Below are 52,632 nucleotides of genomic sequence, written 5' to 3'. Positions count from 1 at the left end.
AGTATGAGTTTCTGAGGGATAGTGCCTCAAAAGACATTCAGGAGTGGCCACAGTCCTCCAGTTTACTCCAATGTTGGCATATTTCTGGGAAGAGCAGCATAGTTCCTTCCAAGGAGTTTTGACAATTCATCAGTCTCAAGATTCATGTCTTATAAAATATTCTTCCACATTAAAAAAGACTGTCCCACAGGAACAAGCATTTCATCGCTTCTCCAGCTTCTTGTACTTGGCTTCTGCTTGGGAGAAAGAAAAAGGAAGTTATATTTTTTAAAACTGAACCTTACATAGACACTTTTTGGTTAGCATTTCCAGGCAAATTCAAAAACACCTACATTAGCTTTCATTTCATCATCTGTCCCAAAAAACAGATCGGTAACGAGCACAACTTAAATATTCAAACAAACACACATACACACACACAATTGAGAACCCAACATAAGGTTACTAAGTTTTAACCCTGTAAATAGCACCTCTGAATATACTGGCACTTGAGCCACCAGAAGAAGCCTTCCAAAAGCACAGGAAATTACTATCCACGTTACTGTCCCAGGTATCTCTGGGAGCCAGAATGGAACTCTCAGGAAATATAAATGTATGTTCCCACCTTTTGTTTATTAATTCCTACCTCTCACTCTAGGAAAGCAATTCTGAAAGAGAGATTTATTACACCATCAAATAAGCCTCTCAGTGTGATAGATTTCTTTTTTCTTTGAAACGTCAAAAGTACCTGGTACAATGCCTTCTACATATTAAGTAAACTCAATTGTGGACAATGAGACTGTTAATCACTGCCCATGTCACCACCCTGGTCAAATCTCAGCTACAAACCACTCTCATGAAGTAGCAAAACCATTGTTGATGAAAATAAAATAATGTGCAAATTATACCTAGAACTAAAACAAATTCATTATCTTTAATCATGGACAAAAATAATTAAATGAAATTTAATTTAAAATAAAATAAAAGAGCCATAGTCAGTAAGTCATGAGCACTACCAGCATCCTTAAAGGAAAAGTATTCCATCATGAAAACCTTAATTGACCACTGTTTTTTTAAGGCATGTATCTACATTATTCAAGATGATTTAGCCTGCTGCATCACATGTATACTAGGTCTTCTATATACTAGCTTTGTATTCTTACCCAAGCTACTTAACCACTTCAACCAGTAAAATGGAGGTGAAAATCATGTACTTATCTTGTAATTACAGGGAAGATAAAAAACATAATACATGTAGGGCCTCCCCAGTGGCGCAGCGGTTGAGCGCTGGGTTGCAAAGCTGCCTGCAGCCTCTGCAGCGCCAGTTCGATCCCCGGCTGCAACCCAGCCACCGAAGGAGAGACCCACATGGCGCGCAGACCTCTCCTGCCGCCCGCTGCTCCTCTCAGCAGTGTACTTCGGTCCTTCTGCCTGCTCTGCTCCCCGCTCTGGCTCTGATGAATTCTCTCACCCTCCCGCGCTTCTGACTGTACCCAGTGCTTGCATAAATAAATAAATAAATAAAACTTAAAAAAAAAACAAAAACATAATACATGTAAAACCCTAAGAACAGCATCTGATATAGCATTAAATACTCAGGAAATGTTATTTTTCTCTACTAAAAAAGTTATTCTGACTAAGCTTTTGTGAAAATTAAAATAGATCTTTGTAGGCGCACCATAAATGTTAGGTATCATATTAGTTAAGGTCATACTGGCATCAAATCAAAACAGAAATAAAAATGGTTACCCAGTTTTTTTGAATACGCATCCAACTTGTAGGCTGCCTGCTCAAGAGCTGCTACCTGCTCCTCAATTACATTGATTTGATCCAGATAAGGCTGCAATCCAGCATCTTTAAAAACAAAGACAGGTCACATGTTTACACAGCATCATCCAGGAGTGTGGAAGAAAGGGAAAGTGAGAATGTGAATATCTCTCCAGCTCTACGTGAGGCAGACTAGCTGGGGTAACATGATTTTGATGACTAGCAGGGCAGATTTTTTAGAAAACAGTAGCTAGTTGATCAGGCATGAACTAAACAAATAAGTCCTTTTCATCTACTAGTTTTCCTCTCTTTTACATGCATTGCTCACCATCCATGTCACCACCCTGGTCAAATCTTAGTTAGCTACAAACCATTTTCTCTTTTACATGCATTGCTCTCCAAGCAAACTTTCCATGACTGATTCAATTTCTCGGGTACTCCCAGAACAAGAAAGAATAAACTAGAGACAGGGAACACAAATGACAATGGAAAAGTCTCTTTTGCCACTCTAATTAGCATTTTTCATTTACAGATGTTCTAGTTTTCTGTTTATATTTATAGAGTAGTCCTTTATATATTTCATTGTTAAATCCATTTATTAGAATCTAGTCACTTTTCCTCTGCCCTGACCCCCGTTTTCCAGAAGAAACCAATGAAATTAAGATTCAGAAGCAGAAATAATCACACCACTAAGCATGCTAATCCTCAGAATGGAAGAAATTAACCTTTACTTTGTAATTCACTTTTAGGAGATGAGCTCTCTGAGGACAAGGGCCATGTTCCCACCCCTTCTCCACAGCCCCAAGCACAAAAGAAAAAAAAAACATTAAAAACAAACACGTTTAGTTATAAATTTTATTACTTACACTTCTGGTTTAAGTCCTTTAAGTTTCGACTAATGTTTATAGCAATATCTTTCATTTCAAGATACTTCAGGCTGGTTAGTTTATTCATATTTTCCAGGAGTTTATAGTCTTCACTAGTGGCTTTAAAACAAACAGAAGAGAGGATGCCTTTAAGATTAAATCTTAGATCACTGGAGCGTGGAATTATCGGTCAAGTGGTTGTTCAAGGCTGGACCTGGGGACTGTCAAAGGATCAGGTGATTTTTGATCTATGACATTCATACACAGCCTGTGTACTAGGAACATCTAGAGACTCAGACAATATTAGCAACCAGGTAAGAACCAGAAGCTTAATCATCTTGGCTAGAAAGGTAAAAGATAAACTTAAGTGCTCAAAAAAGGGAGGTAAAATATAGTCCTGGTATCTCTACAACTTGAAAACATGTAATCTGGAAGATAGCATCATACATACATACGTAAAATCAACTAAGATCACACCACTATTAAGTAAATCATTTATTACAGTGATTCCATCTTGTATTTTATGCACTTAATTTTCCAAACCATTTGCCTTCTTTTCATATCCTCAATTCCCTTCCCCACCCTACTCAAAACAATTGGCCTTTATTCCAATTTTCCTAAAAGCCAAGTCCATTTACATAAGTTCCCTCAACCTTTCTGCCTCTCCTCTAAACTCTTCTGTAGCATATTTTCCCAAGAGGCAGAAGTGTTTCTGCCAGAACAACAACTCTTGTGCCATTGATCCCAACTTTTCTACCTCCTCAGGAACTCTCTTCAGTCATCTCCCTTCTCTTGCATTTTCAAGATCTCTCTCCATGCTGAAACCTTCCTCTCTATCTAGAAATATCTCCATTGGGGTTTCTCTAACCCAAAACCACTGCCTCCATTCAGCTAGACCTATACTATTTGCTTAGTAAGGCAAAGGTGCTTCACTGTTAACGTCTAAGAGCAGCTTTCACTCACTGCTTCCTTTTCTTCACCATTCACTCATATAAACTTGGAAGGTGGGCCTCTCCCCCCACCATCCAGAGAAACTGCATGCTCCAAAATATCACTGCTCTCCTAAACACCAAACCCATGACATCCTCAGTTATTATCCTCCTGAACCTCTCCATAGTATCTGACACCACTGAGCTAGCTCTCTTCTGAAAATGTTCATTTCCTTCGGCTGCTCTGGCATTGTACTGCTCCTGGTTTCCTAAACTCTTTCTAACTGCTCTTTCACTTTCTATGTCAAATCCTTTCTTATCCAAGCCTTTTAACTACTAGTTCTCAGCTTTTTCTTAATTATAACATGTGACTCATGTTTACATGGGTGGCACATCCCCATGGGCATTCCTAAGGTTATGCTAGCTTCCTCTCAAACTTAAGAAAGCATTTGTGCAAGCAAGAATGAATGGCAATTACAGGAAAATTATAATCTGCTTAACTTTATTTTTATAATAAATAAATCAACTGAACACCTACGTACCTTAAATACTGAAATTAAAGGCAAATTAATTGCCCTTTTCCCTAAGATTTTAGTCTAGAGCCTTTTATTTGCACTCTAAGCAAATCTTTGGCAATCTCATCCTTTGCGCAACTCACACCACTATGCAGGTGACTCCCAATCCATTTCTCCTGCTCTGAGTACTCCTCATACTCTGGACTCACATGTTCAAGTTGCCTGAGCATCTTGAAAATGGTCACCTGAGTGTCCTGATAATATCTAAAATCAGTTAAGCCAAAACTGAAAGTATTATTTTTGCACTAGGATATGGTTCCTCTTTCCAACTTCTCTGTCTCGATGATACCACAAAAGCTTAAAATCTCATACCATGTCAGGCTGCTCCCATTCCTCAATACCTTAACACGTCAACAAGTCCTATAAATTCCATTTTGTTGTGTTCTTGCACCTGTGCTCTCTCCTGTTCCTTTTTATCACTCTGTTCATTTTTCATCACTCTCTCACAGACCATGATTATTTTCCACCTGAAACATTGCTCATCTATCTCTGGTATCTCTCCTCCATAGTCATAGTCAGTGCTATCGTATTAGTTTCTCTAAAACAAGGGTCACACACTCAAATACCCAGAAGCCAGAAAAATAATATAAATGTGTGAAGCAAACAAGATGTTCATATATTAAACACATTAGAAAAATTACTCATTTCCACAAAGAAATATGCTCTCTCTCACTTCTTGGAATATGTGGTTCTCTGTAAGTCTATTGTTTATTTTACCAATGTTAATAGAGAAACTAGTACAGAAAACCATTTCCGTACCACTAAGTTGAAAAGCAACAGTATAATAATAGTGGTAAATAGTAGGTGACACCAGTTCTCAGCAAGAGGAAGAAAACAGGGAATGGACTCCCTGCACATCACTAACCTATGTAAAAGAGACAACTGCTCAGTTCTAGTCAATTATAGCCTCAATTAGTATCGCCAAATCTTTAGAAATTTAAAAAAAGACAAGAATCTAGATTTTGTTACTTGGTTTCTCTTGGTAATAAGTAGTCAGATTGATAAACCCTCCTATTCTGCCTTAAGCCTTTTCTCATAGAGTCTGATTTCCAAATTTAGCTCACAGCAATTTCCTGGGAAAGAAAAACAGTATAATAAATGCTTACAAGAAGCCACACTGAACCCGACTCTTTTTTTAGACGCTCCTCTACACATGAGTTATATGTTCACCTGGAAACACACACACACACACACACACACACACACACGTCCCAAAGGCTGGGTCACCAAATCCTCAAACCAACCTAAGAGTCCCTAAAGTTGCAGGTCACAACCCATTCACCAATTTAATTTCTCTTTGGCCGAGTAAATACACCCACTGTAGCCAAAACAACAACCACATCCGTGGTTTATACCACCACTCCACTCACTAGTCGTTAACTCCTTTCTCAACTTTGCTCAACATACACTTTCCACAAGGACTCACTTCCTTTTTTTTTTCTGTTTTAGTCTACACCACGGAGTTCCACAGAGTTGTATTAATTCTTATATTTCGGAAACGGAAAATATTTCGTGAATTTCCCCCGGGGCTGGGGGATGGGGGTAGAGGAATGAGCGGAGCAGTCAGGACCCGTCCCTCGTTCAGCATTCATGACCTCCCCAAACTTCCCACAGGCATATTTCAGGGAATCTGGAGTGATCATCGACTGATGCTGCTGAAGCACCTCACCCCTCTCCCACCGTTCCAGAGAGTGGTGCATCAGGCTACCGGAATCATCCCACACTCCAGCTCACCCGTCAGTTCCCCGGTCAGGTAAGTTGCCATTTTGGAGAACATGTCCCGGCAGAGTTCATTGATGTCAGCCTCTGCGGGCTCCTTCGCTTCCTCAGCTGTCTCCACCGCGGCATCGTCTGGGTCAAGAGAGAATGGGTGTCCTGCCTTACACTGGGTCCCAACGCACAGCAGCCTCTTCCCACATCCCTCCACCTGTCATTCGATCACATCGGCTCCATTCTGAGCCAGAATTTCAAGTCCCCCTGGCGTCCTTGCCCCACTTAACACGCCAACTTCTCCACCCGCCGACCCCTCAGTTCTCCACCAACCGGCGGCCAAACCCTGTCTCCTTGACAGCACAAACACTCCCAGACACACAGGTGCACCCCTCCCACCTGCCCGCCCTGCTCGGTGAGCCCGGCCACCCAGGGCCCCTACTTGGAAGCCCAGGCCTCCCCCGGGACTTTTCATGTTCGTCCACTCCAAGTACCTCGAACGGGCTCCTCTCGCAGAGGGGCCGGGACGCCCTCCGCAGCCGCCGCCATGCCGGACCCGCGCCGCTTCCGGTTCTGGGAGCCTGCGCATGCGCGTCGGCGTCCGGCCCGCGGCCCGCAGCCCCGCGCGCCCTCCGCCCCTGGGCTCAGGGGAGCCGATGACAGTGACCGCCGGGTGTGCGCACGAGCCCGGCTGTGTGGAGCCCTTCCACATTTAAGACTGGCGACTTCTGGAACTGAGGGTGTGCGCCTCCCCGCAGCCATGCCCTAAAGGTGTCACTCGTTTAGCAAAACCTACCAACTGCCTGGGGTGGGTGGACCCGGGGTGTCCCGCTGACCAAAATATGCTGAGCTAGTTTACTCCCTCCCCAGAGACTCCACACCCCAGCCGGGACTGGTCGCCTAAAGACTGCTCAGGAATCCTGGCAGTTGAAGGTAGTTGCATCCAGGCGCTGGAAGCCTCCAGGCATAGACCCCTGAGCCTAAATATTTTTTCTTCCAGTGTCCTGTATTTACAGCAACTCATTGGTTCCTTTTGCTTAAGCTGTAGGCCAGTGCCTACTTCTCTTGGATTGATACCACCTTTCTGGAAGAAAGCTTAGATCATACATTATTTTCCGGTCATACTTTGTTTCAGATCTAGAATCCACTCTGGCTATCTTAATTGCATTTAGCTGCTTCACAGCTCACCTTGGTATAGCGTGTACTTGGTGGAATGCGAGACCGGGTGGGTGAAGGGAATGGAATGGACGAAAAGAAACTACTGGGGAGCAACAGAAAGTTCAAAATGAGGAAGGAATAAAGGTCACAGGGGATGGGAGAGGGGGCATATATGTAGCATATTTCCCCATGCAGGCCTGAGCACCCAAAATCTTGGTGCAGGAATTTTTGTCTTACTGTCCTCCCTTGCCGTCCTCCATCCACACCCTCTCACTTCCCATACCAGACAACGCTCACAACAGGGACCTCCGATCCCAAAGTAAGGGCTACTTTACTCTCCCTGAAGGCACAAGGTCTCCCTAGGTCACTGTCTGCACTCTCTTTAATGGTACAATCACAGCTCCTACCATTTCAAGCCACTCCTCAGAACCACAAGTTCTTGTTTCAGAACTTAAAGCAACCCAGCTCCTTTCCATCATCACAGCCCCACTCCACAGCTCCTCGGGGTGAGCTTTCCCCAGCCCAAGAACAGAACAGATCAGTTCCTGCCTCTCTTTTTCCCTTGCCATCACAAAGCAAAGGCACAGTCCTGTTTTCTTAAGGATTTTTATTAAAAGTCAGCAGGGAAGCCAGCATTGTCCTATGGAAAATAGAGTCAGAGCCCAGCACACTTAGTGACAAATTCTTGGCTTCCTGAGGTCATTTCATTGTCCGGTTCTCCTCAGGCCCCAAGTTAGGCTCCTGGATTACGGCCTCTTCAGTTATTAGTGTTCAATGGTATGCCGGAAAGCAGGTCCTCCACTGAGTCTTGGTGGACTTGGCCCTGGGGACATCACTCCAACTCCATGCCACATGTCATCTCCCCCCAAGTGAGGAAATCTCTCCTCTAAAGGCTTCCCCTTCTCTTTCAGGGAAACTCCATGGGGAAGACAAGAACCCCAGAGGTACTAGCAGAAGATCTCCAGGTGCACAAAGGATAAGATTCACTGCTGTTGGGAAGAGGTCTAGATATTATCACTCACTTGCCTCCTGCTTTTTTCACAAGTCATGGCTACCTGGGTGCATAGGGAAGGTCATTGCCCTCCTTTCCTTTGTTCTGTTTGTGATTGCCTTTTTTTTTTAGTTGTCACAGCATAACTGAGAGGGAGTGAGAAACCTGGTGGAAAATGTTACTTCACAGAGCTACAGGGTTGCGTGGCTATACAGACAAAGGCTGAGTCACAGGCCCAAGCATGACACCTGCCTACACACAGACACAATGACTCAAAAGACCAGACACTGGGTTGGACTCAGTGGCAGCAGCAGAGGTGGCAGCAGCTGCCCTACAAGTGGAGGGCGTGTGCAGAGGACACTTATGGGGAGGCAGAGGGAGAGAAGCCTGCTCTCTGGTGCTTTAGGACCCCTCCCCCATCATTCTCATGCCCATTCTGGACTCCCCAGGAGGCTGGAGTCACAGCTGGAGCTGGCTGGAGGTGCTCCCAAAAACCTTGTTCTCCCTGTTGGGAAAAAAAAAGGTACGGGTCACTGGAAGAAGGAGTTGGTGTCCCACTTTCCTTTTATCTGGATCTGATTCTCCAGCCCCACACCAAGGCCAAGGCATTTCTTAGACCCGAATGACCAAATTCAGGTCTTCCCTCTACCCCCTCCCCTTTGCTGATATACTGACTACTCTGAAGAAAATGTTGCCCAGGAAACTGAAAACATAGGTCTTTCAAAAATGTTTTGTCTTTCCCCCCTCCATCTCTTATGGAAATGACTGTAGAATTTGGCTGTGGGGAGTTAAGAGACCCCAGGTGAAGGGCCACTCACCATTCCTGGGGAGGGAGCCAGCTGCCCCTTCCTTTCCAGCATCTTCAGCTTTGAACCCACAGCATCAACCTGGGACACAACTCCTTCCAGAACAGACTCCAGATGCAGGACTCTCCTTGTGAGTCTGTGCAGGGTTTGAGAGATCCCAAGGGAGGAGAAATATGAGTCTGGGGAGGCCGAGTATCTATAGAGGCCAGGGTGTGTATATGTGGGGAACAGAATGGTGCATCTCTTAATGGGAGCAAGGAAGGTACGGCCTACTTCATAGGGAGAATTAAAGGACAGAGTTTCTCCTTAGACTAGGTCAGGGGATTGGAAGATTGTGGAAAGAAAATCAAAGTAGGATTTTACAATCAGAGTCAGCCCTGGGGCTCTTGTTTCGCGTACTTGTAGAATTCTTCTCCTGAAACCCCGCCACCTGCTCCGGCAGCCTTTGGAACCGAATCTCCTGGTGGGCTATTCACAACGCACCGGCCCAGGATCTGAATCTCAGTGTTGAGAGCCACCTTGACAAGGAAGTCAGAGGTCAGAGAAGGGAAATGACTGGAAGACCATTGTTCCTGTTCCAATACCTGATTTAATGGACTCCCAGGACCTGGGGTCCAGTCCTTGCTCTTCCCCTCCCTTCTAGAAGCCTCGATTAACCAAGTGCTCCCTGGAAACCCATTCAGTTCGGGAGAGGAGGCACAGACCAGAATACCTGCAGCGTATCCTCTTGCCTTTGGCCTTTTGGTCTCCCCTGGGTGGGGATGAAGGAGGCACAGCGGGGGCAGCTGAGGATCAGACTTTGAAAATCCTAGAGATGTCAAGTCCTCAGAAAGAGTTACCAGGATTCAGAGGCAACTGATCCTTTCCCCCAAGACTATTTTGGAACAAAGGTTCTCAGCCTTGACTGCGCATTGGGGGACTTCTAAAAAGTACCAATGCTGAGCCCCCTAGAGAATCTAGTCTAGGGTGTGTGGCCTGAGTATAAAGATTTTGAATAGCTCCCAGGGTATTCTAGTGTGCAACAGTTTGCAAACCACTGTTTCAGAGAGTTGTTTCCTGTCCATCTATCTGAAGATTTTCATTTTGGGTTCATGTTCTGGGTGTGTTGACAGGGAAAGGAGGGTGAGCAGCTTCTTTACACTGCCTCTCCCCAACCAGCTGGGCTCACCCTCTCTTCTTCCAGACCCTGTCGCATTTGGTCCTGCTCCTTCTCATCCAGGATGTGATTCCCATCTTGGTCAAATCTGGTGAAGGCGGCTGTTAGCTCAGTGATCTCCTGCTCTGCATGCCCAAGTCTGCGGAGAACAGGATGATAGAATGACTTCTGCCCTGCCATGGCTGTCATCTCTCTGTTATCAATTTCTCCAGACTCCACTCTTTCGCCAGACTGTGGCAAGAATTTTGCTCTCTGGGGAAAAGGGGGGCTACATGGGAAGGTCAGGACGTCCAAGGGTGAGCAATTTTACCTCCAAGAAATCACTTGAATCTATTTCTTCCTCCCTTGACTCCTGCCAGCTAAGTTCAGGCCCTGTGATTTCCTATAGGGATTATTAGAAAATCTCTCTGCTCTGGAAAACCCATCTACCCCCTACCTCCAGGCTTCCCCTTCATTCCCTACCCCTGAAATCCAGAGTAATTAATATTTTTTAAGAGCAGGACTAAATATACCTCTTCCTTGCTTAAAATCCCTCCTGGGCACCCTGTTCTTTGGATACACTGGTGATCATCTCTTGCCCTCACCCACAGGCTGCCAGGCTGCCTTTCCCAAAGTGGCTGGCGCCCCTTTCTCTGACCACTTCTCCTGGTATGCCCCACATTTTACTTGGCCCTTTAGCAAGACTCAGCTACTCATTACTGCTGTGTGCTGCAGATCTCTGTGTCCTTGTAGAAGCTTTCCTCTTGTGGAATTGCTTCCTCTGCTTGTCCATATGTAAGCTCTTTATTCTCTAAGACCATTCTTAAGCATTACCTCTTCCAAGAAGTCTTCTCTTAAACTTAAAGATCAAATTGATGACTCTCTCACAGGTCACTTTTTTGCTGAACTTATTCTGTGCTTCAAATTATTTGCTTACATGTCTATGAACTCCTAGAAGATAAAGACTGTGTCTCATTTAATTTGGGCCCTGCTTATTGCCCAGCTCACAGCACTGCTTACAATTTATTTGTTCAGTGTTTGCTTATATGTTTAGCTGGGAAGCAGGGAGAAATGGCTAAGGGAATGGCATATGTGGAAGAATATAGATCTAAGAGCAGAGTTATGTGGGGTTGAGGGATGTATGTAGTAACTAGGGGATTACTTTATCACATTACTCCTAGGAGTTGTTCAACAAGGTCCAAAGTGTTACTGAATATGTTCAGAGACCTGTAAATCAAGGGCACAATTCTGAAGGTCAGGATCAGAGACCTACAGGCCAAAAGCAGAGGCTTGTAGGCAAAGGGTATATGACCAATGCCAGGAAGCCTGGATCTCTGGTTTCTCACTCTTTCAAGGTATTGCTGAAATCTTCAAACTGGATCTTCTGGTCTGCACCCTGCAGGACCTTCTGCACATCTGAAACCTGTTCTTTCCTCAGACGCAGCCTCAGTAGGGTCTTGTTATAGCCCTGAGAGGAGAAAGGAAACAAGTCCTGTTCCCACAACCTCCTCCTTATCTCTTGCCGCCACCACAGGCTGCCAGGATTAAATCAAAGGCACACAAGACCATGGTCTCTACACTGGTCAGGGACAGACCAGGACAGAGTCTGAGCCCTGATGCAGATGTGTGGTTCAAGATGATGGAGGAGTCAGTCACCTGTTTCAGGAGGTCAGAAAGCTGCAGCTCATCCTTCTGTCTAGCCAGCTCCTCCTTGACCTCTGAGTATGTGTCATTGATGATGGCCAGGAACATGTTCTGGAGAATAAAGTAGGACACTTTATTACCCTCAGACCCACTAAAAGCATTGAGCCCACTGACCCTACTAAGAACTCAGACACATGTTCTAAAAGGGCCTCTGCTTTCAACCCCAGCTCTGCAGTCTACATGGGGACTCATATCTCAGGGTCCCCAGAGTCCAACCTTTCAGAGCATCCTGTTAAGGGTGGACCATGCTCCCTCATCAACCTGGTGTCCTTACTCAGTTGCTGCATAACCCGGCTACAGTGATACCCCAACATATTCTATCTATCCCTTCCACATAAGGGTCTACTAGGCACTGGAACCAGAAACTTTTCAAGGTGAGGGAGTAGTTGTACTCTGTTTATCATCTGCCCCAATCCATGTCTGTATCGCATCTATTGGTCAAATAAAGAAAATTGTATCGGGGCCTCTCTGGTGGCGCAAGGGGTTAAGACGCAACCTGTGAAGCTATCCGGTCACTGCAGCTCGAGTTCAATCCCTGGCTAGCCAGGGAGCAACCCATATGGCGCAGTAGACCTTTCCTGTCTCGCCCACTGCTCCCCTCAGCAGTTTATTTCAGTCAGTCTCCCTGTTCTGTTCCCAACTCTGTCTGTGGCAAATCCTCTCACCCCCCCCACCCCCCACACACACTTCTGGCCTGTACCCAGGTTCTTGTATGCATAAATAAATAATCTTTTAAAAAGGACTTTAAAAAAAAAGAAAATTGTATTAGTGACTTTGTTAATGAAACTCAAACCCAGACCTTTCGTGGTTGGCAGGGAAAGAGAATAAATACAAAGCAGTGGTAGCAGAAAGAGTCTGAGATTCCCGGAAGGGAAGTCTTGGAGAATGGAGCTAGAAGTTTTCAGGCGCAGCTCCTTCTCATGAAACACTTATATCCCTTTTCTCCTTGAAGGACAAGGGTTTGATTTAAGTGAGGGGCCTGCATATTCCTCTGCATACGTTGGTGCTGACCACACTGGCCACATTAGCCAGGTCTCAGAAGATCCCTACCCCCACTCTCCATCCTTGATTTGAGGAACCCATCCTACTCTTGACTCGTCAGGTTTTGGTTCTACACTCTCCCACAAAACCCCCCTCTGCAGGCCTTCTCCATCTCTATCCCTCAAAGCCCCACCCTCAGAAGGGCCCTCACCAGGAGCACAAAGAAGACAAAGAACACATAGGTGACGAAGTAGGCAGGTCCCAGGATGCGGTTCGCATTGTCAATAGCATTGTAGTCGAAGTCCCCAAGGATGATCCGGAACTGAGTAAAACTGAAAGACAAAGGTTTGGGCCTCACCCAGAGCCCCACCATATCTCTGACTCCAATCTATAACCCATCCCACTCGTCTAACTACTGCTCTTTGCTCTTCAGTGAACTCTGAATATAGACCCCCCCCTATTGCACCTCCAATCCAACCTGACAGGTGCACAGAACCCCGAGCACACACCAGGCTTCTGAGGACTCTCACACAGATGTTTCAAGCACAGACATGCCCACACATATTTACCTAGCACCCTCAAGGACACACACACATACACACACACACACATACACTATGGAGTGGGAGGGGCTGGGATGAGTGAAGGGGACAGGATACACACATGCACTTGATGAAAGTGCTAAAGTTTTCCACTTGGGTCCCAAAAATCAGGTAGCCGAGTTGAGCATAGGCAAAAAAAACGATGAAGAACATGACAGCAAAGCCCAGGATGTCCTTGGCACAGCGGGCCAGTGTGGAGGAGAGCTGGGTCATGGTTTTGTTGAAGCTGATGTACTTAAATACCTTGAAGGACCGTGTTGAGCCAAGCATTGAAAAAAGAAAAGAGAAAATCTTTGAACAGTCTACTTCCATAGCCTCTAGAGGCCACAGGAGCTACCAAACAAGACGAGGGAAATGAAACAAGTACTGAGGAAGGGAGAATGAGTGCCCAGATATGGAGCTGGGGGTGAGGAGTCCCAGGGTACCTTGATCCAGGCAAAGAAGAGGTTGACAGCATTCATGTTGTTGTACTGTGTCTGCCAGAAGGCGAGGAACTCAAAGTCTGCATATGTGTTTGGCTGCTGCAGGAGCTTCCCCATCAGCCGATTCACCTCGAGGGTTCGGAATATGTGGAAGCCCACAGCCACAATGGAGAGCTGCCATCACAGGGGGCAAAGGGGGGCTTGATAGTCAAGGAGAATCTTAAAGGGAATTCAGAAATGTCCCAGGGGAGAGCTGGAGTAGGCAAGACAGGTGGGGGAAAAGTCCCTCCCTGCTGAGTTGTCTACTACTTCAGGTACAAATAGAAGTGAACAGGATGATTGGGAGCATCTTAAAGTCGAGGAAAAGGCTGTGGGGCCAGTGGTAAGTTACACAGTGTTCTTATCAAGGACACCAGAGAACTGGAACCAAGTAATTTTATTTCTCCCAACACTTCCCAGCTTTGGGCAGGAAATAAATATGTCTTGTTAATAGGAAGGAGAAAAGGGGAGATGCAGACTATTTTGATAGAAGACAAGAGAAAAGGAAGGAGTTTCAAAGGGGCAAGTCAAAAAGGCAAGGGACAGAGAGGAACATGTTGTCAAATGCATAAAGAAGAGAGCAGGACTTGGATTACAGGCAGAGGGAGAGGGGGTGTGAGAAACAGGGTTTTCCCCAGAATGAGCAAGGGGAACACCCGCCTCTGGCTTAGGGATTTGTCACATGGTGACCTGATCAGTAATTATGAGGCGTCTTGGGGCTCCAAAGGGAACAATTTGGAGTCCCTATCAGGGTGTATCTCCCCCTTATCCTGACACATCTCATGTCCAACAGCAACTGTCCCTCACCAAGATGATGACCAGGTCCAGGATGTTCCAGATGCTGCGGAGGTAGCGAAGCCGGTGGATGTGGAGCTCCAGAATCTCTTCTACCACATAATAGAGGATGAAGACACAGAAGATGATCTCGCAGCCAACAATAAAGAAGTCCCAGTTGCTGACATAGCGGATCAGCTTGACTGTACGGATTTGCCAGGATGGGATGGCCCCTCCTGTAGCTGGAAACTCCACCACCAGTCTGTGGGAGGAGGTGGAAGAGGAGCAGTTCTTCCCATCATCTCTCCCCCCACCCTTACTATAGAGTTGAAGTTTAGGGAAGGACCCACCTCAGCACACAGAAAAGATTGATGTTGGCATTGTAGACTGAGAAGTCGATGAATACTACCCGGGTGCCCCTGTCTAGCCACAGCCCCTCCTGAAGCTCCTGGAGAGCCTCTGCACTGGCCTGTCGGGACCCTGGAAGGTCCAGGTAGTAGCCACCTCCACTGTAGCTGGTGAGTAGGCCCCAGTGGGAGGAGCCTCCCAGCTCATCCTGCGAGTGGTATGTCCACCTGACACAGAAGAAGAGTAAAGGTCAGAGTCAACTAAAACTTGGTGTCCCGAGGCAATGTCAACACCTTACGATTCCCTAAGATCATAGAGAATTTCGTTTCACTTATCATAATATATATTTCACATAAAATATCTTGTTTGATCCTGATAACTGGTTGACCAGAGAGGGCATATATCATCCATATATTGCAGATGAGGAAACTAAGGCTCAGAGGTGTGTAAGATAATCCAGTTAGTTAGCAGCAGATGTCAATCTCCAATTTTCTTATGTCACCCAAGACAATGGATGATAGACCCTAGCCCCACCTTTTACCTCAGCCTGAGTGGTCAACATGAGCTAAGCTCCTGTTTCATACCATCCAGAAAAGACCCGTTCTATTCTTGTGCTTGTACACCTGGTTGCTTGCCCCACTGATTCTTTGTTCTGTCTACAAGCTTTCCTCCTTAGACCATTGTTGCCATCTTCTTTCTGACCTATACACCCTTTCCCCTTTCTGCTTTAGTTCCCCATCCATCCTTCACACTGTGCTCCCCTATCAGTTCCAAGGGTCAGATTCTTCCAACCCCAACTCATGTGGCAGCATCAATGTTTCATCCATTCTCCATGCCCCCAAGGGACTTCTGGGCAAGAAAGGATGTCTTCTCTGGCAGGACCTGTGTGCAGAACAAGTCCAGAAGATATGGCTCTGCCTGCTAATACATCTTCTCTATTCCTGAGTGACTGAGACCACTGTCTCTAAACAGTGATACTTGGGATTCAGAGAGATGTCCCCCTGCTCTCTCCAAGTACTCCCAAGTTTCTTTAAGACTCAGTGGAAGTGGTTCCCAAACCTGGGGATGGTGTCAGGCCCAGAGGGACAAGCCCTGCAACATTGGTGGGGAGACTCACGCTGTTCCATTGAAGGGCCCAAAGGGGAGTTTCTCTTCTTTTTCAGGAGAGTAGACATCATAGCAGCTCAAAATGTCTTCACGGAAGTCCTCATGCACCACGCAGGAGTCATTGCGGACCCTGAGCTGCCGCAGTCTTGGAACCCCCAGCAGCAGATTCTCATAGTAGATGAAGGAGTGGGAACCATGACCCAGGCTCTGGTTGTTGTACCATTTGGTCCAGTATAAACTGTCCAGTAGTGGACCCTGGGCAAACTAAACCACAAAGCTGGATTGGGCCTGATCCAGCCTCTCCTGACCCCTACCCTTAGAATGACCTTTGCCCTCCCTCCCAGACCCTCCATCTTGTCTCCAGTCAGCTTCTATTGGACTTCTCAGCTGACCCATAAACCTTGACCAGCTCTTGACTTGATATGGCTTTATTCTTTACTGAAACAGCATTTTGAAGTCCAGCTTTACCTCTGACTCCCAATTCTAGTCACGTTGGCTTGACCCTCTGATCAACATCTACTTGAACTCAGATCCAACCCATTAATTCTTGCTTGACCCTTTGAATTACCCCAATCCCAGACTGACCTAGTCTTTTGATGTGGCCAGATCCACCATCTGACATCCCTGAACTTTGGCTTGTGGCCTCACACTTCACACCATTGAGAAGGAGAGGGGAGGGGTAGAAACCTCATACTTACATCCCAGAAGTCTGTCATGCTGCTGATTGCCTGAAAGGAGACTCCGGTGTCTGATGGGGTATGTAAGAAGAGCTCAGACATCACTTTGGTGTAGTAATAGGCACTGGAGCTTGTCATTCCATAGGTCACTAGAAAATAACCCAAGAGGCTGTGTCCTGCTTTCTGTTCCCATCTGCATTCTCCAGAGGAAACAGGAAAGTCCATTGTCCTGGGCCCAGAGATGCTACCTTGATGGAAACCCATCGGACCTACCACCTAGAGTTCACTGAGGAGGCTGGTAGCGCTATCAGGGAAACCAGAGGGTGCATTAGGGAAGAATTGTGTCCACAAAGACTCTTCCTAGCCTTCCAATTCACTTCAGAAAGATTGAACTCCATTAATGAATTGTCTCTTAACACTGTCATCTGAAAATTCACTTTTCTCTTCCTGAACCATTTTAATTTCTTAGTTCTTACTCCCCAGAATGAAGAAATTTCTACTTTCTGCATCAGGTAGTACTTCCTCTTATTTGTCCGACATTTTATATTCTTGGAAAAATACCTCCAAATTCTAGAGTACTCCAAGGCTCACAATAGACATTTTACAATGGATATAAGGTCTCTTGGAATCATGGAAGTGGGAGGTGGGGACAGCACCTCTGATCCTGGTGCATCCTGATGGGCATAGTTGTTTCCTGAGGGAGGGACCTGGAGTATCACCAGATTAAAAAAGACTTGGCTTTAGTCCTGAAGAACTGGATCTCTCTCAACTACTCTACCACACATATTTACTCTAAACTAGGGCTATCGAGGATGTTATCAGCTTTCTGGTTACAAGAATTTGAAGAGTATAAGTCATATATTTTGTATATTGTCTCTCAATTTAGACTTGCCTGATGTTTCTTTACTTTAAATTCAGGTTATACAGCATGACAAGGAATATAAAAGAAACAATATTGTGTTCTTCTTAGTCATCGTATCAGAAGGCACACACTGATTAATTTTATCATTATTGGTCATATTAACTTTGATCCCTTGTTAAGTTAGGTGGTGTCTTCCTGCTGTCTTCAATGTAAAACTACTGGTTTTCTCTTTTAATTAATACTCATTTTGTGGGGAAATACTTTGAAACTATCTAGTTTTAGCATACACAGATGACTTTTATCTCATTATTACTATTATAGCTGTCAAATGGTGATTTTTCTCTTTCTGTCTTTCCTTCTGCATTATTTGTTGGTCGACATTCTCTTCAGGAAGAGTTTGTCCTTCTTCCTCATATATTAATTTTTGTATATCAGTATGAACTCAGGATTCTTGTGCTGTTTCTATAGGTAATGATTTGTCAATATTATGATACATATTCTAAATAAAATTTTAAACTAGTTTGTGAAAGACAAAGAAAGACTCAAGAATTGTTTCAGATTAAAAGAGACTAAAGAAACATGAAATCCAAATGCAATATTTACAGTTAGCTAGTGCTGGATCCTGGATGATATTTTTTCCTCTTTCTATAAAGGCCTTTAGTTGGATAGTTGATAAAACTGTAATAAGGTCTGTTTGTTAAAAGGTAGTACTGGATCAGTGATAATCTCCTGATGATGAGAAGAGAATCTCCTTGTTTTTAGAAGACATCCATTATATTATTCAGAGTAATGGTAAATTTGCTTTCAATTTACTTTCAAATAAGTGTGTGTGTGCGGGGGGGGGGGTTGTATGTGTGTGAAAGGGAGGTAGAGTGAAAGAGAGACATGATAAAAGCAAATAAGTAAGGTAAAGTGTTCATATTTGGACAATATGGATGAAATATATATGTGTATACATGTATACACAGGCTGAGGAGGTCGACCTGCAGGCCAGCCCCAGCCCAGCCTGGAAAGTGAGGAGATCAACAAGTGAGCCGGCCCTAGCCCAACCTGGAGGCTGAGGAGGTCGACATGCGGGCCGGCACCAGCCCAGCCTAGGCTGAGGAGATCGACCAGCAAGCCGGACCCAGCCCAGACTGGAAACTGAGAAGGCCGACCTGCAGGCGGGCCCCAGCCCAGCCTGCAGCTGAGGAGGTCCACCTGAAGGCCGGACACAGCCCAGCCTGAATGCTGAGGAGGTCGACCTATAGGCTACTCCCAGGCCAGCCTGGGGGCTGAGGAGGACCACTACCAGGCAGGGACCAGCACAAGACTGGAGGCTGAGGAGGTCGACCTGCAGGCCTGGACCAGCCCAAGCCTGGAGGCATAGGAGGTCCACCTGCAGGCAGGCCCTAGCCCGGCCTGGAGGCTGTAGAGTTCGACCTGCAGGCTGTACCCATCCTAGCCTGATGGCTGAGGAGTTCGACCTACAGGCTGGACCCAGCCCAGCCTGGTGGCTGAGGAGGTTGACCTACAGGCCGGGACCAGCCTAAACCTGGAGGCAGAGGAGGTCCACCTGCAGGCAGGCCCCAGCCCAGCCTGGAGGCTGAAGAGATCGACATTCGGGGCTGCCCTGGTACAGCCTGGAGGCTGAGGAGATTGACCTGCAGGCCGGCCTCAGCCCAGGCTGGAGAGTGAGGAGGTCAACCTTCTGGCAGGCCCCTGCCTAGCCAGGAGGCTGAGGATGTCTACCTGCAGGCCGGACCTAACCCAGCCTGGAGGCTGAGGAGTTCGACCTACAGGCTGGCCCCAGCTCAGCCTGCAGACATATATATATATAACATATTCTTATATATAACAATATACATATATAAGATATGCACATTCTTATATATATATATGTTCTTACACACACACACACACACACATATATAAGAATTCTTTGTATTATTCTTTCAGGTTTTTTCTAAGTCTATAATTATGTCAAAAAATTTTAAAGTAGGATTTATTTATTTGCGTTATTCCCTTTAAAATTTTTCCTTTCAAGAAAGTCTCCTGCACTGATGGTGGGAGTGCAAACTTGTCCAACTACTATGGAGAGCTTTGTGGAGATTTCTTTCTTTTTTTTTTAAGATTTGTTTGTTTGTTTGTTTGTTTATTTATTTATACAAGCACTGGGTACAGTCAGAAGCGTGGGAGGGTGAGAGAATTCACCAGAGTCAGAGCAGGGAGCAGAACAGGCAGAAGGACCGAAGTACACTGCTGAGAGGAGCAGCGGGCGGCAGGAGAGGTCTGCGCGCCATGTGGGACCCTCTTCTGGTGGCCGGGGAGCAGCCGGGGATCACACTGGTGCTGCAGAGGCTGTAGCAGCTTCGCAACCCAGCGCTCAACTGCTGCGCCACCAGGGAGGCCCTGTGGAGATTTCTTGACCTACTAAACATAGAGCTTCCATAGGATCCAGCAATTCCACTCCTAGGTATTTACCCAAATGACACAGAAACATTAATTCAAAAGGGCACCTGAACCGTATGTTTATAGCAGCTCTATTTTCAATAGCTAAGCTCCGGAAACAACCCAAATGACCAAAAATAGATGACTGGATCAAGAAGATGTGGTACATATACACCATGGAATATTACTCAGCGATCAAAAAAGATAAACACATGCAGTTTGCAGCAACATGAATGAAGCTAGAAGGGATCATGCTCAGCAAAATAAGCCAGAAAGAAAAAGAAAAATACCAGATGGTCTCACTCATAGCAGGAATTTAGAAAACTTAAATAAGAGACCAGGAAAAAGACTAATCAATACAAAGTAAAAATCAAAATCAACAAGCAACTATAAACCAGAGACACACTGGGGTGGGGGGTAGAGAGAGGGGCGGGAAGAGGAAAGACTAGAGTCAAAATAAGGGGAGAGGTGCAATTTTATGGGGAATATAACCATAATGAAAATGCATACATTGTGCAAAGATGAAAAATGATGTAAGAATTATATAAAATAAAATATTAAAAAAAAATAAAATAAAACTTTTCCTTTTCAGGGCCTCCCCTGGTGGCACAGGTGGTTGAATGCCACGCTGTGAAGTTGTGAGTGGCCTCTGCAGTGCCAGCTTGAACCCCAGCCGGTGAGGGTCCCACATGGCGCAGCAGACCTCTCCTGTCTCACCCGCTGCTCCCCTCAGCAGTGTATTTCAGTCAGTCTGCCTGTTCTGGTCCCCACTCTGTCTCTGGTGAATTTACTCACCCTCATGCACATCTGGCCTGTACCCCAGTTCTTTTATAAATAAATCTTTATAAAAAATACCTAGTTGTAATTAAATGTTTATAAAAAAATTTTCCTTTTCAGATCTTGTGTCATATTTTCTCCCACCACCCTATCTGGAAAGGAAATGTATGGGGTGGACTGGAGTCTGTCCTCCGTCTCGAAAGAAAGAGGGCCCTGGAATGGTACCACATCAAGCACAAGCAATATCATACTTGTCTAGGGGGAGGAAATTAGCGAAGGAAGTATTAACACTTCCCATTCTACCTGTTAGGTCCAAGAGATGACTGTACTTTTCTCTAATGCAAACCTATGACTACCTGGAAAAGTCAGACTCAGCCTTTCAGAATCTGGAAAACAGGCTACAAATGAAACGTCTATGTGCCGAAAGCCCATCACACTATTATAACTGTTGGTCAGTGAGTTAACTTTTCCGAATGCAAAGGCTGATGAAATTGCTGCTCCGTGTGAACAGCCACTAGGTGGTACTTGTTGCTGTAGCTTTTCCTCTTGTCCAGTTATCCAATTCCAAGTTACTGCCAGGAATTAACACTGTTCTGAACAGCTTGTTGACCCTTTGTGGAGGAATACACGCCCGTTAACCAAGACAGTAATGACTATATATTCTGTGAAAAATGGCTTTGCCTCTTCAAATGCCCTCCTACTCTCAGAAGCTCAGTATTTACTCTTTGTCACTTTTTCATTGAAGTACATATGTAGAGAAAAGACTAAGAAACTACTTTAAAATTCTTGCAAATTAGGATCTAAACCTTGTTTAGGACATTTTCAGTACCTTCTTTCCAACCAAATATCCTTTCTTCTTTGTTAATTCTTAAGTCTGAAAATCTTATACTTTGCTCCATGAAACAAGACATGCTTTCCTCCATTATTCTCTGAAAACCAATAGAATATTTCTCATATTCCAAATTGATAGTAGATCATATTATCCATCAAACTGATTATTCTGAAGACATGTTTTTATTAAACAGACCACTCAAAATTGACTATGTGTCAAATACCTTGCTAGTTGTCATTTATGTCTACCCACAAAAACTTCTATTGAAGAAGAGCTGTCCCAGGATGAACTTGGTACAGAATAAATATGAGCCTTAGATTAGAACCATACTGACCTAGGTTCAAGTCCCAGCTCTGCCATTTACAGTATAGACTTGGGCTCTGAGTCTTAGATTGCTTATCTGATGAATGGGGAATTAGTACCTTTCTTTAATTGAAGATTAAAGTTGATGTCTTTTCACAACCTATGAAGCTATCTGCAGCCACTGCAGCATGAGTTCAATCCCCAGCCAGACAAAGAGCAACACACATGGCGCAGCAGACCTCTCCTGACTCGCCCGCTGCTCCCCTTAGCAGTGGTCAATATGCCTGTTCTGTTCTCCACTCTATCTCTGGTGAATCCTCTCACCCCCTGTGCCTCTGGCCTGTACCCAAGCTCTTGTATGAATAAATCTTTAAAAAAAAACAAAAAAATTGATATCTTTCGAACGTGCTGAATATAGTAGTTCTAGTCACCTCATTGTATGTTCTTCCTGGGACAAGGATTGTTGTCTTCATTTAGCATAATGCCTGGTATATAATGGGTTCTTAAAAAGTGTTTGTTGGGGCCTCCCCGGTGGTGCAGCGGTTGAGCGCTGGGTTGGGAAGCTGCCCGTGGCCTCTGCAGCGCCGGGTCGATCCCCGCTGCTCCCCGGCCACCGGAGGAGGGTCCCACATGGCGCGCAGATATCTCCTGCCGCCCGCTGCTCCCCTCGGCAGTGTACTTCGGTCCTTCTGCCTGCTCTGCTCCCCGCTCTGGCTCTGGTGAATTCTCTCACCCTCCCGCGCTTCTGACTGTACCCACTGCTTGTATAAATAAATAAATAAATAAATAAATAAATAAATAAATAAATAAATCTTTAAAAAAAAAAAGTGTTTGTTGGGTTGAACCAAAAGTGAAAAATTTTTTTTTCAAAAGTGAAAAATTTGGGCCTCCCCTGGTGACTCAGTGGTTGAGCGCTGGGCTGCGAGGCTGCCCGCAGCCTCTGCAGTGCCGGTTCGATCCCCGGCCACCAGTGAGGGTCCCACATGGTGCCCAGACATCTCCTGCCGCCCGCTGCTCCCCTCAGCAGTGTATTTTGTCAGTCTGCCTGTTCTGTTCCCCGCTCTGGCTCTGGTGAATTCTGTCACCCTCCCACGCTTCTGACTGTACCCAGTGCTTGTATAAATAAATAAATAAATCTTTAAAAAAAAAGTGAAAAATTTTAAAAACTGTACTACAGAGTAGAGTGGAATAAGCGAATCATTTATAAACTGAGTAAAATGTTATGGCTCCTTATTTAACTCATACCATCAATATCATCAAATAGTCAGGACAACTTCTATTCAGTAGATGTTGGAAAGAAGCTGGAACATCCCTTAGTCCAAAGGGAGAACAATAAAAATCATATAAATGATTTTTATCAATCATATAAATCTGGAGTAAGAGAAATGAAGCCAGGTCTTAACTGGCCTGAGAAGCAAGCAAAGTTGGCCAGTTAACCCCTACACAGTGCGGGGGTGGAAACGGTGTTGGCAGAACTCAATCTCCCTAACAAGTCATTTATCCAGATTGCCATTGGGTGTGAGGTTGCAGCAATCTGAGCCCAAAAGTCAGGCAAAAGAAACCTGGTATTAGGTGATAGGGTGATGATTCCAGTCCCCACCCCCTTTTATAAATCCACTGAGATGCAAACTACAGCATACATCAGAATCACCTGGAAGACATGTTAAACTACAGCTTGCTGTAAATCTAGATGGGTCTCAAAATTTGTATTTCCAATAAGTTCCCATGCAATGCTGATGCCCCTGGTGCCAGGAGCACAATTGAACCCACTGCCTTGACCTGTTGCAATATCATCCCACTTGTCTTTGACAGAGTCGTCAAGAAGGTAGACTTCTCTAATAAATAGTGCTCATTTCAGTGATTCTCAAGATTGGGAGTGGGGAAGAAGGAATAACATTTCTCCCAAAGAACTCTCCAAACTTCCCTGGGATTGGGAGAGTTTTTTTTTTTTTTTTTTTCTTATAAACTCCTAGCCCTCTTAGAGCACTCCTTTTCACCCCAGGAGAAAATTAGAGAATCCTTTGGCCCCATGACCCACCGGTGGCCATCGGAGGGAATCACATCCCTCAGGTATTATGCGGTGGAAGAAGACTGAAAGCAACTTGTATCTTTCTTGGTGTCCTCCTCCAGGCACTCCATCCCATTAACTTCCATTCAAGTTATAAGGATCATTGCTGGACTTCACCACAAGGAACCAGTTTGTCTACCTGGAACATCTGGTTCAGAGATTTCTGATCTGACAGGGACTAAGCATGTCCAGTCCACCTACAACCCTCTCCATATCAGCAAAAAGAAATGACCAGAATAACTGCTTACTCAGAACACCTATTACATGTCCTGTGCTAGGTGCTTGACATACCAATTTCATTTAATCCTCCAACAATTCTATGTATTAGGTACTGTTACTATCCCAATTTTCCAGTCTCAGAAAGATACAATAATTTGCCCAAGGTAAATGAGTAACAGAACCAGTATTAAAATGCAATCTGTTGTCAAAACTAATTCTGTTCATATCCAGGGACAGAACTATATCCAAGAGGTAGATGATTAGGAGGGAAAACATAAAAGCGTAAAAGATCTTCCTAAATAAACACTAGTGCTTTCAGTTGTGCAATGATCCACTTCATCAACCTCCATTTCACCTCAGCGTAGACTGCCTGCTGAGGATTAGGGTGGGAGTGGGTGGATCATGCACTGGGGCTGAGCTTGGTCTTCCAGGTTCCTTCATGCAAGGTCCAGTGAAGGAGTGGAATTGCTCTGTGTGTTTTATTTTATTATTATTTTTTTAATAGAGGCATGGTTTATTTATTTTGTTTGTTTGTTTTGTTTGTTTATACATGCACTGGGTACAGTCAGAAGCGCGGGAGGGTGAGAGAATTCACCAAAGCCAGAGCGGGGAGCAGAGCAGGCAGAAGGACTGAAGTACACTGCTGAGGGGAGCAGCGGGTGGCAGGAGAGGTCTGCGCGCCATGTGGGACCCTCCTCTGGTGACCGGGGAGCAGCCAGGAATCGAACCGGCACTGCAGAGGCCGCAGGCAGCCTCGCAACCCAGCGCTCAACCGCTGTGCCACTGGGGAGGCCCTGCTCTGTGTGTTTTAAAAGGTGACATTAGACTAGAGAGTGGGTAGGAGCTGAAAGGAGTCATAATATGAGTTAGTATACCAAAGGTCAGAGTATCAGTACATCATGACCTTTTTGATGTGGTGATGGTATCATCCCAGAAAATTGTCAGACACTGAACAACGACTGCATGACAGTGTTAATAAGGGATTCAGAGACCAGTGATGGTTTCACTGACCAATAGAGTATCTGGTTTATTTAATCTCTTGGACAGAAATTAATGTCTCCTATACATACTGTATTGTGCCTTTTAACTTTGACCTCAGATTAAATTCATCATTGCTGAATAATAACAATAACCACCTTTATTGACACAATATTCACTGGGTTTTGCATCCATTGTCTCCTATAATCCTAAAGATATTTTAAAAAAACTTCATAAAGTAGGAACAACCACCTGCATTTTGTGTAGATAAGTCAGAGCCAGAATGTTGTTAAATAACTTGTCCAAAAATCAAACAGTAAGCAGGTAGAACTTGGATTCAAACTCAGATCAGTCTTACTCCAAATATCATGAATTTAACAGCCACTCTATGCTACACCAATATAACATACTACCATTCTAAAGCCTTCCGATTAGGGTTTCTGACTTACTGTCTAAAATCCAACCCAAATGGATAGGATTGTGCAAGTTTATAAGGTGCCCTCATAAGAAAATCTATTTGAAGTATTTAGTATCTGAGCCAAGAGATGAATTGTGAAAGTACTTGGTAGACTCCAAAGATTACCACCTTTTTTTTTTTTTTTTTGAGCCAACTTTGGTTTACATCATAGCTTGTACTTGGGGATTATAGGACCTACCCCCACCCCTGTCATAGGTGAAGATGATCATCTTAAGAAAAGCTTCAAATGTCTTCATTCTAGCAGTTGTAAATAGATAATTGTATATAAATCTATGTTAATAAATAATTCTCTGGCATAGATGAGTCCCAAAGGATAGCAGGCACAAGTATGTTACTTAGTTTATTTATATAATCAAAAATTGCCAATAACCTATGTCCTGCAGAATGGCAATGGTTAGGTAAATTCATGGTATCACTGACCCACTTAACAGAGTCTTATATACCCAATGAAATGGTGATAAAACCAGAATATGAAATTCTTGCCATACTGTCATTATAATTAAATATTTTTAAAAATACTAAGTACATTAAAACTTGAAGGAAAAAATGGGTTTTTAAATGAATGAATAGTATGATAGGTGGATTCCATTTTTCTATATTCCCAAGGAGTTCAGTTAATGATATAATAGAGAATAATGAAATCATTTTTAAAATTTTCCACCTATTTATTTCCAAGTTACAGACTGATATTTCCAGGCTATAGCCAGACTGACTGTTTCCCTGAGATTCTTTTTGGTTAACACCATGGTTTTATCTGAGGTGTCACATCTCTGTGTATCATCTCATATATGTTGCCAGAAGATGAATCCACCCCTGGCTATAGGACTTGGACAGGAAGCTTAGACCTAAATGAATCCATGACTACCCCTCTCTTAGTCTTGTTACTAATTCAAGGGTGAGCACATTACCCATTTCCATTTCAGTCCAACTAGTCACAAAGAGAGATTTCTGGAACCTTTTCAATTCTCTCTCATATCAGATATGAATGAGAAAGCCCAAGAGGATTCAGCCTAAAACTTATTCTGTAGCTGCCAGGACTAAATGACAGAATCAGACAGGTCTTTGATAATGTCATTTAGCCACTAGCTTGATCAGCCCTGAACCCTGCCCTCCTTTGGACTTTCATTATCTACATAATAAATCCCATAATTGTTTAAGTCAATTTTCATTAGATTTTACTTCATCCTAGCACAGTCCTTACTTACATAGAAGCAATGATATTTTTTATTTTTTAAAGAATTATTTTTATTTATACAAGAACTGGGGCACAGGCCAGAGGGACAGGAGGGTGAGAGAATTCACCAGAGACAGAGCGGGGAACAGAACAGACAGACCAACTGAAGACACTGCTGAGGGGAGCAGCGGGTGAGACTGGAGAAGTCTGCCACACCACGTGGGTCTCTCCCTGGTCAGCCGGAATCAAACCCACACCACAGAGGTTGCAGACAGCTTCACTGCGCTGCACTCAACTCCCCATGCCTTTGGGGAGGCCCAGCAGTGACATTTTTTTTAAAAGATTGTATTATTTCTTTTTTTTTTTTTTTTTTTTTGCTTTCAAGGAACATTTAATCATATTGTTAATACTTAACATTTGGGAATGGCCATTGGCAGAACTCAGAGTCAGGTGGAATGTCTACCTTCTTTTCTTTTCTTTTCTTTTTTTTTTTTTAAATAATAAATTTTATTTTTATATTCCCCCATACAACTGCACATGCCCCATTCTGACCCCAATCCCTCCCCTCCCGGCCCCCATCCCCCAAAAAGTGTCTCTGGTTCATAGTTTTTTGTTGATTTTGATTTTCACTTTCTTATAGTTATTCATTTTCCTGGTCCCTTATTTAAGTTTTCTAGATTCCTGCTATGAGTGAGACCATCCAGTATTTTTCTTTTTCTTTTTGGCTTATTTCACTGAGCATGATCCCTTCCAGCGCCATCCATGTTGCTGCAAATTGCATGTGTTTATCTTTTTTGAATGCTGAGTAATATTCCATGGTATATATGTACCACATCTTCTTGATCCAGTCATCTATTTTTGGGCATTTGGGCTGTTTCCAAAGCTTAGCTATTGTAAATAGTGCTGCTATAAACATAGGGATGCAGGTGCTCTTTGGAATTGATGTTTCTGTGTCCTTTGGGTAAATACCTAGGAGTGGAATTGCTGGATCATATGGAAGCTCTATGTTTAGTAGGTCCAGAAATCTCCACACAGCTCTCCATAGTGGTTGGACCAGTTTGCATTCCCACCAACAGTGCAGGAGAGTTCCTTTTTCTCCACAACCTCGCCAACATTAGTTGTTGCTAGTTTTTTTAATATGTGCCATTCTCACTGGTGTAAGATGGTATCTCATGGTAGTTTTGCATTTCCCTGATTACAAGTGGTGTTGAACATCTTTTCATATGTCTGTTGGCCATTTGCATTTCCTCTTCAGAGAAGTTTCTCTTTAGCTCTTCTGCCCATTTTTTGACTGGATTATTTTCTTTGTTGTTGTTGAGTCTCATCAGCTCTTTGCATATTTTTGTGATCAGTCCTTTATCATTAGTGTTGGGTGCAAAAATGTTCTCCCAGTTGGTGGGGTTTCTCTTTGTTTTTGTTATTGTCTCTTTTGCTGTGCAGAAGCTCTTTAATTTGATGTAGTCCCAGCTGTTTATCTTTGCCTTCACCATCACTGCTTTGGGTGATGTGTCTGTAAAGATGTCTTTGATATGCAAATCACGTAGTGTTTCACCTATATTTCCTTCTATGTATTTTATGGTTTCAGGTCTTATGTCTAGTTCTTTAATCCATTTTGAGTTGATTTTTGTGTATGGTGTGAGGTAGTGGTCAAGCTTCATTCTTTTGCATGTAGCAACCCAGTTTTCCCAGCACCATTTATTGAACAAACTTTCTTTGCTCCAATGCATAGTCTTTGCTCCTTTGTCAAAGATTAGTTGACCATAAATCTGTGGGTTTATTTCTGGATTTTCTATTCGATTCCATTGGTCTGTATGTCTGTTCTTGTTCCAATACCATGCAGTTTTGATGATTATGGCTTTGTAGTATAGTTTGAAGTCTGGGAGTGTGATGCCTCCATTTCCTTCTTTTTTTTTCAGTAGAGCTTTGGCTATTCGGGGTTTTTGGTGATTCCGTATGAATTTCATCAATAATTGTTCTATTTCTTTGAAGAATGACATTGAAATTTTGATTGGAATAGCATTGAATTGGTATGTTGCTTTTGGTAGGATGGCCATTTTAATAATGTTTATTCTTCCAATCCATGAGCAGGGGATGTCTTTCCACTTCTTTGTGTCTTCTTCTATTTCTTTTAACAGTGTTTTATAATTTTCTTTGTATAGGTCCTTTACCTCTTTTGTTAGATTTATTCCCAAATATTTGATTTTTTTTGTTTCGATAATAAAAGGGATGGTTTTTTTTTATTTCTTCTTCAGATTTATTGTTTGTGTATAGGAAGACTACTGACTTTTGCGTGTTGATTTTGTATCCTGCCACTTTACTGAATTGATTGATAAGTTGAATTAGTTTTTCTGTGGAGTTTTTGGGGTTCTCTATGTATATTATATCATCTGCAAATAGTGATAGTTTGACTTCTTCTTTTCCTATTTGGATTCCTTGTATGTCTTTCTCTTGTCTTATTGCTCTGGCTAGGACTTCCAGTATTATATTGAAAAGCAGTGGTGAGAGTGGACATCCTTGTCTTGTTCCAGATCTTAATGGAATTGCTTTCAGCTTTTCACCATTGAGGATGATACTGGCTGTTGGCTTGTCATAGATGGCCTTTATGATGTTGAGGTATGTTCCTTGTATCCCAAGAATTTCAAGGGCTTTTATCATGAATGGGTGTTGCACTTTGTCGAAAGCTTTCTCAGCATCTATTGATATTATCATATGGTTTTTATATTTCTTTTTGTTGATGTGTTGGATAACGTTGATTGATTTTCGGATGTTAAACCATCCTTGTGTCCCTGGAATGAATCTTACTTGGTCGTGGTGAATTATCTTATGGATACATTGTTGGATTCTGATAGCTAAAATTTTATTGAGGATTTTTGCATCAGTGTTCATTAGGGAGATTGGCCTGTAGTTTTCCTTTTTTGTGTTGTCCTTATTCGGTTTTGGTATTAGTGTAATGTTGGCTTCATAGAACGTGTTTGGTATTATCCCTTCCTTTTCAATTTTTTGGAAGAGTTTGTGAAGGATAGGCACTAATTCGTCTCTGAATCTTTGGTAGAATTCATTTGTAAATCCATCAGGTCCTGGGCTTTTGTTTTTGGGAAGGTTTTTGATTACCATTTCAATTTCGCTGCTTGTAATTGGTCTGTTTAGGTGTTCTATTTCTTCTTTATCTAGCTTTGGGTGATTGTAGAGTTGTAGGAATTTGTCCATCTCCTCTAGATTGTTGAACTTGTTTCCATATAACTGTTCATAGTAGTTACTGATTATTCTTTTGATTTCTGCTGTGTCCGTTGTGATTTCTCCTCTTTCATTTATGATCCTGTTTATTTGTGCTTTCTCCCTTTTTTCCTTTGTGAGCCTGGCTAGGGGTTTGTCTATTTTATTGATTTTTTTCAAAGAACCAGCTCTTGGTTTCATTGATCTTTTGGATTTTTTTTTTAGTTTCAATTTCATTTATTTCTACTTTGGTTTTTATTATTTCTTTTCTTCTACTGGTTTTGGGGTTTTTTTGTTGTTCTTTTTCTAGATCTCTGAGCTTCGAGATTAGGTTGTTTCTTTGAGTTCTTTCTTGTTTTTTGATGTGAGCTTCTATTGCTATATATTTTCCTCTTATTACTGCTTTTGCTGCATCCCATACATTTAGGATATTAGTGTCCTCCTTGTCATTCAATTCAAAGAATTTTTTAATTTCTTCTTTGATCTCCTCGTTAGTCCAGTGGTCTTCCAGTAGTGTGGTTTTTAATCTCCATGAGGTAGGATAGTTCCTTGCCTTCTTTTTATGGTTTATTTCTAGTTTGATGCCTTCATGGTCAGAAAAAATGGTTGGTATGATTTCAATCTTCGTGTATCTGTTGATGTTTGTCTTGTGCCCCAGTATGTGATCGATCCTGGAGAATGATCCATGTGCGCTTGAGAAAAATGTGTACTCCGTTTTTTTTGGGTTTAGTGTTCTATAGATGTCTGTTAAGCCCAAATGTTCTAGGTCCTTATTTAGAGCTTTAGTTTCTTTACTTATTTTTTGTCTTGTTGATCTATCCATTGTTGATAGTGGTGTGTTGAAGTCTCCCACTACGTATGTGTTTTCTCTGATGTCTGTTTTCAGAGAGGACAACAGTGGTCTGATATATTTTGGTGCTCCTTCGTTTGGTGAGTATATGTTAATGAGTGTTATTTCTTCTTGAAGTATTGTCCCCTTGATTATAATGTAGTGACCATTGGGGTCTCTTTTTATTTTTTTGAGTTTGAAGTTTGTTTTATCTGATATAAGTATAGCTGTTCCTGCTTTCTTTTTTGGTCCATTTGCTTGTAGGATTGTTTTCCATCCTTTAACTTTGAGCCTATTTTTATCTTTTGTAGCTAAATGTGTTTCCTGGAGACAGCAAAAGGTTGGGTTTTTTTTCTTAATCCAGGCTGCAACTCTGTGTCTTTTATTGAAGAGTTTAGTCCATTTACATTTAGAGTTAATATTGATATGTTAGCATCTGTATTTGCCATTGTGTTTGTCTTTCCTTTGATTTTATTTATTTATTCTTTTAATAACTTTTTTTTTTTTTTGGTCTTCTTTCGTTGTTATTCGTCCCTCTGAGGTTCTGGCTTTAGGATTCCTTGTAGTATTTTTTGGAGTGGGGGTTTATTTGTAATGAAATTCCGGAGTTTCTCTTTGTCTGGGAAGGTCCATATTCTTTCTTCATAGAGGAAGAGAGCTTTGCGGGATAGAGTATTCTTGGTTGGCATCTGTTTTCTTGGAGTCTGTTGACTATGTCCCTCCACTCTCTCCTTGCCCGTAGTGTTTCTTCAGAGAAGTCTGATGTCAGCCTGATTGGTTTTCCTTTGAATGTTATCTGTTTCTTCCCTCTTGTCAGCTTCATTATTTTTTCCTTGTCCTGGATTCTTGGGAGCTTTACTATTATGTGTCTTGCTGTGTTTTTCCTTTCGTCGTGGAAGTTTGGTGTTCTTCTTGCTTCTTGTATATCAATTTTCAGCTCCTTCTTCGCATTTGGGAAGTTCTCTTCAATTATCTCCTGGAATATTTTCTCTGTTCCTACATCTCTCTCCTCTCCTTCTGGAATTCCTATAACTCTTATATTTCCTTTCCTCATGGAGTCAGATAGTTCCCGAAGTCTTTCTTCGTTCTTTTTCCTTTGTACTTCTCTTTCCTTTTCTGTTTTGGTTCTTTTTATTTCTGTGTCTTCAAGAGTACTTATTCATTCTTCCATTTCATCTATTCTGCTTTCATTGCTTTTCCCAGAGTTCTTTAGTTCCTCCATTAATTCTTTGATCTCTTGCATTTCTTTTACTTCCCTCTTTAGGGACTCAATTTCATTCTTCTGACCATTGTTTTCACTCTTTAGGGACTCAATTTCATTCTTCTGACCATTGTTTTCCCTCTTTAGGGACTCAATTTCCTTCTTCTGATCATTGTTTTCCTTTATGACTTCTGTCACTTTTTTAATCAGGGCAATTTTAAATTCTCTTTCTGGAAGGCTCAGAAGTTCTTCCAAGTTACTGTCGTTGCAATCTGGAGGGTGGTTTTCTTTTTGTGGTGTGCTTCTTTCCTGAGGCGTTGTTAGGTTGCGTGTGGTTCTTCTACTCCCTACTGTCTGTTTTCTAATTTGTCGTATGCATTGGGACACTGTGTTGCTTGGACTGGCCATCATCTTGGGTGAACTTCTCCGCTCCCCTCTGGCTCCTCCAGGAACCATCTCTGGCTTCTGGGGGAGCTTTCTGCTGGTTTTAGGCAGTCTTTACTGAAGAAATGTCCCTGTTCTAAACTGGCGAAGCGGGACGCAGTCCCTGCGCATCCGGTCTCAGGCACACTCTTCTGCGTGCCCGGTCTGCCCCGGACGTGGGTGCCTGCTCCCTCTGTGGGCTCAGACTGCTGGTTGGAAGGGGCCTGGCGTGGGCTAACTTCCCAGCTGGCCACTGGGTCCTCCAGAAGCCTTCTGCCCTTTTCAAGAAGTCTTAAGAAATTTCCCTGTTCTATGGGGTGTTAGTGACTTTTTTTCTGGTCGCTAGGTGGCACCAGAGATCTCTCCTATTGTCCTTGGGGGGCTGTTTTTCAACCCCCCCACCCCCATGGGACAGGGAACAGAGAGCGAGAATGGTAGGGTAAACCTCAACAGCTTTGGGGTGCTGTGTCTGCCTTGTGCCCCACCGTCGTGGAGAACCCACGCCCTGAATTTCATGCCCCGGGTCTCAGTTCAAAGCCCTCAGGTCCAGGACACGGGCTGTAGCCCAGTTCAGTGGCGCGGGAATGGCGCCTTTTGCACCCAGCTCCCGTGCCTGGGCGCCTGGTTCCTGCTTACTCAGTGAGGGACTTTCACCCCCGTGAGGGCCTCCGCGCGTCTCCCCGCAAGCCTAGGTCGCAGGCGCGGGGACCTGGGCAGCCGCAATCCCGGTTCGCGTTTGCTTTTCAAGCACGCCAAGCGCAACGCTTTTCCGCGCAAGCTTACTGGCCGGCCCGGGGCTGTGTGCAGGTCTCCTCCAGAGTCTCTTTGTTCTTCTCTAATGGCGCCCGGAGCCATTCTCTCACCGCCACGGCGAATCCTGCAGGGTTCTCCACAGCTCCTGTTCACGGGGTGTGGTGGCTGCAATAGTTCCTTTCCACTCACAGTCCCGCTTGCTGCGTCGTTTGTTCTTGTTGGTCGTTTTAGTTTGTTGTTTTCCTCCTCTCTGCCGGTCGGAGAGTGCCGACTCTGTGGGTGGGGGAGGGGAGCAGGGTTCTGCGCTTTCCTCCCTTCTAGTCCTCTTTTATGGCCACTTTCTTCTTCGGGCAGTTTGCTGGCCTCACCCGTTTATCTTCCGTGTCCCAGTTCTCACTGGGACCTGCCGCTTTTCCTCCCTATTAACTTTTTTTAATGGGAGATCTTACTCGCAGCGTCTCCTCGCCGCCATGTTGCTCCGCCCCCCTTTCTACCTTCCAAGATTGTATTATTTCTGATAAAAATGTAGGTAGAAAAGCTTCTGAACATCTCTAAAGGGCAGTGGATGACTTTAGTATATCTGGCAAAGTCTCCATTAATTAAAATACATTATTACCCTATATTGAAGGAGGCTTGTTCACCAAGCCCACTAATGTTGATATTTTAGACACATACCTACCATAATTCCTCAAGGCTTTCCAATCTTTATTTCTGGGTAAAGTCAGGTCTCTAGAATATCATGAAAATTTATCTATAAAGGCTATATATAAATTGTTATAGACATTTTAAAAATTGCATAGACATTTATGTATGCATATCTAAATTTACCCTATAATGCCTTCAATTATTTATAAGCATATAATTATTGTTAAAAATGACTTTAAACAATGAAGTTTTAATATAGATGTTAAGGGAGGCAGACATAAATAAAGAAAAATAGCTCAAATTTTTAACATTGCTTTTATCCGTTATGATATTCCATGTCCTAAATGCAAAATCCACAAGCTAATTCTTTCCAGAGTTAACATCTCTTTATTAATTGGTGTGCTTTTTCTCTTTCAACAAAAAGAACTGTGCATTCTATTTGTGTTTTCTTCTTTGGTTTGGCTGCCAGCAAGTGTAGGCTTGGTTCTCATTTGCAGTACTCTTGTTTATCTTAAGTTTTCTGGTACAAGTTATCTTCCTCCTTTATCATTGCCCACTTCTTTGGCTAAGTCTTTTTATTATAGTTCTAATGGACTACGTTTCATTTTATCTGTGCTTTTTAATATAAACTCAGATCCCTTTTAGATGTCGGTGGGACATAAACATGTTGTTATTTAAGAAGTTTGACTGTAATAATTATTATTAATCATCATCATCATGAGCTTGGATGATAACTTGATTTTATCTATTCCTCTTTTCAGTAGAGCCTAAATATTCTTGTCCTCTCTTTTGAACTGCTAGAACTTTCCAGCTCAGAGTAATAACAAAATGACAGCAATTGCTTTGAGCTTCTCTTTTCCCAGGTGAATGTCATAGAGGCCATAAGGCAAGTGAGTGCCTCTTTTGTTCCTAGTTACTATTCAATGGAAATTAGTTGTCTTTTTCTAATGGCTCTCTCCTTGGGCAGGAATGAGATCCCTCCCTCCACTACTTCACGAAGAACCTTGAAGAACTAAGGTGCTTCTGCCAGCAAGTATATAATTGGAAATCCTGCACCTTCAAGTTTCTGACATTTGAAAAAAGACAACCAACAGAAGCATTTCATATTACTATATCCATGTCAGAGGAATTTTTCTAAGAAAAAAAGGATAGGCATAGAAGGAAGAAGAGATACAGTTGAAGGAAACAAACTGACAGCACAAAATGTCCATTCAAAGAAAAGTCAAGTCCAAGTGCTGATCTCTTGGTTAAAATTATTTATTGAATAGGCAGAACTTTGCTCTTTTTCTTATTAAGTTCTCTATTAAGAAATACTTTATTTTTTTCTTATTTATTTATTAACACTATTTGCTTCCCCCCAGCCCCTCAGATTGAGTCCCCATAATTTCCTTCCCCAAGACATCCATGCACCATCACCACAGTCCTCTGTGCTCCTCCCTCCCTCCCTCTGATCCCTCTCCCTCCTCCTCCCCAGCAGTATGTCTCTGATTTATAATTGTCTGTTTTTGCTTTGTTGTGTAAGAAATACTTTAAATGTTGTTGTCATCATTATTCTTCTTGGGCAATTCCTTCTTCCAATCCCTTTTTTTGCTTGCTATCCCACCCACTCGTTATGATTAATGCTCTTGGGTCATTCTAAGGTGGATTCCAAAAGCCTCATGCATTTTTTTTTAAGATTGATTGATTGATTGATTGATTGATACAAGCACTGGGTATAGTCAGAAGCGCAGGAGGGTGAGAGAATTCACCAGAGCCAGAGCGGGGAGCAGAGCAGGCAGAAGGACCGAAGTACACTGCTGAGGGGAGCAGCGGGCGGCAGGAGAGGTCTGCACGCCATGTGGGACCCACCTCTGGTGGCCGGGGAGCAGCTGGGGATTGAACCGGCGCTGCAGAGGCTGTGGGCAGCTTCGCAACCCACCTCTCAACCGCTGCGCCACCAGGGAGGCCCATGTATCTTTTTTTTTTTTTTAAGATTTATTTATTTTTATTTGAGAACCAGGGTACAGGCCAGATGCGTGGGAGGGTAAGAGGATTCACCAGAGACAGAGCGGGGAGCAGAACAGGCAGACTGACAAAACACACTGCGGCCTCATGTTTCTTAACATGGACTGGATACAGAAGAAAGTTTGGTCCTGGAAATGATGAAAGGGTTAAACCTTAGAGTGTTCGCTAGAGGATTGTAGAAAACTGGTGCATTTCACATAACTGTGTCTACAGAAGCCACAGAGAACTAGATCTTTCACATATGCCTTGGTTACTAAATTTATGAGCATAACTAAGTCTATGAGCACATTAGGGCTAAGGTTCAAAAGATTTTCAAATTCTAGAGAACCTGTGACTATACATGGCCAGTTACTTCTTAGGAAATTAGATTCAGGGTCAAGAGTTTTGAATTCCTATTGAAGGGAATTCAATCAGGTTGAAGGTGATCAGTCTCAGAAATGTAAACACAAGAACTGATTAATGACTCCCTAAAGTTTCTGGTAGCTCTGAGGTCTTAGGATAGAAGGAAGAAAAATCCTATAAATACTTGTTCTTACCAAGTGGATGTAACAGATTATCCCAGTTGGGATGTACATGTGATACTGACATTAGACATCTAGAGGTTGGAGATGGGCCTAGGGAATAGGTTGTAAAGGTACACTTGTGATTAGTGGCTGGTACTTCTGTTTTATTCAATTCTTAGTGCATATTCAAGGGAGAACAAAAAAAAATGGATTCTCATACATTTAGTATAATCTTAATTGATGATTTGTAAACTCTTACATGTATTGAAATAAATTTCTAAACCCCACAGACCTAGATGCAATTGCCTGGAGTGTCAAACTTTTGTGTTTATGTCAATGTTCTATGATATATGCCAACCAGTAAATCCTTAAATGTCAAGCCAATGCCAGACTATTTATTTCCTCATTCCTAGATCTTTCTAAATTAGGTCAGATATGCAACTCCTGCCAATCATGCTCTGTTTTGGTGTTTCAACTTATAATGCTCAATAAAGCATGCTCTTGCCCCAAATCCCTTGGAAAGAGTGGTCCACAGCTGGTGAGGCATGGATTTCCCCAATTCACAGATTGTTTTCCCTTGAATACAGGACCTCAAACTTGTCACAAAATTGCTTGTTTTGTCATTTCACACATGGTTTCAAGACTGTTTAAAGAGTTTATTAAGGTGCCAGGAAATGAAAGGTCAGCAGGAAAAGGGGTGGTCTTCTTCTTCAAAGCCATCTGAAGAAATTGTGCTCTCCCAATAGCCTAGTTCTTGGGCTGCCCAGAAATATTAAGACACAGCATGAACTGCAGACAGTGTCATGAAAGAGACATAAGACTGTATAGCTTTGGTCTCTAACAGGAAGAATAGAGTCCTGCTTCAAGACAGTTGATACCAACCAAGACCAGCTTTGGAATGTTTTTTTTTTCTCTCTTAATATGGGGATTGATGAGTCAGAGATGGTTCTATACACATTCTCACAGATGGATTCCAAGGAAGACTATGCTTGTTCTTAACTGTGTTCCTTGAATTATTTTACCTGAGAGCTCCCAAAGACAGAGCTCTTGGAAAAATTAAGACCACAGAGAATAGTACAGAGCTGATATTTAAAGACTTTTTGTTGCCTATATCTACCACTACCAAAGAGATATTTTGGTATACTAGGAACTGAGGGAGTATTAGAAGAGGAGACAGAGATCAACAGGTGCCATACGAGAGCCCTTGAAAATATGGACCTGGGAGATATGGGGAGCCAGACAAGACAAACCTATAACCACACTGGTTACTCCATTTATGCTGCACTCATTGCATGTACTACCTTAACAAATAATATAAGAAAGGTGACTAATGCCTGCAAATGTGTTATACACTAATTTGTTAACACCTGTCAGCATCTTAGCAAGGATAAACTCCTGCCCATACCTAATAGAAGCAGGATCTTGAGAGAAGACTGCCAACTGATTACTTTTCTTTTTCTTTATTGGTGTATTTAAAAGATGATATGAAACATTAGAGAATGTTTTGAAATAAAATTGACCACCACAATACCAAAGATATTTTCACTTTTCCAATCCTTCTCTATATAATTACATAGTTGACCTAGTTGTATCATATTGTACACTCTGACTTATCATAAACATTTCCTCTTGTTTTTACATTTTCATTTTAATGATTATAGTCACACTGTTATTGCTCTTGTTATTTCAATCTTTGTCCAGTATAAGTAAATATAGCTAAACTTGCTTCCTTTTTTTCACTACTGTTGGATGATTTCCTTGGGAATTTCCTAGAAGAGAGATCACAAAACAGAAAGACCAAAAGGGAGGAATAGCTTTTTAGAACTTGCTATGTTGTCATTTTGCCTCTGTAAAGATCAGAGAAATTTATTACACTGCTAGTCCTATAAGATCACACCAATTCTATCCACATCTCATTTTTAGTTTTTCTTATTAAATAGGCATAACACAGTATGATTTGTCTTCATTTGTCTTCGATCACTAGTGACAAATGATCATTTTGCTTATATTTTGACTTACGGTATGTATTTATCTTCATGTAAATTGCATAAGAAAGATATATTTTAAGAAGGACAGGGAGAAAATGCAATGAGGGGGTGAAGTTGCAGCATTAGACCCTAAATTGGTGCCTGGTGGCATCAACCACCAGGGGGCTCATCTCTAAGATAGGAGTTCCCTGGTGCTGGAAAAAATAATAGCCAACAAGTAGGCACAGTGTTTGACCTGGGATAGGCCCTAGTAGACTATAGTGTCCCCTCCCCCATATTGACTTCATTTCTTCTCCCTTATGCTTGATTCTAAGAAGTGGGGCCAAGAGGGGCTTAGACACCAGAGCTATTTGGAGTCTCATCTGGCTAAAACAGAGCTATCTTTTTAATGCAGGCAATGTGGGTGAACCATCAATCTTCTCCTAGTAACGGTATCACTTGTGCAGACCTTTAAATCTCACCAAGAGGCTTCACATCTATTATCTCATTTGCTCCTGACAGCAATCCTGTAATGGATAGATATTATTATTTCTGTTCTACAGATTAGAAAGCAGTTTTTATTGTCATTGTGAATAAATAGTTCAGGAATGATCAGTAATTCAGAAGGTGCCTGCTGGGTGGAGTCGGTCCTATTTCTTGGCAGAGAAAATGCTGGAGAATGATCTTCCTGCCTCCAGCCTACCCCTCTGACTATCATCATATTTATGAAAGGGCTCCCAGCCCTTTGTCTTCTCAGCAGGATGGCTTAGCCTTTTGTTGATAGAGGAAACATTGAAGGTCTTTGTATGGAAATAATAGCTATTTGTTTTAGGAGACAGTATTGTTATCTCAAAGGTGCACCTGGGACTAGCCCTGGAGAAGGGTGGCTCTGAGCCAGACAAGGCTGGGTCTGGTCCCCATGGAGTAGGGGAGGAGGACAGAGACCCTCAGCCTTTGGTGACTTGCATTTACTTGCTAATTAACATCAGTTGGGTGCTCCTTATCACTGGTTGTAAGGAAAAATCTCCCTCTGTTTACTCTGCTTCTTATAGTTCTAGCTATAGATTGATGGGATTTGGCATTAATAGGAGAGACTGAAATAAGTTTGGGGATCAAGAAGGAGATTTTTTTTTTAAAAAAAATTGAAACATAACTGACATAGAATATTGTATTCAGGTGTACAATATAATGATTTGATAGATGTGTGTATTACAAAATGGTCACCACAATAAATTTAGTGAACACCTAAGCACACATAGTTAGTTTTTTGCCTTGGGATGAAAACTTTTAAGATGTACTCTCCTAACAACTTTCAAATATACACTTCAGCCGCTGCACCTGTGCACTGGGAACTACTCTCCTCTCTTCTCCTTGCCCAATCCAGACACCTCTGTGTTCTCCACTCATCCTTTAAAGTCCTAACCCTATAAAGATTGGGGAGGCAGATTTGAGCCATGACATAATAAAGTCTTTTCTGTGCCATAAAAAAAATTTCCATATTGTTCAGCTATCTGTATGTGACGAAAAGGGCCCACACTGTGTCCAGTTGCCTACCTTTCTTGAGGCTAGAGAAGATTTTAGCAGTTAAAAGCCTCAGAATTGGAGTCAGACCAACAGTCACTAAATTGGAATCTTGTGTGGTCTTGGGCATGCCATTTGACACATCTAAACCTTTCTTGATTTGTAAAGTGGGGGTAATAACCGAACCCATTTCATAGAACCATTGGAAGATGTCAATGAGATAATGTACGAAGTACGTGCTAAGCACATTAGACAATTACTCAATACGGGGGCCTCCCTGGTGGTGCAAGGGGTTAAGATGCAGCACTATGGAGCTATTTGCAGTCACTGCAGCAAGAGTTCGATACCTGGCCAGGGAGGTGACCCACATGGTATAGCAGACCTCTCCTGACTCACCCACTGCTCCCCTCAGCAGTGTATTTCAGTCAGTCTGCCTGTTTTGCTCCCCACTCTGTCTCTAGTGAATACTCTCACCTGCACACCTCTGGCCTGTATATCAGTTCTTATATGCATAAATAAATAAATACATCTTAAAAAAAAGAAAATTACTCAATAAAGGGTTGCTTTTGCTGTCATGATTACAGTGGTGATAAACCTAGGTTTTCTGGAGAATATGCCTTAACTTAAAGGTGCAACATCAAAAGTGGATCCCACTTAAGTGACACTATCACTGTGTGTGGAGCCAACCACAAATGTGTAGTTTTTAATAGACATCTTTCAGGTTCAAAGAGAAATTGAGTAGAAGGTACAGAGATTTCCCATATGTACAGCTTCCCCACTATAAAAATCCCATTCCAGAGTAATATCTGTTATAATCAATGAACCTACACCGATATATCATTATCTGTAGTTTACATTAGGATGCACTTCTGGTGGTGTACATCTATGGGGATTGACAGATGTAGAACATGTATCCACCATTACAGTGTTATGAAGAGCAGTGTCTACCTATTCATCTCCTTCTTCCTCCCAGAAGCCCTGGCAACAACTGGTCTTTGTACTATCTCCATGGTTTTAATTTTTCCAGAATGTCATATAATTATAGAATCATACAATATGTAATATTTTCAGATTGACATCTTTCTTTTCTATTTTTTAAAGATTTGTTTATTTATGCATAGAAGAACTGGGGTATAGACCAGAGGTGTGGGGGTGAAAGGATTCACCTGAGACTGAGTGGAGAGCAGAACAGGCAGATCTACTGAAATACACTGCTGAGGGGAGAAGTAGGTGGGACAGGAGAGGTCTGCTGAGTCATGTGGGTTAGCTCCCTGGCCAGCTGGGGATCAAATTTGTGCTGCAGTGGCTGGTGATAGCTTGGTAGTGCTGTGTCTTTAACCCCTGTGCTATCAGAGAGGCCCAGATTGACATCTTCCTTGATATTTATTTTATATAAGAATCTAGGGGGCCTCCCCTGGTGGCACAGCAGTTGAGCGCTGGGTTGCGAGGCTGCCCACAGCCTCTGCAGCACCGGTTCGATCCCCGGCCACTGGCGAGGGTCCCACCAAAAAAAAAAAAACAAGAGTCTAAAGGACCAACTGAATATTTTAAAATTCCACTGGCTAATACAAAGATAACTCCCACCAGTGATTTGGTAGATTCTTTATACATATTATTTCTGTAACATAAGTATTATCATCCTTGTTTATTACCAAGGAAATGTCCAAGGTCACAAAACCAGTAACTGGCAGAACTGGTACTAGAGTCCAATTTGTCTGACTCCAGCATTCACTTTTTGTCTTTATGACAATGGCATTTACCCTGATACCTAAAGGGGTCCTAGAGTATTTGAATGCAGCCACAGGAACTGATAAGGAAAAGCACCCAGGTAAAGGCGCATATCCAACCTCATGTAACTGCAGTGCTTAGAAGACAGCATTCTGGTAGAACCACAGCACTCTCCCTGCTGTGGTCAGGACCAGCATTCCATCTTTAAACAGGAGAGATTAATCAGCACATTACTAGCAAAGTTAGGTGGATATAGTTCAGTGTCTCTTAACTACATTTGCATTATCTTCCCCCCTCTGCAACCAGGAGCGCCTCAGATATATTTTTCCTAATCATCCTTCACCCCAAATTAAATGTTAATACATTTATACTCAACACTTAAATGTATATATACTGTGGCCCATTGTAAAACCAAAAAACTATTGTAATATCTAAGGGTTTCTTTCTTCCAGGAGTCAGTTGCCACCCCCTTAGGTGCAATATCATCCATTACTAAAATGAGTAGTCCAGCTACAGATGTCCAAAGTTTGGGGAGACTGCCCGGGTGTTGCTACCAGGAGGGTGAGATCAGGACCCTGGAGAGCACCAAGGCAGCCCCACCGAGCTGATGCCCAAGGCACAATGTTGCCTCAAGATTTGTCTGAAAAGCAATACAAAATAAATAAACTCATGCCATTTGCAGCAACGTGGATGGAGCTAGAAGGAATTATGCTCAGTGAAAGAAGTCAGAAGAAAAAAAAATAGTGGATGGTTTTACTTATAGGAGGAATATAGGGGAACCAAATAAGACCTCAGTGTAAAAAAATAGTAGCAGTACAAAACACAACAAAACAAAACCAGACAATTATAAACCAGAGACATCCTGCAGGGGAGGAGGTGAGAGAGGGATCAGAGGGAGGGAGGGAGGAGCATAGGGGACTGTGGTGATGGTGCATGGGTGCATTGGTGAAGGAAATTCTTTGGGGACTACATGGGGCGGGGGAGCAAATATTGTTTAAAAATGAACAATGATGCAAAAAAAAATTTTTTAAATTTTAAAAAAGATTTGTCTGAAAGAAGGAAGAGTCCAGGAGAGGATATGGGCTGGGAAACTATTATTTGTATTATTTTTACTATGTGTTGAAAGAATCTTTAGAATGTGAAGGCCTTCAAATTCTGTTGCATAGGAAAGTTCTCTAGGGAGCTGGCACTTTGTAGATAGGGACTTCAGTTTCAAGGTCAAGGTCAATTAATGACACACCTTCAGGTAGTTTAACAATTTACCAAGAGCCCAACTTCATAGGGGTTGGAGGTTTTCAGAGGTTTAAAGATAGCAGGTTAATTCTCCCTCACTCTCCATTACTGATTGAGTTTACCATAAAGCAAAATAGTTGTACAGTCTGTTGTGAGCAGAAAATAATAATAGGTATTATTTATGTGTTGGACCCCACATTAAACATATTAGTGGGCCCCTTTATCTTTACAACAATCTTATCAGGTGGTGATTATCATCCAAGAGTAAGAGAGTTCAGCAAACTTGCTCCAGATCACACAGCTGATATCTAGAAATGCCTGGTTGGAACCTACTAGGGCTTCAGCCCCAGTGCTCAACCAGCATGCCATAATGACACTAAATTTCTTCAGCTGTCTCAGTATGGTTGTTGTGAGGGCTAAATAAAATATCCCATTAATACGCTTAACACAGACTAGCATCTTCCCCAAAGATATTCTCTGATTCAAGGCTTTTATCCTCTTCCCAGAATTAGAACTCAAGATTTGCCATGTCACTCCTATGATGATAATCCTTCCAACAGCTCCTTCTTGGCCCTCAGAATAACATCCCAATTCCTTATCATATCTTATAAATTTTTCCATGATCTACCACTGGTAATGTGGCCAGACTCATCATTTTTTTAAAACCACTTTGCTCCTCAAACTCTCTGCTTAGGGCCTCCTTGGTGACCTAGGGGTAAGTCTCAGTGCTAGCACCACTATGGGCTGAGTTCAATCCCTGGCCAGGAAGCAGCAAGTGAGACAGGAGAGGTGTGCTGTGCCATATGTGGATTAGCTCCCTGTCCGGGTGTTGAACTCAGGCAGTTGAGCTGATAGTACTGAGACCTAACCCCTAGGCTACCAGGGAGGTCCCCAAATTAAAATTTTAATCTAGAGAACATATGACCAAATGACCAAAGAGAAACATGATCACTAGAGTCACTCAAGCAGTTGAAGTGCTGTCACTGAAGAAAAGAACAAGGAGGTAAATGGTTAACAAGAGAAGAAAAGGAGAAGGTGAGCCTCCAAAAGGCCTCAGAATGTCATCGCTGTGTTCTCCAGTCCAAAATCTGGAAGGGGCTCCGAAATGGAAGGAAATATGGTTGCCCAAGAGAATGAGTTTTCTCCATGAAACAAGTGCCCGTGGATATTCTTCAGGATGGGGCTGGCTGCCCATGTGACAGTGCACCCCATGAGGGAATCCTAAAGAAGGGGTTGCTGCATCCTTGAACTAGCACTTTGGAGTGCTTGGACACTAAGGAATTCTGTAATTATTGGACTGAGTCTATGAGTAAAACTTTGGCAGGTGACAGACCACCTCCCAAGATCTTGGGAAGTGGAGACAGGTAGATGGGACAAGTGGGCTTCCAGAACCCAATCTTCCACCCCTCCAATTCCATACAGAGGGGACAGAAAAGGTTTGCTATAACTCAGGGGAACTAGAAATCTCCCAATTTTCTCCAAAAGTGAATCTGAAAATGGAGAAATTTGAGTCATTTACAGAGAAAGGCTCTGTTTATGGGTTTCAGCTGCTATCACAGGATGTGAAAAAGGAGAGGGACATTTCCTTTCTAGCAGATGGTGAAGACAAAACTTAGTATGTCAACAAAAGAACTTCTGACAGTCTTTTGCTGAAAGTAATCAAATGGGCCCCACAAAATGTACACTGGGTCATCCACTGTTCCCCCCATGGTCTCCTTTCACTCCATGCTGATAGCCCATGGTAAGCACTCAGAACCCATAGTAAGCCCCCCCTCACCCCCAAAGTGAGTCACAATTGAGTGGCCAGAAGTGAGTGTTTTCTCTTCTGCTTCCCTAGGGGCTTACATAGGTGAGCTCATAGAGGCAACTATAAATATAGGTGGCTCATAAGGATGACATTTTCATCAACACTTAGGTTATCATAACTTTGGATTCCACTTTCAAAAGATCCATGCATCCTAAAAAGAGTAGTGCCTTTTGTGAGGTTTAAGGTCACCTAGCAATGGAGACACCTTAGTTGTATGGTCCAAACTATATTTTTAATGAACAAGCACACACACAACTATGAAATTAGTCAAACTCCACTTGTGCAAGTTTTTAAAGAAGTAATTAACTGGACACAAAACACCCTTCTCTTTAGTTTTTATAACTGCTGTTTGGTCCACCTTTATTATCCTCTACAGCTCATTAAGTCTATGCTTCTGTGACTCACCATTCTATTTTTTTACTTGCTCCTTTCAACTTAGAGTCCAAAGTTTCCTGGTGCGTCTACAGACAGGGTTTCAGATAAGCCCTCTCAAAGCCCGTGGCATGGCGGTCACTCACTAGGGAGAACCTGACTGCATTTACCACCACCGCACCAGCTGCATTTTTAACTCTTTTATCAGGGATGACAGTTCTAAGGCCTGTTGAATCACTTCTTCCTGTCTCTAACGAGACCTGGATCAGACACAGTATAATAACTGTGAAACCCACCATGCTGGTTTTTTTTTTTTTTCTCCTTCAAACAGAAAGGAAGGTCTTCCATCCTTTCCAGAAAGGTAAAAATTTTCCATGTGCTCATAGAAAACAATGGGATATCACTAGCAATGGTTGCTGAGTAGGTGTTGGGAACTTGCACTTAAAAACTGGGTTTCACCTCTGAATCATAAACCGTGTTGTAAATGAATGCCAACTCCATTTAAAAAACTGTTTCCCTTGTGACTCTTGACAAAGCAACTTTTTATTAATAGTCTTTCTAACAATCTCCCGTCTATTGAATTTAGATACAAATTCTTTTTAAACAAAATATCTTAAGCTGAAAAGGTAATAAATAGAAATGTGTTGCTGATATGAAGATCCCGGGACACAGCTTACTCACTCACAGTTGACCCCACAGATGTTGCCTGCAGAAGTGTGTACACAAACATTGTACACATTGATGCTTCTGACAGACTGATGTACAAAAGACAGGAATTACTCACAGAGACAGGTGTCCACCAGGAACATGGCATACACCAGAAGCTCCCGCAGGGTGGTCTTGACATAGAGCTCCCGGTTCTCGGCTGTGTTTTCAGTCAGGGTTGTTCCCCAGAGTCCTAAGGGGCAGTGGAGAGATGTCTAGGACCCCCGCCAGCAGTTCCTCCCAGTTGCCCCCACCCCTCAGTCTCTGGACTTTACCCCATGTCCACCCCAGCCCCTTTCCTTGCCCATCACCTCATCCCTCTGCTGAATCCCTCACTCTTGAGCCCACACCTGCCTCCTCCAGCCAGCAACCTGAGGCAGTAGGGGAAGCCTGGCCTGTAGAGAATGAAGGTTGGGAAGGACGACCCTGTTGCAGGTGGGGCTGTGAAGAGTCCATCACATCTATGTCCTCCCTCAAACTAGCTCCCCCATACATAATCCCACACGATTGTCTTGTGCCCCCAAGAGATAATCATCCCAGCTCTCCCTCTGGGACATCGCTAGTTTGACCTCTTTGTTCTGGAGGCACACAGCCAAATAGCTCACAAACCCCAAAGTGACACTGAGATTTTACCTCTTCTTTAGATTTCATGCTCTCTCTCTCTCTCTCTCTCTCTCTCTCTCTCTCTCTCTCTCTCACACACACACACACACACACACACACACACACGCACAAAACTAAACTTTTAGTGACCCCCCTCTCCTGGCTCCAACATCCCAGGAGAACCTTCCTCCCCACCCACCCCTACCCATACCTCTGACACAACGACGGATCTGGAGGCAGCAGCTGGACACAAGGGCCCTAGATGCCTTCTCTTGGGGTTCATCTTCAGGCTTCTTGGGGTGTGGCTGGGGGGGAACCACGCTGGAGATGGTGAAGATCTTCCGTGTCCCACATGGGGAGTGGGGACCAGCGTAGGCAGGATTGTCCCAGGCTCCACTCCCCAACTTTTGCAGCTCCTGCACCTCAGAGCTTTCCACAACATTCATTGGGGATGAGGTGGGGGGCCAGGCACCTCAGGTGCCCACTCACCCAGAGAGAAAGGCACAACCCAGCCAGCCAGCAGAGGACAAAGGAAAGGGAGGCAGGGAGCAGCTGGGCTCCGCAGCCTCCTGCCTTTTATAGGGGAAATCTGTGCCCAGTTAGGGGGAAGGAGCCAATGAGAAGGAGGGATGACCGGCAATCTTATCAGGGCTTCTCCAGCTCTCTCCCTCCTGCTGCAAGTCCCAGGGGACAAGCAGAAAGGGGGTCGGAAGGAATTGGGAGGCAGAGTTTGACAGGAGAAATACAAGGAAGATGAGGAGACCGGGGGTGTGCGAAAGAGGGGTGAAAGTGGTGAATGCTGAGGGAAAGGTGGGCTGCTTGCAGATGGGCGGAGGGAAGGTCCAGAGTCAGAAAGAAGAGGTGATGAAAGCAAAGGCCGGGCTGGGAGGAGAGAGGCTGGCAGCTCCGTTGCAGGTCTGGGCTATTTTCCTCTAAAAGCTCTTGAAAGGGCTGCCATGGATCGGGGTGGAGGCCGAGGCCAGGGCCGGGAGCCGGAAAGGGCTGCTTCCCTCCAGGGCCCAGCCAATGGTGTCTGAGTCTTGTTTATGTGTCACCTTGAGTTGTCCCCTAGCGGAGTGGAAAAGGGGGCTCCTCCTCCCACCCTCCCACCACAACTGGAGGTAAAGAAGAGAGAGAAGCCCCCTGTTTCAGGTTAACAGTCTCACAACTGGAGGTAAAGAAGAGAGAGAAGCCCCCTGTTTCAGGTTAACAGTCTCTGGCTGCTGCTGAGGAGAGGTTTGCAGAGTTCCAGATTCACCTTGTGTCCTGCGGTCTGCCCTCTGGTGGCTACAGATGAGCCGTGCCAGTAGAAAGGAGGACGTGGGCTCAGGCTAGGAAAAAGCGGACCCTCTGATTTGGAGGACAGATTAGAATGCAAAGGGCAAGGATGTGTTGAGGCCCCTTTCAGGGAGTGGAGATCTGGATCCAGCTCAGCCGACAACCTTACCTTGTGGCTCTGCTTAGTGCTAGACCTAGAAATGTGGACACAAACTCAGAATGGAAATATGAGTGGCAGGACAATCTCCTATCAATGTCAGATCTCTGAATTTAAGTCCCTGCCTGTGCCCACTGCCGGCCTCTGCCCACCTACCCTGGCAGCCTGTAGGTTTGTGCTCTGGCCCAGAGTGGAGCTGGCTCACCAGTGAGGAGGGGGAGCTGCCCTCTAACTCCTGCCCTTACTACTCGGGCTACTGCATTGCTGCACTAGCCTGAAACCCACCTTCACATTCAGTAAAACATCAGCCCGGTGGAAGGCACTAGTTCTCAGTGCTTCTGGAAAGAGATCTTGATCCCAGATAGGCCAGAGCAGGGCTCAGCAACATGACAAATAATTTCACCACAATGTATCAGACAGGCCGCCAAATAGGTGGCGACTGTCTGCCCCTGGGTCTGCTGTGTGGACCGCCCGCCCTAGGTCTAGATACTGTCGGAAGTAATGACCCGCCTGGCTGGAGCTCAGGCCTCCCTGTGAGACTCCGAGATGGAGAAGTTTTCCATCTTCCCATCTTCCCAGCCAGTGAAACACATATCAAATTCTTGTTTTCTTTGGGAAGAAAGAAAATAAACAAGTGTGCTAAGATCAACCATTTTGTACAAAATGGTCAGTGGTGAAGGAATGGAGGCTGCCACCTCTTACACACAAGTTTTTTTTTAGCAATTGCAAAAGGAAGTCTGGCTTGCAGATTTGGACTTTGGACCAGGATGAGAACAAGACCCTAGGGAAGCAGGAAGAAGGCTGGGAGATGGTTTCTGATTCACTTGGGGTATTATTGTTCTGAAGGAGTCCTGTCATCAGGAGGGGATGCATGGACTCAAAGGAGGTTCACTGTGGGACTCCTCATGCTCCTCACGCTCAAGGCAGCACCAGACCGCTTTATTCAAGGTCACCTTCCTGGAAAACACTGCTTTTCTTGAGCACTCACCATGTGCGTGGATCAGCCCAGAAAGTGTCCCCCCCACCAAGCCCCAGGTTGTGCAACACAGCTTGAGAAATGTTCTCAAAAGGCGCTCTACATTCCTTGGATGTTTACTTACTCTCAAGAAGTTGCCAAATGTAGTAATCAAGTGGGACATCTCCTGATGATTTTGTGTCCAGTAACTTTCTGTGTCTTCAGTCTTCTATTGCACTCGACGTTCCTGGTGACTGTACCTGTTAAGAAAGACAACCAATTTGGGGAGAGTCCTGTGGCCCAGAATTGCCTCTTATCAGTTCAGTAAAATTCTAGAAGCTTGAACTTGAAACCTAGGTTTAACTGTGGCTTCAGAACTGTGTGGTTTTAAGCAAGTTTGTCTTGAGACCTAACTTGCCTTCCTGCAAAATGTTGGTATTAATACCTGCCTTGTTGACCATAGGATCATTTTAGGATTAAAAAAGTAGAAGATAGAAGTCTTTATCATCTGTGCACTACAAAGAAAACACACAAAAAATCAATTTTCTTACCATATCATGCATGCATCCTTGTGCATCCCACTTACACACAGCCATTCATGGTTCAAAGAGATACTTTCAGTCAGGACCCTGTTGTCACTCCCTCTGAGAGACAGGGGTCCCAGAAATCTCTGTTCTATTCCATTTCAGGTGACACCAGGAGAGTGCAATGATGGCATTTCATCCAGAGAGTATTATGAAAGTAGTCTTTGAATAAAAGCACCCCTTAGAAGTTTTATAACCATATGCAAGCCTTCCAGCTCATAAAACCTAAAGCACAGCTTCATCATGCTGCCTCTTAGCCCACTGGTGAATTGGTCCCCCAGGATAAAGTTTTGGGTCACAAACTATCCTAGCACAGAAGCCAAGAAGAGGGTTACCTCATTCTTGCCACCAGTGCACTCCCTTTTCATACCACGTTCACCCCAGCTGGCTTCTTCCCTGCTACCCAGATCTGCTTGGCCCTCACAAAGAGTTCAAAATGTCAAAATCTGTAAGATATAAACTCGAGACCCATCTCCTTATTCTCTTTATATGTTCTGCATAAAATTCCCCTAGGAATCCCTTTTCCTTCTTTTCCTAATAAACTTTTCCTTTTAAAATGTGAAAAAAAAAAGTTCCCCTGGATAAGTCACCTTCTAAAGAAAGGAACCCTGGGGTGATTCACAGTGCAGGTTCTTCAGGGAGAAGCAAACCACCTTCTGTATTGTACAAAGTGACTCTCTGCCTTTTCCATGCCAAACAAATAAACAATAGAACACACTCCAGAAGGAACAGTGGTTTACTGTCGCAATGATTCCCAACGGAAGATATTAGAAATCACTTATCTAGAGTTAAAGAGCCCTGTGCATAAAGAGCTTAAGCTTCAATAATACACCACTAGAGTCAACTGCAGGGCAAAAAAATTTAAGCCACCCCAAGTTTTTAGCAACAAAGACGGTGAATCAAGCAAGCAGATCCGAGCAGGCTCAGCCCCAGGAGTCCCCTGTGCATCTTCATGTTATGCACACCATAGTACAGGGATCTCCACAAGCCCCAGCTGCTCAACACATCAGAATGGACCACCCAGGTCATTGGAAGGTGCAAGGTCACAAAGTCCTGTTGCAGCTGTCCCAATCCAGGAAACCAGGAAAACAGCATTTTGTCCTAATTCATCTGGGACCTCACAGAAAGGCTCGAGGTCACTTACCTCCTCATCAAAACAACCTAACTTACCCTTTTACTTCCTTCTTATCACCTTCTCAGTTTTACAGGTCCTGCTAGTATTTACTTTGTGACTTCCATCTCTCCAAAGAAAACCCTTTTGAGGGAATTCTAGACCTCCCCATGTCTAGAGGACCTTCCTGGACATCTATGTCCATTTGTCCATGACTTCTACAGAAGATTTCACAGCTGGAGGCAATGAATCAAGTCCAGGTGGTAGAAGACAGATGATGCCATCAACAAAAAATAAAAATAAAGGAAATTAGTCTTCAGCTACCTAAGCCCTTGGAAACTTGGTTCTGGGGTCAAGATCATGCTCCTTGCTGAGTGTAATCCGGACATGGAGTACTCAGGTGGTCCCGAAATGATCCCTTTAGGCAGAGCTCCAGTTTCGACAGGCAGGTTCTGCAGGTGATGTGGAGTGATAGCTGGGCTACCTGCTGGCGGGGTAGAGTGGGAAAGGTAAGTGCTCCCTGTGAATGTAAGACACCAGGCTAGAAAGAAAGAGGAGGAGAAGAAAATCATGAGAGAGAAGCGCTTGGGGATGAAGACCCGAGAAAACACAATTCTTTCCCTCAGAGCTACTCAGCAAACTGCACATTAGGCACAGTGTTCTGAACACCCCAAGGCTGACAAGAGGGGAGATTGGGCACCAGGGCAGAGTTCCTGCTGCTTCCTGTTCTAACTTTGTTTCAGGGTCTTGGGCAATGACCCAAGACACCCTCTAATCCCACAGACTCTGAGGGGCCCATTACAGGAGGCACATATTTTTTCATCCTGAGTCTTCATTCCTGTCTTTCAGTCATTCCATAGATATTTACTTGAGTGCCAGCTATATGGTAGGGACTATGCTTAGCTCTAGGGACAAAGCAGCAAACCCGATCACTTAAGGCTACTGCCATGTGAACTTACATTCTGGCGAACAAGATAGTCATTAAACAAATGCACAGAGAATTTATGATTTATAAACATAAAAGGGGCTGAGACTATTCAGCAGGAGATCCGGCTTTGTGACACTCAAGGGCAAAGGAATGGTACTTTTCTCTTCCTTTTATTCCTGCAGCAAACAAGGTTTTCTGAGGTGCAAAATGTTTAGTTGCTAATAGGCACAAGGAAATACATAGAGACTCTCCACCAAACAAGGAGAAAGTTACAGCAATGCAAGAAATGTTGAGACTTACAGTCATCTTTATCCCACATGGTCACAGGAATGTGAGTTGAACTAAGCTTGAACTCTTGTACTTTTTCACTCCTGTAACTGGTTATCTCCTCAAAATCTGAAAAAGAGACAGATATTAATAAAAAAAAAAGCTAGGCAAAAGGGCAAACTGATTTCAAATTTCTCAAGGTGATGTTTCCATGGGTGCATACTTATCTCCAAAATCTTCATGTTGCCTACGTTCAAAAGGTATGGTTTTTTTTGGATGTCAATTAGACCTCAACAAAGTCAGTCATATTTCAATTTCATCTTAATTCCTGAAGAAGAATTCAGAACCGAGAAATTTATTTTCTTTTATTCTCTTGGCTCTATAATCCAAAATCTAGAAATCTATCCTAATATTTCTATTAGCATGCTTGCTAAGTGTTTATAAAAAGAGGAAGTCCAAATATCCAAAAGTAGGGAAAAAATAAATAAATTAGGACTCATTCACACGATGGGTGATTGTATAGAAATTAACATTTTCAAATAATATTTAATGTAATAAAACCCTTTTAGAAAAAAAATTTAATATCATGAGAAAACACTCAGCAGGATGTTATGTGAAAAATTCTGGCATCTACAGCTACAGAACCTGAATATATCTTATGTTATATTTTATTTCGATGAAAAGAAATAAAAGGACTAATATTAAAAAGCAAAACTGAATAGTGGTATCTCTGGCTGAATGTGATTACAGATTATTTTTATTTTGTTAAACTTTTTCTACAATGGTTGCACTTTCATTTAAAAAAATAATAATTTGGGATCTCCCTGGTGGCGCAAGAGGTTAAGCCTATGACACTATCCGCAGCCACTGCAGCATGAATTCGATCCCCGGCCAGGGAGATGACCCACATGGCACAGCAGACCTCTCTCCTGTCTCGCCCACTGCTCCCCTCAGCAGTGTATTTCAGTAGATCCGCCTGTTCTGCTCCCCACTCTGTCTCTGTCTCTGGTGAATCCTTTCATCTCCTCCTCCCCCCTCCCCACCCCCTGCTCCACACTTCTGGCCTGTATCCCAGTTCTTGTGTGCATAAATAAATAAATCTTTAAAAAAAATAATTTAAAAGCCAGTAGTCAGTAAGTGTGTTATTTTCATCT

The 52,632-nt window shown here is 43.3% G+C and overlaps 2 protein-coding genes across 3 annotated transcripts; both read right to left on the bottom strand.

The window, feature by feature from the left end:
• Positions 1-201: 201 nt before the first annotated feature.
• On the bottom strand, positions 202-6,398 carry BLOC1S2 (biogenesis of lysosomal organelles complex 1 subunit 2; the record flags this gene model as incomplete). Of its 2 annotated transcripts, none has more annotated exons than XM_084245336.1 (5): positions 202-233; positions 1,729-1,833; positions 2,613-2,732; positions 5,851-5,967; positions 6,321-6,398. In XM_084245336.1, 5 exons carry the CDS (start codon positions 6,373-6,375, stop codon positions 202-204), a joined length of 429 nt encoding a protein of 142 aa, XP_084101462.1. The 2 variants fall into 2 exon arrangements, with proteins under 2 accessions (XP_084101462.1, XP_084101461.1); XM_084245335.1 differs by having other exon boundaries at positions 202-230; positions 6,321-6,375.
• A 1,938-nt stretch (positions 6,399-8,336) lies between these two features.
• On the bottom strand, positions 8,337-46,678 carry PKD2L1 (polycystin 2 like 1, transient receptor potential cation channel; the record flags this gene model as incomplete). Its single annotated transcript, XM_084244570.1, has 15 exons — positions 46,410-46,678; positions 45,675-45,788; positions 16,592-16,719; positions 15,904-16,157; positions 14,789-15,013; positions 14,472-14,700; positions 13,629-13,799; positions 13,265-13,446; positions 12,813-12,933; positions 11,573-11,671; positions 11,263-11,384; positions 9,950-10,076; positions 9,181-9,299; positions 8,794-8,917; positions 8,337-8,480 (listed from the first exon to the last, which is right to left on the bottom strand). The coding sequence occupies exons 1-15, from the start codon at positions 46,642-46,644 to the stop codon at positions 8,337-8,339; spliced, it is 2,394 nt and encodes a 797-aa protein (XP_084100696.1). The 5' UTR covers positions 46,645-46,678.
• Positions 46,679-52,632: the final 5,954 nt, after the last annotated feature.

This window comes from Talpa europaea (assembly GCF_964194135.1).
Source record: "Talpa europaea genome assembly, chromosome: 10".
Lineage (NCBI taxonomy): Eukaryota > Metazoa > Chordata > Mammalia > Eulipotyphla > Talpidae > Talpa > Talpa europaea.
Note: the sequence above shows the minus strand (reverse complement) of the source record. Positions and strands in the feature narration are given on the sequence as shown.